General features: G+C 35.7%; 1 pseudogene; it reads right to left on the reverse strand.

Annotated features, from left to right (window-relative positions):
• Window positions 1-46,462: 46,462 nt before the first annotated feature.
• On the reverse strand, window positions 46,463-47,139 carry LOC112621654 (annotated as a pseudogene).
• Between the last annotated feature and the right edge of the window lie 24,950 nt (window positions 47,140-72,089).

Here is a 72,089-nt window from a genome sequence, read left to right on the forward strand (position 1 = left end):
TAGTAATGGTAATGTGGCTATAGTAGACTAGTCTTCCTGATTACAACAAGTATAAACTTCAGACTAAATGTAAAAAGCAATTTTTGAATGCATTGGTGAGTGACCATTGAAAGAAGGGAGGCATACTAAGTGAAAACCACATTTGCTTTATTATTCTGCTGACTATAACTCCTAGTCTGTCTTGCACATGGGCAATGGAGCTTAAGCAGAAAGCTGCAGTTTTATTGAGCTGATGAGTTAAAGGTCAGGATTTGGGGATGACAGAAAAGCTGGAAATTGAATGGGATAGCTCAGAGAAGAACAGGGGACATCCAAATTTGCATACAGTTTCAAATCCTTGAATGAAACCTGAACTTCTTATGGTCATAACAACACTTCTGGAGTGATACTTCCAATAGAAATAAAGAAATGGCAGCCTGAAAGAGCTGGTCAGAGATTTTGCAAATTTCCCAGTGCTGGAGAGACAGAGTTTGGAACAGCTGTTCTATCACGTAAGAAGGAATCAGAAAACACCTTGATTTTTCCACTGAAACCCCAAACAGTCAGCCTTAGGAATAAGGATCACATTCTAAAACTAAGGTTTATACCTTAGCACTAAGGGAAAAATGGAAACAGACCCTCCCTAACGAAGTCTAAAATCAAATTTCAACAGGATTAAGATGATCAGTCGTAATATAACTGCACACGAGAATAGACCCCAGAACTTTCCAGAGGAAGATAAAATCTAGAATATGTATAGCATGGTCTATAATGTATACTTTAGAATTTAAAAATTACTAGTCTTTGGACACATAGAAGAAAAAATAATAGTAAATAGAAACAGACTTACAGAGGACCCAGATATTGAAACTAACAGAAGATTTTAAAGTAGGAATGTTACATTTGTTTTAACAAATTTGCAGAAAAGGTGGATATAATAGATGAGGATATGGGATATCTTTGGAAATACATAAAATTCAAAAAGAGTCAAGTGGAAATTAAAAATATAGTATCTGAAATAAAAACATAATTGAATAAAATGAACCTTTTAAAAAAATTCAAAGAAAAAAATCCATTTCCATAAAGATAGATCAACAGAATTTTTCAAAGTGAAACAAAAAAGAAAAAAAAGACAGAAAATTAAAGATCCTCCATGACCCGTGGTACCATATTACATAATAAACACATATAATTTAAGTCCCAGAAAGAAAAAAGGCAGAAAATAGAACCAAATAAGTTTCAAAGAATAACTAACAGAATGTTTTCCAAATTAGATTAAAAACATCAACTCACAGATGCAAAAAGCTTACTAAGCATTAAACAGAATGAATGCAGAGAATGCTATAGCTGGACACATCAAGAGTTAGAAAGTTTAAAGGCAGTCAAAGAAAAAGAGATGCATTACACACACATTACAGTGATAGGAAATGGTTAGCTTCTCGAATAAAAAAAATGGAGGCAAGAAGATAACGGAATGACGTCTTTAAAGAGCTAAAATAAATTTCAACATTTTAATATTTCTGATAATATTCTCTGTTATGAGGTCTATTTTCCCTGATATTGCTGTCACTACTCTAGATTTCTGATGTTTGTTCTTTGCATGTCATATCTTATGCCAACCTTTGGCTTTTAAATTACTTGGGTGTTTATAATTAAAGCAAATTTCATATAGCGTATACCATGTAATAATGGTAAGTGAGCAAATTCACCAAGAAGACATAAGAATATTAAATGTATATGCAGCCAATATCAAAGTTTCAAAACATAAGAAGTAAAGAAATGACAACATTGAAAGGCAGAATACAGAAATCTACAATTTTGTTGGAAGTTTTAATACTCTTCTCTCATTAATTGATTGAACAAGTAAATAGACAATCAAAGAGGATGTACAAGACAAACAATACTGTCGAACTTACTAGCATTCTCCCAAACAATGGCAGAATATATACTCCTCTTCATATACACATAGAAAATTCACCATATGCTGGGCCATAAAACTTGAAGTTTCAGTGGATTTCTAAAGAAAGAAATCATGCAGAGCATGTCTTCTGATTATAATAGAATTAAATTGAAAATCAACAACATAAAGATATATGGATAATTCCTAAATATGTGGACATCAGCACTCTTTGAAATGATTCATGAGTCAAAAATGAAATCGTAGGGTAATATTTTCAACTAAATGAAAAATTTAAATATATTAAAAATTGGGAGGTATGGTTAAAGTAGCATTTAGAGGGATATTTTTAGTTTTATGTGCTTATATTAGAAATAATGATAGGTTTAATGTCAAGAAACTTATATTTCTTACTTTATGAAACCAGAAAAAGACAAGTAAATTAGTCATAATATGTATACAAAAGGCAATAGTAGGCCAGATGCAGTGGCTTACACCTGTAATCCCAGCACTTTGGGAGGCTGAGGCAGGCAGGTCACTTGAGGTCAGGAGTTAGAGACCAGTATGGCTAACATGGTGAAATCTCATCTCTACTAAAAATATGAAAATTAGCCAGGTGTGGTTGTGGGCACCTGTAATCCTAGCTACTCAGCAGGCTGAGGCAGGTAAGTTGCTTGAACCATGCAGACAGAGCTTGTAGTGAGCTGAGACTGCACCACTGCACTCCAGCCTGGGTGACAGAGGGAGACTCTGCCTCAAAAAATATAATAAAATAAAGCAGTAATAAAGCTCACAGCAGAAATCCATGAAATACAATACAGACAAATAATAGAGAAAGTAAAAGCAAAGGGCCTTTTTGAAAGGAACAATACAATTGATAGAATTCTATTCATACCGATCTGAAAAAAACAGAAAAAATTACCAATATTAGGAATGAAAGAGGAGACATTACCTAAATATATTACAGATATGTGAAGAATAACAAGGGAATAATACAAACAACTTTATGCCAATATGTTCATCAACTTAAATGGATAAGTGCATTGAAATACACAAAACATCAAGTCTGACTTGAGAAGAAATAGACAATCTGATTGTCCTTGTACATTTTAAATAAATTGAATTTTGATAAGACCCTTCCCACAAAGAAAACTCAGAGGGCTTCAATGACAAATATAACAAATATTTAATGGAACAATAGCTCTAATCCTAGAAATCTCTTTCAGAAAATAGAGGAGGGAGCTCTCATCAACTCATTTTACGAGGCCAGCATTGTCCTTGTACCAAAACCACACAAAAACATTACAGGCAAACTACAGATAAATATTCTTCATAAATATAGTCACATATCCTTAATCCTTAACAAAATGTTTAGCCCATTTTTGGTTGGATGGGATCATATTGGTTTGTCCAATGATTATGTGTAGAACTCATATATGTCATCTCTCTATTGAGGCATTTATTATTGATTTAAAGCTCTTGAAAACTGTAAGGGACATTATTCTTGAACTTGAGAATTGATGAATATTTGTGTCCAATAGCCTGCTAGTTATACTCAACCCTAACTATTCATGGATTTTGTATTTGCAAATTTGTCTATTCAATAAAATTTACTTTTAACACTAAAATCAATACTTGTGGCATTTTCATGGTTATTCACAGACATGCATGGAATGGTGAAAAATTTGAGTCGTCTGACATTCATGTTAAGAGCTGAAATCAAACAAGGTGAGGCTTTGCTTTCTTGTTGGGGCTCTCACACTGTCCTTTTCATTTAGTGCCACAGTTTTTTTATGATGTTTATTGGTGATTCTGCTGTTCAGAATCGCTCCTAAGCGGCATAGTGTTGAAGTGCTGTCTACTATTCCTAAGCACAAGGCGGCTGTGGTGTGCCTCATGGAGAAAATGTACCATCAGATAAGCTTTGTTCAGGCATGAGTCATACTGTTATTAGCTGTGAGTTTAATGTTAATGTATCAACAACATATAAGAACACACAAAACAAGATTATGTGATCTGAGAGACCACAGTAGGTATGCCCTTATCAACTAAGATAAAACCTAAAGTTAAGGTTATGAAAACAAAGTTACTTATGGGTCAGGATTCAGGGCCTAGCTGGAATGGCAAATTTCTAAATTCCTATGGCTCTAAATTCCCTACAGTAGGAGCTGTTGGACCCCTTCTAACTCTGCTTTGCAACCCAGACCACTATAACTCTGGTTGGACAGAGGACCAACCTTACAAACATTCTTTTATCATAAGCAATTGCAGATCTCAAGTCAGTTTTAGCCAGCTTGTAGCAGCTGTGCACAAACTGTCTTTGAATCCTATAGTTCATCTTTTGATGTAAAGAGCCAACTTCCCTCTCATTTTAATGCTAAAATCCTGCCCCCAAATGAACATGGGATGTATGTTACACATATGTTTACCCATTGCACATACACTTGACTCACTTCATAAATACATATAGCTTTACCCTAAAATCTGCTTACTATATATGACTCCGCTGTGTGAAACAGGCCCTGTGAGGCATAAAACCTAGCCTTTCTCCCCCTCATTGTAGAGAGAGCACTTTCTGCACACACCAGTGATGGTCTCTTCCTGGTTTGCAAACTGATACTTCCAATAATGCTCTCCTTTCTATTATCTAGTCATAATGGTGGTCTTTCGGATGGAAGTTGGATATTAATCAATTGACAAAAATGTTGTGACCAGATGCTAGCAGGAACCTAAACTTGTGTTTCCCCTAGGAACAGTTGTTCAATATTTGCTAATGTAGTATTCACAGTGGCTTTATAGAACATGAATACTGTAAATAATGAGAATCAAATTTACTTCTTCTGAGAATCCTTTCATGTCTCACACAAAACATGCTTGGGAAAAAAAGCTAACACACTTCTCAGCTGATAAAAATACCCCTCATTTTTTTACATTAGACTTGTTTCTTATATTCAGTAAGGTTGTCAACAAAAAGAGTCAAGCTCTCTAAAACATTTGAAGAGATTTATTCTGAGCCAATTGTGAGTGACTAATGGCCCATGACACAGCCCCACATCCTGAGAACATGTGCCCAAGGTGGTTGGGCTACAGTTTGGTTTTGTACATTTTAGGGAGACATAAGACATTAATCAATACATGTAAGATGAACAATGGTTTGGTCCAGAAAGGCAGGGAAACTCGAAGCAAGGACTTCCAGGTCACAGGTAGGTTCAAAGACTTTTTGATTGGCAGTTCGTTGAAAGAGTTTATCTAATGACCTGTAATCAGTGGAAGGGAGTGTGTCTGGGTTAAGACAAGGGGTTGTGGAGACCAAGGTCCTTATTATGCAGGTGAAGCCTCCAGGTAGCAGGCTTCAGAGAGAAGATTGTAAATGTTTCTTATGAGACATAAAAAGATGCCAAACAGTTAATTCTCTCCTGTCTCAGGATAAAGACCTGGAAAGGGAAGAGGATTCTCTGTAGAACATAGATTTTCCCCACAAGAGACAACTTTGTGGGGCCATTTCAAAATATGTCAAATAAATATATTTTGGGATAAAATATTTTAATTTCTTTCTGGGCTTGCTCTCTGTCATGTTGATATCTTCTTGCTACAAAGAATCTGATTTGTTAGTCTTAAGGTCTGTGTTTTAATGTTAATGCTGATCAGCCATGCCTGAATTCCAAAGGAAGAAGGTAAAATGAGGCATACCTGACATCTCCTTTCCCATCAGGGCCTGAATAGTGTTTCAAGTTTACTTTAGAATGCCCTTGGCTGAGAAGAGGGGTCCATTCAGTTGGTTGAGGGGGTTAGAATTTTATTTTCATTTACAGGTGCATAAAATAATCTTAAATGAAGGGTTAATTGATTTTATGAATACATGTATACACTTGTGAAACTACCAACTAGATCATGACATAGAAAATTCCATAATTTTTTCTCATATCCCTTCCTAGATAATATCCTCACCCTGATAAGCATTTTTCTGACATACATCACCATCTATTCATTTTATTTGTTTTTTTGAACTGCATGCAAATGGAATCGCACTGCATGTACTCTTTTGTGTCTGGCATCTTTTGTTGGATATGATATCTGTATAACCATAGTTTATTCATTATATATCATTATGTAATATTTTATTGTATAAATTATTCACAATATATTCACTCACTGATAGACATTTGCATTACTTCCGGGGTTCATCTATTATAAATAAAAGTACTTCAAATATTCCTGTGCATGAATTTTCATGGACTTATGCTGTTGTTTTCATGAGTAAATATCTGTGGCTAGAACTGTTAGATCATAGGATAGATAGAGTTTTAGTTTTATAAGACATTGCCAGTTTTCTTAAATGGTTGTAACAGCTTGCTTCTCATCAGCAATATATGAGTCCAGTACTCCATATCTCACCAACATTTGGTATAGTCTTTTTATATTTTAGCCATTCTATTGAGTGTGAAATGTTATGTTGTGGTTTTAATTTGCATTTCCTTGATGACTAATAATATTGGCTATTTAATGATATTGATAAATTAATTTCCTGTTTTCTTGTGCTTTAAGAAATATTTGCTTACCCCAATGTTATACAGGTATTCTCCCATGATATAGTCCAAAAACTTTGTTTTATCTTTTAAATTTAGGTCCATGATCCTATAGGGGATCAGAATATGCCACCATAAAATATGCCTTTTTGGCATAAAAATTTTTTTGAGCTGAGAATTTTCAGAAACCATAGTCACACTACAAACTCTGAAAACGCAGTAGATGTTATCCTTTTGTAAGGGAAATTTATATCTGTAAAGGAAATGAAGATTTCTTTGTAAGAGTGTCTCCTCTCTGTATAAGGAAGACAAAAATGACTAAATCACTGGAGACTTATCAATAAAGAGAGTACTCACTTAAATCTGTACAAGAAACCTTACCCTTGTTTACCAAGCTTTTACTGAATACCTTTCCATAACCAGCCTTCCCCCCATGCTTCTTGCTTTATTTCAGTGAGAATGGTATTTAAGTCTTAATTCAAAGTCACTTCTTTAAGATTTATAGTAGTCCCCCTATCCATGGGAGATACATTCCAAGACCCTCAGTGGATGTCTGAAACCATGGATAATACCAAAGACCATATACACTGTTTTTTCCTATACATACATATCCATGATAAAGTTTAACTTATGAATGAGGCACATAAAATATTAGCAGCAATGACTAATGAAACAGAACAATTATAACAAGATACTGTTCACAAGTTTACAGACAGAAATTTCATTATTACTGTAGATCATAGCAACTTCAGGATACATTTTTTTTTTCTTTCCTTAAGTCAGTAACTTTCACCTTTTCACTTACACAAGGCACTTTTTGGCTTTCCTGTGGCATATCTGAATTGCCAGCATCACTACTCTTGCACTTTGGAATTATTATTGAGTGAAATAAGGGTCACTTGAGCATAAGCACTGTGAATCATGACAGCTGATCTGATAACCAAGATGGTGCTACTAAGAGACTAATGTGTGGGTAGTGAAGGTCATTTGGATATGGGAGACAAAAGGATGACTCACTTCCCAGGCATGCCAGAGGAGGATATCTGGCAATTTCACCACACTACTTAGAAAGGTGTGCAACTTGAAACTTATGAATTGTTCGTTTCTGGAAATTTCCATTTAATATTTTCAGACCATGGTAGACTATGGCTAATTGAAACTTCAGAAAGTGAAAACACAGATAAAGGAGGACAACCGTATTCATTTGTCTGGGTATCTCCAATATATACATGAGCTTTACATGTTATTAAACTTCTGCTTGTTTTTCTCTTGTTAATTTGTCTTTTGTTAAAGGAGTCTGTCTGACCAAAAACTACTACGAAGGGTAGAAAGAAAATTATTTTTCCTTTCTTAACAATCCATTTTAAATTATATTTTAAGTATGCTATGAGCAGGGTTAATTCCTTCCTTCCTCTATATGGTTATCCAGTTGGTCCGGCAATATTATTGGAAAGACAATTTATTTGCTTTTGAAATTGAAGTGAAATGAATTAGTCTTAAATAAATTTGTCACACATATATGCCTTTATCCATATAATTTTCTGTTCCATTGAACTCTTTGTCTATCCTTTGGACTAAAACTATACCGCTTAATTCTTCAACTTTATAGTAAGTCTTAAAATCTGTACTACATGTCCTACACATTTGTCATTTTCAAAATTTTCTTGAATATCCTGGATCTTTGTGGTTCTGTGTACCTTTAAAATAAACTTTCTAATTCCCTCTGTGAATTTTCTTCTGGCATTTGGATTGCAACTGTGTTAAATATGTAGGTAATTTTTCTAATAACTATGATCTTTAAAAAGTCTAATTAAATATCTGTGAATATTTATTTAGATATTTAAAAAATCTAGATAGTATTTATGGAGCTATAGAGAAATTTTAAAATGTTTTTGAATTTTAGGGATTTGTATGGTTAGGGCTTTCTGAAGCAAAGAAAACAAAACCTGAGCTAAAAAACAAGCCCTGTCAGTTAAATAATAATCGAACCAATAATGAGAATTTAAGAGACTTACCTTCACAGAGGTATGTATATTCATTTCAAGGGATTGAGTTCTGGGCCATGGAGATAAAACCCCTGGTTATAAACACAAAGATGCTTGTTTTATCTTCCCTCTAAAGACATTTATTTACATTTCAAAAGATAAATGCTCAAGATCCTTCCCTTTCTCTTTTTGAGGAATATTAACATTAAGGGGCAAAGGCTTTCACTCCCACCCTAAAGAGGAAAAGCTGGACAGCTGTCCCTGTCCTGTAGAAGCTACAGAATTTTATAACTTTATAGTTATAATTTTTTTAAACTTTTAGTTTTTATAAACTTTTTAAAAAAAAGTTTTAGTTTTTATAAACTTTAAGTTTATAGCCAATAATATAGATTCTAATACTGGTTTGATTTACTCTTTTCACATCTTCCCAAAAGGAAAATAATTGGGACAAATGGGTTGACGTGGTTAGTGCTATGAGCAGAAAGAGTCTTCCCTCTGTATCCAGGAGTTCCAAATCTACGGATTGCAGATCAAAAACATTTTTTTAAAAAGCATCTGTATTGAACATGCACAGAATTTTTTCTTGTCATTATTACCTAATAGTATAATAACTATTTATATAGCATTTACATTGTATTAGGTATTATAAGTAATCTACTGATGACTTAAATTATACGGGAGGATGTGCATGGGCTATAAGCAAATACTATACTATTTTATGGGCATCTATGAATTTTGATTTCCACAAGTAGTCCTGGAGCCAATACTCCATGGATATCAAAAAATGACTGTAATAATCAGTTCCTGCCCTAGAAAGCCCATGCCTACTTTTAGGCAAAATGAATAAATATACATACTTCGTGGTATTTTATTTTTTTTAGTAAAGAGAATTTGCACATCTTTCAATAAATTATATCTGAGTTTTAAAAATTCTAATATATTATTTGCAAATTTATTTTTCCAATAGTTTTTTGCTGTTTTATAAGAAGGAATATGTTTTCTATTTTGCTATTAATGTAGAAATACAGTTGATTTTTGTGCTTTAACTTGTATCCATCAATCTTACCAAATTCAGTTACTGATTTAATTATTTCTTTGTAGATTATTTGAGAGATTTCTATGTACAAAAACATGTGGTTCAGTCTCTTTTTCTTTTTTTTATTGACTAATTTTAACACCATATCAGTTAGAATTATGTTTATATTAAGTTGGTCTTTTTCTTGGTTTAGGGAGAAAACATTCAAAATTCCTCATTAGGTATAATGATAGAAATTGGTTTTTTGTAAATATACTTTGTCAAATTAAGGAACTGCTATTGTATTCCTGCATTGTATTCTTCCCTTACTGAGAAATTAATTTTTTTAAACATAAATGCAAATTTAATTATTTAAAATGCTATTTATTCCATCTATTGAAATGATCATTTAAAAATTTATTCTGTTAATGTGGTAAATTATATTGTTTTTATTCTCACATGTTAAACTAATCTTACATTCATAAAATTTAAAAAATATATTGTATATATTTAATATATGTGATTTTATATAAATAGGTTAATATATGTGGTTGTATATGACTCACTTCCTTAGTAATATATATATAGCTAATGTTTAGTAAAAATATTGCTTATAATATTATTTTCTTAAGGTTCTTGTTAGAATATGGTAATTTGATATCAGAGTTATGTTGGATGCACAGAACAGATTGGGAGGCTTTCCTTTTGTTCTTTTGTGTTCAAGAGTTTGGATAAGGATTTCCTGGGCAGGATGGCTGAATAGGAATAGCTCCAGTCTGCAGCTCCCAGCAAGACCAACGCAGGAGGTGGGTGATTTCTACATTTCCAACTGAGGATTACAACTCCTCGCCAGCAAGGGAACAAAACTGGATGGAGAATGAGTTTGACAAATTGACAGAAGTAGGCTTCAGAAAATGGGTAATAACAAACTCCTCTGAGTTAAAGGAGCATGTTCTAACCCAATGCAAAGAAGCCAAGAACCTTGATAAAAGGTTAGAGGAATTTCTAACTAGAATAACCAGTTTAGAGAAGAACATAAATGACTTGATTGAGTTGAAAAACACAGCAAGAGAACTCTGTGATGCATACACAAGTATCAATAGTCAAATCAATCAAGCAAAAGAAAGGATATCAGAGATTGAAGAACAACTTAATGAAATAAAGCATAAAGACAAGATTAGAGAAAAAAAGAATGCAAAGGAACTAACAAAGCCTCCAAGAAATATGGGACTATGTGAAAAGACCAAACCTGTGTTAGACTGGTGTACCTGAAAGTGATGGGGAGAATGGAACCAAGTTGGAAAACACACTTCAGGATATTATCCAGGAGAACTTCCCCAACATAGGAAGACAGGCCAACATTCAAATTCAGGAAATACGGAGAACACCACAAAGATACTCCCCAAGAAAGGCAATCCCAAGACACATAATCCTCGGATTCACCAAGTTTGAAGTAAAGGAAAAAATTTTAAGGGCAGCCAGAGAGAAAGGTCAGGTTACCCAGAAAGGAAAGACCATCAGACTAACAGTGGATCTTTCAGCAGGAACCCTACAAGCCAAAAGGGAGTGGGGGCCAATATTCAACATTCTTAAATAAAAGAATTTCAACCCAGAATTTCATATCCAACCAAACTAAACTTCATAAGTGAAGGAGGAATAAAATCCTTTACAGACAGCAAATGCTGAGAGATTTTGTCACCACCAGGCCTGCCTAACAAGAGCTCCTGAAGGAAGCACTAAATATGGAAAGGAAAAGCCGGTACCAGCCACTGGAAAAACAAACCAAAATGTAAAGACCATCGACACTGTGAAGAAACTGCATCAATTAATGGGCAAAATAACCGGCTAGCATCATAATGACAGGATCGAATTCACACATAATAATATTAACCTTAATTGTAAATGCGCTAAAGGCCCCAGTTAAAAGGCACAGACTGGCAAATTGGATAAAGAGTCAAGATTCATCAGTGTCCTGTATTCAGAGGACCCATCTCACGTGCAAAGACACACATAGGCTCAAAATAAACAGATGTAGGAATATTTACCAAGCAAATGGAAAGAAAAAAAAAAGCAGGGATTACAATCCTAGTCTCCAAAAAAAACCAAACTTTCAACCAACAAAGCTCAAAATAGACAAAGAAGGCCATTACATAAAGATAAAGGGATCAATTCAACAAGAAGAGCTAACTATCCTAAATATATATGCACCCAATACGGGAGCACGAGATTCATAAAGCAAGTTCTTAGGGACCTAAAAAGAGACTTAGACTCCCACACAATAATAGTGTGAGACTTTAACACCCCACTGTCAATATTAGATTAACAAGATAGAAAATTAACAAGGCTATCCAGGATTTGAACTCAGCTCTGGACAAAGATAACCTAATAGACATCGGTAGGAGATTGGTCAGGGTGGTGGGAAAAATTATAAGGAACGACACAGACTTTCTTGGAAGGCCAGGAAGTTTTGCAAAACTTTGGGAGAGAAGCCGAAGGCAGCTGATTCTCTTATCTGGAGGCTGAGAGCAAAGGGTAGATAACAAGGGAATGTAAAGGAACTTATCTAAAGTAAATTGGTTTACTTATGTCTCTAGAAACCAACTCATGCACAGGGTGGCTCTCTACTTGGGGGGTCAACAGTCTTAATTAACCACAAATTGTGTTTGCTCCAAGCCTTTGTCGTTAAATCTGTACTAAATAAATGTGAGTGTCACCAGCTTATCCAGGCTGCACTCTTGTCAGTGGTGCTAAGCCATGCGGACCCCTAGCCACGCTGTCACGGAAAATATCCATGTCAGTGTCAGCATACTTCTTTCATTGGTCACTCTGCCAGAGTCTGTCGGACAAACTCGGCAGACATCTACAGAAATCTCAACCCCAAATCAGCAGAATATACATTTGTCTCAGCACCACATTGCACTTATTCTAAAACTGACCACATAATTGGAAGTAAAACACTCCTCAGCAAATGCAAAAGAAAGGAAATCATAACAGTCTCACAGACCACAGCGCAATCAAATTAGTTTAAGAAACTTACTCAAAACTGCACAACTACCTGAAAACTGAACAACCTACTCTTTAATGACTACTGGGTAAATAATGAAATTAAGGCAGAAATAAATAAGTTCTTTGAAACCAATGAGAACAAAGACACAACATACCAGAATCTCTGGGACACAGCTAAAGCAGTGTTTAGAGGGAAATTCATAGCACTGAAATGCCCACAGGAGAAAGTGGGAAATATCTAAAATCAATACCCTAACGTCAAAATTAAAAGAACTAGAGAAGCAAGAACAAACAAACTGAAAAGCTGGCAGAAGACAAGAAACAACTAAGATCAGAGCAGAACTGAAGGAGATAGAGATACAAAAAAAACCCTTCAAAAAAAACAATGAATCCAAGAGCTGGTTTTTTGAAAAAGATTAACAAGATAGATAGACTGCTATCAAGACTAATTAAGAAGAAAAGAGAGAAGAATCAAACAAACACAATAAAAAATGATAAAGGGGAGATCACCGATGATCCCACAGAAATACAAACTACCCACAGAGAATACTATAAACATCTCTATGCAAATAAACTAGAAATTTAGAAGAATTGGATAAATTTCTGAACACATAAACCCTCCCAAGACTAACCCAAGAAACAAGTCCAATTCCTGAAGAGACCAATAACAAGTTCTCAAATTGAGGCAGTACTTAATAGCCTACCAAATAAACAAAGTCCAGGACCAGGTGGATTCACTGCCGAATTCTACCAGAGGTACAAAGAGGAACTGGTACCATTCCTTCTGAAACTATTCCAAACAATAGAAAAAGACGGACTCCTCCCTAACTCATTTTGTGAGGCTGGCATCATTCTGATACCAAAACCTGACAGAGAGACAGAGACACAACAAAACAAGACAATTTCAGGCCAATATTCCTGATGAACATTGATGTGAAAAATCCTCAATAAAGCACTGGCAAACCAAATCCAGCAGCACATCAAAAGGCTTATCCACCATGATCAAGTCGGCTTCATCCCTGGGGTGCAAGGCTGGTTCAACATATGCAAATCAATAAACATAATCCATCACATAAACAGAACCAATGACAAAAACCACATGATTATCTCAATAGATGCAGAAAAGGCCTTTGACAAAATTCAACAGTCCTTCATGCTAAAAATTCGGTATTGATGGAATGTATCTCAAAATAAGAAGAGCTATTTATGACAAACCCACAGCCAATATCATTCTGAATGGGCAAAAGCTGGACACATTCCTTTGAAAACCAACACAAGACAAGGATGCCCTCTCTCACCACTCCTATTCAACATAGTATTGGAAGTTCTGGCCAGGGCAATCAGGCAAGAGAAAGAAAAATAAAGCATATTCAAATAGGAAGAGAGGAAGTTAAATTGTCTCTGTTTTCAGATGACATTATTGTATATTTAGAAAACCCCATCGTCTCAGCCTAAAAACTCCTTAAGCTGATAAGCAACTTCGGCAAAGTCTCAGGATAAAATATCAATGTGCAAAAATCACAAGCATTCCTATACACCAATAATAGACAGAGAACTAAATCATGAGCAAATTCCCATTCACATTTGCTAGAAAGAGAACAAAATACCTGGGAATACAACTTACAAGGGATGTGAAAGACCGCTTCAAGGAGAACAAACCACTGCTAAAGGAAATAAGAAAGCACACAAACAAATGGAGAAACATTCCATGCTCATGGATAGCAAGAATCGATATTGTGAAAATGGCCATACTACCCAAAGTAATTTATAGATTCAATGCTATTCCCATCAAGCTCCCATTGACTTACTTCACAGAATTAGAAAAAACTACTTTAAATTTCATATGGAACCCAAAAGAGCCCATATAGCCAATACAATCCTATGCAAAAAGAACAAAGCTGGAGGCATCATGCTACCTGACTTTAAACTATACTACAAAGCTACAGTAACCAAAATAGCATAGTACTGGTACCGAAACAGATATATAGACCAATGGAACAGAACAGAGGCCTCAGAAATAACACCATACATCTACAATCATGTTTTTGACAAGCCTGATGAAAACAAGGAATGGAGAAAGGATTCCCTGTTCAATAAATGGCACTGGGAAAAGTGGCTATCCTTATGTGGAAAACTGAAACAGAACCCCTTACTTACACCTTATACAAAAATTAACTCAAGATGGATTAAAGATTTAAATGTAAGACCTAAAACCATAAAAATCCTATAAGAACACCTAGGCAATACCTTTCAGGACATAGGCATGGGCAAAGACTTCATGACTGAACCACCAAAAGTAATGGCAACAAAAGCCAAAATTGACAAATGGGATCTAATTAAACTAAAGAGCTTCTGCACAGCAAAAGAAACTACCATCAGAGTGAACAGGCAACCTACAGAGTGGGAGAAAATTTTTGCAATCTATCCATCTGACAAAGGGCTAATATCCAGAATCTACAAAGAACTTAAACTTACGAGAAAAAAAACAACCCCATCAAAAAATGGGCAAAGTATATGAACAGACACTTTTCAAAAGAAGACATTTATGTAGCCAACAAACATGAAAGAAAGCTCATCATCACTGGTCATTAGAGAAAGTCAAATCAAAATCACAATGAGATACCATCTTATGCCAGTTAGAGTGGCAATCATTAAAAAGTCAGGAAAGAACAGATGTTGGAGAGGATGTGGAGAAATATGAATGCTTTTACACTGTTGGTTGGAGTATACATTAGTTCAACCATTGTAGAAGACAGTGTGGTAATCCCTCAAGGATCTAGAACTAGAAATACCATTTGACCCAGCAATCCCATTACTGGGTATATTCCCAAAGGATTATAAATCATTCTACCATAAAGACACATGCACATGTTTGTTTATTATTCACAGTAGCAAAGACTTGGAACCAACCCAAATGCCCATCAATTTTAGACTGGATAAAGAAAATGTGGCACATATACACCATGGAACACTATACAGCTATAAAAAAGGATGAGTTCATATTCTTTGCAGGGACATGAATGAAGCTGGAAACCATCATTCTCAGCAAACTAACACAGGAACAGAAGATCAAACACCACATGTTCTCACTCATAAGCGGGAGTTGAACAATGGGAATATATAGGCACAGGGAGGGGAACATCACACATTGGGGCCTGTCGGAGGGTGGGTAGATGGGGGAGGTATAGCATTAGGAGAAATACGGGTTGATGGGTGCAGAAAACCACCATGGCACATGCATATCTATGTAACAAATTTGCACATTCTGCATGTGCATCCCAGAACTTAAAGTATAATTAAAAGAAAAAAGAAAAAAACAAGAGTTTGGATAAGACTTGTATAATTTCTTTCTTAAATGTTTGAAAAAATTTGCTAGTCAAGTCACCATGGCCTGAAGTTTTCATTGTGGAAAGAATTAAATTACACTTACAGAAAAAGGATGATTCATATTTTCTATTTCTGTTGGTATTCATGAAGTTTTTAAAGGAATTTTGTCACTTTATGCAATCTATTAAATTTACAATTATTCTGTAATTTTCTAATACATATATTTAGGATGTCTCCCTTTTAATTGTCGTTGCATTTTTTCCCATTATTGATAGTGTAACTTGTATTTTATCATTTTCAACAATTTCTGGATCAGTCTTAGAAGGGGTTATCAATTTTAAAACATTTCCAAAGAACTAACTTTATTTCTGTGGATTACTTCTATTGTATGTCTGCTTTTTAATTTACTTTTATTCTTGTCTTTATTATTTCTTTTTTTTTAAAGTTTTTTTTTTCCGGCTTAATTTGCTCTTCTTTTTCTGTTTTCTTGAGAATGGAAACAGTTTTTTCCACTTTTTGTTTTTCTAACATATGAATATAAACAATTTCCCTTTCAGCACTTAATTATATTCCTCAGCACTTAATTATATTTTGACACCTATTTTTTTCCCAAGTAAAATGCCAGAATGTACACACATCATATTTTTTATTATTATTGAGTTTGAAGTATTTTCTAATTTTCATTGTGATTGTTTTCTTGCTTATTGAGTTGCTTAGAAATGTGTTGTTTAATATCCATATATTTAGGGTATTTTCTGTTTCTCTTTCTGCTCCAGATTTTTAATTTAATACTCCATAATTTCATTTTTTTTGTAATTTATGAAGACAATGTGTGATCTATTTTCAGTAACATTTCTTATGCACTTGAAAATTGTGTATTCTGTGTTTGTTGGATGTAGTAATCCCAACATGTCATTTAGGTCACATTGGTTAACAGTATTATTCAAATCTTCTATATTCTTACCGATTTTTTTGGTCTCCTTGTTCTAATAATTGCTGAGAGAATTGTGTTAATATCTTATACTGTGATCCACAAAGGTTTATCTATTTCTCTCTTGATTTTGTCCATTTTTATTTTGTATGTTTTGAAACCATAGTTAGGTGGAAATAAAATCAGAATTTTTTTTGGTTCCTGGTGAATTGGTTCTTTAATAATGAGATGTACATCTTTAACTCTAGAAATGCTATCTACATCATAGTTTACTTTGCCTTATACTAAATTAATATAGCTATACCAGTTTTCTGTTGGTTAATATTTGCATGGTATATATTGTTGTACTCTTATACTTTTAGCATATCAACTTTTATACTTTTAAGCGTGTATATTATGAATAGAATATATTTGGGCCATTTAAAAAAATCTGTCTTACTGTCTTCTTTTAATTGTAGTGCTTACATGCAATGTAGTTACTGGTGTAGTTAGATTAAATCTACCATGCCAGCTTGGTAAGGCTACTGTAACAAAATACTTAGACTGGGTAATTTATATAAAATAGAAATTTGTTTTTAATATTATTTGTTTATTTATAATAGTTACTGAGGCCAGAAAATCCATGATCAAGGTTCCAGCAGATTTGGTGTCTGGTACTCTTTACTCTTTGTTTTATAGATGTCACCTCTTGCTATGTCCTCACATGATTGAAGGGCCAAGCACACTACCTCAAGCCCTTTATAATGGTATAAATGCCATTCACGAGAGTGGAACTCTCATTAAATTCCATCCTAGGCCAGGCACAGTGGCTTATGCCTGTAATCCCAACACTTTGGGAGGCCAAGGCAGATAGATCACCTGAGGTCAGGGGTTCCAGACCAGCCTGACCAACATGGTGAAACCCAATCTCTACTAAATACAAAAAATTAGCCAGGCGTGGTGGCAGGTGCCTGTAATCTCAGCTACTCAGGAGGCTGAGGGAGGAGAACCTCTTGAACCTGGGAGGTGGAGGTTGCAGTGAGCCAAGATTGCACCATTGCACACCAGACTGTGCGACAGAGCAAGACTCCGTAAAGGTCCACCTTTTGATATACTGCTTTGAGGATTAAGGTTCAGCATAAATTTTGGATGAACAGAAACATTCAAACCATCTTATTGCTTGTTTTTAATATTTGTTTCATTTATTATTGTTCCAATATTTTCCTGCCTTTTTGTTGGATTAAACAAGTTGTTGTTGTTTTTTAAGACAGTGTCTCTGTCACCCAGGCTGGAGTGCAGTGGCACCATCTTGGTTCACTGCAACCTCCACCTCCCAGGTTCAAGCGATTCTCCTGCCTCAGCCTCCCAAGTAGCTGGGACTACAGGTGGCTGCCACCATGCCCGACTAATATTTGTACTTTTAGCAGAGACAGCGTTTCGCCAAGTTAGCCAGGCTGGTCTCGAACTCCTGACCTCAGGTGATCTGCCTGCCTTGGCTTCCCAAAGTGCTGGGATTACAAGCGTAAGCCACTGCACCTGGCCAGATTAAACAAGTATTTTAAAAATTATTCAGTTTTGTCTTTTTTAGCTTTTTAGGTATATTCTTTGTATTATTCTTTGAGGGATTATGTTATCAGATATAGTAATCTTTGACTTATTCCAGACTACATTGTTAATAATTTTACCATTTTATGAGCAATTTAGAAACCTTTTGTAACTTGATTATTTTTGTAAAGAAAAAAGAAAAGGAAAAACGAAAAACCTTTCCACAGCTTAACTACATTTACCAATCTCCTGTCCTTCATGCTATTACCATTGTATATTTCACTTCTACATTTGTTATAAACTCTATAAGACATTGATGTTGTTCTTGATTTAAATAGTTTTTAAAAAATTCATATTTACCCACATATTTAACTTTTCTTCATTTCTTTCTGTACTTCTATGCTTCCATGTAGTATCAGTTTATTTTAGCCTGGATAATTTATTTTAGTATTTCATTTATCAAATATGAGAGGTTTTGGGTGGACTCTTTAGGTTTTCCAAATAATCAGCAAAGAGGGACAATTTAACTTCCTCTTTTCCAGTTTGGATGCCTTTTATTTAATTATCTTGCTTGATTTCTCTGGCTAGGACTTCCGTACTATGTTGAATAGGAATGGGGAAAGTGGGCGTCTTGTCTTGTTCCAGTATTTAGAGGAAGGAATTTCAACTTTTCCACATTCACTATGATGTCAGCTGCGGGTTTGTCATATAAAGGCTTTATTATTTTGAGGTATGTTCATTCTCTGTCTAGTTTACTGAGAAGTTTTTTTTTAATCATGAAGGAATGTTGATGTGACAGTAAATATTAAGTGTCAACTTGATTGGATTGAAGGATGCCTAGATGGCTGGTAAAGTAATGTTTCTCAGTGTGTGTCTGTGAGGGTGTTGCCAGAGGAAATTGACACTTGAGTCAGTGGACTGGGAGAGGAAGCCCCACTCTCAATTTGGGTGAGCATCATCCAATTGGCTGCCAGTGTGGCAAGAACAAAACAGGTGGAAAAAGGTGGGATAATCTTGTTTGCTGAATTTTTTGTTTTTTGTTTAGCTTCATTCTTTTTCCCATGCTGGATGCTTCCTTTCACTCCTCCTGCCCTTGAACATCAAACTCCAGAGTCTTTGGCCTTTGGACTCTAGGACTTGCACCAGTGGCTCACCGGGGTCTCTTGGGCCTTTGTCCACAGACTGAAGGCCACACTGTCAGCTTTCCTGGTTTGGAGGCTTTCAGACTCGGACTGAACCACTATCTGTTTCTCTCTTCCCCAGCTTCCAGATGACCAATTGTGAGATTTCACCTTGTAATCATGTGAGCCAATTCTCCCTAATAAACTCCCTCTCATGTATACATATATCCTACTAGATCTGTCCCTGATTAATATAGTTTAATTTTTTCAAATGCTTTTTCTGCATCTACTGAGATAATCAGATGGCTTTTGTCCTTTCTTCTGTTGATGTGATGTTTCATGTTTATTGATTTGCGTATGTTGAATCACCCTTGCATTTTTGGTATAAATCACACTTGATCATGATGCATTACCTTTTTGACGTGCTGTTGAATTTGGTTTGCAAGTATTTTGTTGTGGATTTTTGCATCTATGCTCATCAGGGATACTGGCCTGTAGTTTTCTTTTTTTGTTGTGCCCTTGTCTGGTTTTAGAATCAGGGTGATGCTGACCTCATAGAATGAGTTAGGGAGAACTCTCTCCTCTTTGATTTTCTGGAATAGTTTCAAGAAGATTGGTATTACTTCTTTGCATGCTTTGTAGAATTTGGCTATGAATCTATCCACCCCTGGGCATTTCTTTATTGGGAGACTTTAAAAAAATTTAATTTTAATTTTTTAAGTTTGCTTGTTGTTACATTTTTTAAAAAATAATAATAATATTTTTTTAAGTTCTGGGGCACATGTGCAGGATGTGCAGGTTTGTTACATAGGCAAACGTGTCCCATGGTGGTTTGCTGCACCTACCAACCTATCACTCAGGTATTAAGCCCAGCATGTATTAGTGCTTTTCCCTAATGCTCTCCCCACCCACCCTCCCCTGTCAGTCCCCAGAAAGTGTTGTTCCCCTCCGTGTGTCCATGTGTTCTCATTGCTCAGTTCCCACTTGTAAATGAAAACATATGGTGTTTGGTTTTCTGTTCCTGCATTAGTTTGCTGAGGATGATGGCTTCCAACTTTATCCATGTTCCTGAAAACGACATGATCTCATTCCTTTTTATGGCTGCATAGTACTCCATGGTGTATGTGTACCACGTTTTCTTTTTCCAGTCTATCATTGGTGGGCATTTAGGTTGATCCTATGTCCTTGCTATTGTGAATAGTGGTGCAATGAACATATGCGTGTATGTATCTCTATAATAGAATGATTTATATTCTTTTGGGTATATACTCAGTAGTTGGATGGCTGGGTCAAATGGTATTTCCGGTTCCAAATCTTTGATGACTCACCACACTGTCTTCCACAATGGTTGAACTAATTTACATTCCCACCAACAATGTAAAAGCATTTCTATTTCTCTGCAACCTCACCAGCATTAGTTGTTTCTTGACTTTTTAATAATCGCCATTCTGACTGGCATGAGATGGTATCTCACTGTGGTTTTGATTTGCATTTCTCTAATGATCAGTGATGTTGAGTTATTTCTCATACGTTTGTTGGCCACATGTATGTCCTTTTCTGAGAAGCATCTGTCATATCCTTTGCCCACTTTTAAATGGGGTTTTCTTGTAAATTTGCTTAAGTTTATTGGGAGACTTATTACTGATTCAATCTGACTACTTGTTATTGGTCTGTTCAGGTTTTCTGTTTCCTCCAGATTCAATCTTGGTAGGTTGTATATTTCTAGGAATTTATCCATTTCCTTTAGGTTTTCCAGTTTATTAGTGCATAGCTGATCATAATATTCTCTGATGATCTTTCATATTTCTGTGGTACCCATTGTAATGTCTCCCTTTTCTTTTCTGATTTATTTGGATGTTCTCTCTTTATTTTGTGGTTAGTGTAACTAAAAGTTTATCAACTTTGTTTATCTTTTCCAAGAACCAACTTTTTGTTTCCTTGATCCTTCCAATATTTTAAAGTCTGTATTTTGTTTAGTTTTGCTCTTTATTATTTCTTTTCTTCTGCTAAATCTGGCTTTGGTTTTTTCATGTTTTTCTAATTCCTTAAGGTGCATCATTAGATTGTTCATTCGTAATCTTTCTACTTTCTCAATGTAGGCATTTGTTGCTATGAAATTCCCTCATTACACTGTTTTTGCTGTATTCCACAGGTTTTGGTAGATTGTATTTCCATTTTCATTTGTTTCAAGAATTTTTTTTAAATTTCCACCTTAATTTCTTCATTGACTCAGGGGTCATTCAGGAACATGTTTTTACATTTCCATTTACTTGTATTGTTTTCAATGTTCATCTTGATGTTGATTTCTAGTTTTATTCCATTGTTATCTGAGAAGATACTTGATATAATTTTGATTCAAAAATGTTTTAAGACTTGTTTTGTGTTCTAACATATTGTCTATCCTGATGAATGTTTCATGTGCTGATGAAAAGAATGTATGCAGACAGCTAAATAAAATGTTCTGTAAACCTCTGTTATATCCATTTGGTCTAAAGTCTAGTTTAAACCCAGTGTTTCTTAGTTGAATTTCTGTCTAGCTAATCTGCCTTATGCTGAGAATGGGGTCTATTATTGTATTGTAGTTTATCTTTCTCTTTAGATCTAGTAATATTTGCTTTATGAATCTGTGTGCTCCAGTGTTTGACACATATATATGTAGCACTGACTCTACCTGTAGCAGATATATCTATATCTATATCTATATCTATACCTATATCTATATCTATATCGCACTGACTCTACCTGTAGCACTGTGATTTAGTGAACTTATCTCTGTGCACCTTACTCTGTTTCTTAGTCATTGTTTCCTAACTCTAGCTACTTCTGGCTTTGCCTTATACCAACAGTGCAGCTACCAGGCAGCTCTCGCAACTTCTTTGTACAATAATCAGGAAAAAATTGACCTTATACAATTATTTTATTCTTAATTATTGTGAGTCATATGGTTTGAAAGCTGAGTTCTGTAAACAAAACCAAAAATCTATTTTTCTATTTTTTAATTTGTTTATAGATTGTAAATAAAACGATCTTTAAAATGTGAAGGTAAGCACAATTATAGGTGTTAATTATTAGATATAGTTTAGTCACTCTAACCAAACAAAACATATTTACTAATATATTATGCAAATTAACACATGTATTTAGCACAATAATTATTATTCAGAAGGATTGAGGGATTTTTTTTTTTTTTTTTTTAAAGCATAGGGTCTTTGCTAACAAAGCCTCAGAAGTCATGTAGCATCTCTACTGGCACATTCTATTCATTGATGAGTCCTCGCTGGTTCAGGTGGAGGGGTTGTGGACTCCTCTTTGTGAGAGAAGCATCAACAAATTTGTGTAAGTTATTTAAAACTACCACAATGACTGCCTGTTTCTGTCTAAAATCCACATAAGGCTTTTTGGTAGATTGCATTATTGGCCCAATTATTCAACTACCCCTGTATGACAATCTGTTTTGGTTTGCTTTGGATGACATAACAAAATACCGTAGACTGGGCAGCTTAAACAACAGAAATTTATTCTATCATACTTATGAAGGCTGAGAAGTCCAAGATCAAGGTGCCAACAGATTTGATTCTTGGTGAGAGCTTGCTTCCTTGCTTAAAGATAGCCAACTTTTCGCTCTGTTCTCACATAATGGAAAGAGGAAGCTGTTGTCTTCCTCTTATAAGAGCACTAATCTCATCATGGGGGCTTTACCCTCATGACTTTATCTAAACCTAATTATCTTTCAAAGAACGTACCTCTTAATATCATCATATTAGGGATTAGGTCTTTAACATACAAATTTGGGGGAAACACAAATGTTCAGTCCATAACACAACCCCTCCATGTGACTTTTTTTTTTGCAGTCGCTTGTATGCCTTCATAGGAAAGGTAATTTTTTTTCCTGCCCATTGACTTTGGCCATGAATATGTGGAGCTGCTTTGGTCAATGATACATTAGCAGAAGTAACACAGCAGAATTTGAAATGCTCTTGGGCCATAGGCATGCCGTCTTGAGCTTTTTCACTGCCATTACAACTTTATCTAGCTTTATTTTGGTCCCAGAAGGAAGATGAAAGAGTTGGAGAGCAGATCCATCCCAGATACCACAATCTGAAAAGGAAGCACCCCAGGAAGCCTACAGCATTATAGGAAAAAGCAGACCTGCCCAGCCAAATTCCTCCCAGGCCAGCTAAACTCCAGGAAAGCCACAGATAAATATTTTAAGCTACTTAGTTTTGGGGTTGTTTGTAATGCAGCAATAGTCAACCAAACTAGTTTTATATTATTCAAGTATACCCTAATTTAGCTTTTCACAGTGGAATTATAAAATATTTCTATATATGTCATTTATGTTTCCTTTCAAGTGTATGCCTAAGTGTTTTTGGTTTTGTGTTGTTACTTTGAATGAGTATTGTTGCATTACATTTTTGAATTGTAGACAGCAAAGCAATTAAGATTTGATTATGAATTTTGCTTCCAACTACTTTATGTCTTATTATCACTAATACCTTTATAATACTAATTGTAAAAACTTGATTTTATTTTGTATAGATACCGAATGGTTTGATTATATTTAAATCTATGTTTCACTGTATTTAAAGTTTAACACTACATTTTTTCATTCACAATGTTTTTACTAGGGAGTTTATTATTTCCAGTCATCTTTTATGTAACTTGACAATATCCTTAAATGATTTTTAAATCAACTCAATATAGACATAATTTACATGCAACAAAATATGCATATTTTAAGTGTATAGTTTAATGAGTTTTGACAAACATATACAACTATGTAACCACCACTATAATCAAGATTCAGAATGTTTCAATTACTCTAAAGGGATCTGTTGAGCCCCTTTGAAGTCAAACTCTATCCTGAACTGCAAAGTATCCCAGATCTCCTTTCTGTCAAAATAATTCTCTTCAAGAATTTGGTAAAACTGTAATCATACAGTATATATTCCCTTGTATCTGGCTTCTGTAGTTTAACACAATATTTTTGCAATTTATTCATGTTGTATCAGTATTATTGCTGAATTTTAAATTTTTAAAATTACCAAATAGTATTTTGGTATATGAATTTATCAAAATTTACTCATTTGCTAATTAATAGACATTTGGGATATTTCCAGATTTGGATTGGTATGATAATTATTCATATTCTTATTTAAGTACTATTCTTTTGTGAGTCTTTTGTTGGACATGTCGTTTCTCTTAAATATATACCTAACAATAGAATTGTTGAGTCATGAGGTAGACATATTTTTATTGTTATTAGAAATTGCCAAAAAGGTGGCTGGGCACGGTGGCTCACACCTATAATCCTAGCACTTTGGGAAGCTGAGGCAGGCAGATCACCTGAGATCAGGAGTTCAAGACCAGCCTGGCCAACATGGCGAAACCCTGTTTCTACTAAAAATACAAAAAGAAAAAGAAATTAGCCAGGTGTGGTGGTAGGTGCCTGTAATCATGGCTAATTGGGAGGCTGAGGCAGGATAATTGCCAGAGTTGCAGTGAGCCAAGATTGCACCACTGCACTCTAGCCTGGGCAACAGAAACTCTATCTCAAAAAAAAAAAAAAAAAAAAAATTGCCAAAAAGGCTCACAAAATGGTTGTACTATTACACACTTCTACCAACAATACATGAATGTTCTAGTTGCTCCACATTCTTATCACTATTTGGTAATATTAGGTGGGTGGAAAAGTAATCCTGGTTTTTGCCATTACTTTTAATGTTTAATATTAAGGTTTTCAACTTTAGCCATTCTAGTAGATATGTAGTGTTATCAAATTGTGGTCTTAATTTGCATTTCTATGATGAATAAGGATGTTGTGGAACATCTTTTCATTTATAGTCATGCATCACTTAACAACAGGGATGTTTCCTGAGAAGTGTGTTGTTAGTTAATTTTGTTGTTGTGCGAATATCAGACTGTACTTACACAAACCTAGATATTATAGCCTACTACACACTAGGCTGTATGGTATAGCCTATTGCTCCTAGGCTACAAACCTGTAGAGCATGTTAGTGTTGAACACTGTAGGGAACTGTGGTAACAATGGGAGGTATTTGTTTATCTAAACATAGAAAAAGTATAGTAAAAATATCATACAAAAATATAAAATGGTCCACCTGTATAGGGTACTTACCATAAATGGAGCTTGCCAGACTGGAATTTGCTCTGGGGAGTCAGTGAGTGAGTAGTGAGTGAATGGAAAGGCCTAGACATTATTGCACACTACTGTAGACTTTAGAAACACTGTATATATAAGCTACACTTAATCTCTTGAAAAATACTTTTCTTTAATCAGTAATAAATTAACCTTAGCTTATTGTATTTTTTTACTTTATAAACATTTAAATTTTGTAACTTTTCAACTTTCTCATAATAACACTTAGCTTAAAACACAAACACATTGTATAGCTATACAAAAATATTTTTTTCTTCGTACCCTTGTTCTATAAACTTTTTTCTCTTCAAAAATTTTCATAATATTTTTACTCTTTAAATTTTTCTATTAAAAACTAAGAAACAAACACACACATTATCCTAGTTCTACATAGGGTGAGGATCATCACTGTCACTGTCTTTTACCTTACCTCCGCATCTTGTCCCATTGGAATGTCTTCAGGGCAATAACACACATGGAGCTGTCATCTTCTATGATAATAACGCCTGCTTGTGGAATATCTTCTGAAGGACCTGTCTGAGACTGTTTTACAATCAAATTAAAAAAAAATAAGTAGAGTACATTCTTAAAAAAAAAATAGGGGCAAGGCACAATGGCTCATATCTATAATCCCAGTGTGTTGGGAAGCTGACGTGGGAAGATCTCTTGAGGATAGGAATTTAAGACCAGCCTGGTCAACATAGCGAGACCCCATCTCTAAAAAAATATAGTTGGGCATGGTGGCATGTATCTGTAGTCCTAGCTACTCAGGAGGCTGACTTGCAGGAGTTTGAGGCTGCAATGAGTTATATATGATAGTGCCGCTGCACTCCAGCCTTGACGACAGAGCAAAATCTTGTCTTTAAATAAATAAATAAAATGATGACAACTATAGTAAAATAAATACACAAACCAATAATATGGTTGTTTATTATCATTATCAAGTATTATACATAATTACATATACATACATAATTGTATGTGCTATACAGGTAGGTTTGTTTACACCAGCCTCACCAAAAACACATGAGTAATATTTTGTGCTAGGAAGGCTATGATGTCATCAGGCAATAGGAATTTTTCAGTTTCATTATAATCTTATGGGACCACCATCATATATGTGGTCCATTGTTGGCCAAAATGTCATTATGCAGCTCACAACAGTCTTTCATGTCCATTCAAGTATCTTCTTTTGTGAAATGTCTATTTAAGTCTTTTGCCTATTTTTAAATTGGGTTGTTTATATTTTTATTGATTAGGAAAAGTTATTTCTATATTCTGTGTCATATGCTTGTGCTGAAATATATATCTTTTTGTCTGTGCCTTTTCATTTGCTCAGGGTCTTTGGACCTTGAGAGCTTGTTTGGAGGTTCTGGCAGGGGAGCACAGCTACTCGTTTATTCTTGACGGAAGGAAGGTCCTCCTCTGTGAGAGAAGCTCATGCTCTTCAACCAAGCATGCAGCTTCAGGAGGGAGGCACATGGAGCCATAAAGGAAGAAGGGGATACCCACCTTTCCAGCCAGATCAGCCAAATCAACACTGGCGATCAATGAGGTGACAGATGTTGCAGCTAGATCACCCTCGCATCCAATTTGGTTAGGATCTTTGGAAGAACAGTTTTAGGAGGCAATTCTTCATGGGCCTGTTATGTTCTTCATTTATTTTAAGCAAGACACTATTGTGAGCTTTTCTCTGGAATATCATTTAAAGGATGTTTGCATAGCAAGCAGCCTTAGAAGAAAAACAAGGTGTCTTCCTTCATAGCAAAGCACAGGCATGATGACTCCAGTGTAATAAAGAGCATGTCTCCTCCCAAATAAGGGCAGCTATGCTTACTGCACGTAGTGAAAGATTTGAGTTCCCCAAGCTCAGGATTCCTCTTTTATAATGCCACTCACTGCATGTTTGGGCATTCATCTGGGCCCATCTACTTTACTTCTGTAGGATTTGAGGGCGAAAGGAACTGGTATACAAATGCTAATGGTCATACTGCTTGCTATGCCATGAGTGATGACTCAGGAGTCTTGGGTGACAGTGTCCACGGGACTGAGCTAACTTCTTAGTTTGTAAGTTGGATAAAGTCGAATATCTCAATACTTCACAGTTCTTGACAAGTAGGCATGTTGTATATTGATGCAGTATATCTGGTCAATTTTTGATCTTCTACTTTAGGCTTTTTTTGTGGTTTTTAAAGAAAAATATTTTAAGATCACTAGGATTTTCTTCTAAGATTTTGTAGTTTTGCTTTTATGTTTAAGTCTGTGATCCTTTTCAAGTTAATTTATATGTGTGTTTTAAAGTACAGGTCAAGTTTCATTTTTAAAAAGTATTAATATCTATTTGTTCTAGCACCATTTATTATAAGACTATTTTTATCCTCACTGAATTATCTTGGCACCTTCGCACTCAAAGGACCATAGATGCATGGGTTTTGTTTTAGACTCTCTTTTAGTTTTAATAGTCTAACCCTTTTTTTTTTTTTTTTTTTTTTTGAGATAGTGTCTTGCTCTGTTGCCCAGGCTGAAGTGCAGGCATGATCACAGCTTATTGCAGCCTCAACCTTTCACCAGGTTGTCCAGGTCAGTCTTTTTGTTTGTTTGTTTTAATTATACTTTAAGCTCTAGGGTACATGTGCCCAGCGTGCAGGTTTGTTGCATGGGTATACATGTGCCATATTGATTTGCTGCACCCATTAACTCATCATTTACATTAGGTATTTCTCCTAATGCTATCCCCACCCCAGCCCCCCACTCCCCAACAGGCCCCAGTGTGTGATGTTCCCCTCCCTGTGTTCATGTGTTCTCATTGTTCAACTCCCACTTGTGAGTGAGAACATGTGGTGTTTGGTTTCCTGTCCTTGTGATATTTTGCTGAGAATGATGGTTTCCAGCTTCATCCATGTCCCTGCAAAGGACATGAACTCATCCTTTTTTATGGCTGCATAGCATTCCATGTGTACATTCCATATGTGCCATATTTTCTTTATCCAGTCTATTATTGATGGACATTTGGGTTGGTTCCAAGTCTTTGCTATTGCAAATAGTGCCACAATAAACATACATGTGCATGTGTCTTTACAGTAGCAAGATTTATAATCTTTTGGGTATATACCCAGTAATGGCATTGTTGGGTAAAATGGTATTTCAAGTTCTAGATCCTTGAGGAATTACCACACTGTCTTCCACAATGGTTGAACTAATTTACACACCCATCAACAATGTAAAAGCATTCCTATTTCTCCACATCTTCTCCAGAACCTCTTGTTTCTTGACTTTTTAATGACTGCCATTCTAACTGGCGTGAGATGGTATCTCATTGTGCTTTGATTTGCATTTCTCTGATGACCAGTGATGATGAGCTGTTTTCATATGTCTGTTGGCTGCATAAATATCTTCTTTTGAGAAATGTCTGTTCATATCCTTTGCCCACTTTTTGATGGGGCTGTTTTATTCTTGTAAATTTGTTTAAGTTCTTTGTAGATTCTGAATATTAGCCCTTTGTCAGATGCATAGATTGCAAAAATTTTCTCTCATTCTGTAGGTTGCCTGTGCTCTCTAATGATAGTTTCTTTTGCTGTACAGCAGTTCTTTAGTTTAATTAGATCCCATTTGTCTATTTCAGCTTTTGTTGCCATTACTTTTGGTGTTTTAGTCATGAAGTCTTTGCCCATGCCTATGTCCTGAATGGTATTGCCTAGGTTTTGTTCTATGATTTTTATGGTTTTATGTCTTACGTTTAAGTCTTTAATCCATCTTGAGTTATTTTTTGTGTAAGGTGTAAGGAAGGGATCCAGTTTCAGCTTTCTACATATGGCTAGCCAGTTTTCCCAGCACTATTTATTAAATAGGGAATCCTTTCCCCATTGCTTGTTTTTATCAGGTTTGTCAAAGATCAAAGATCAAAGGTCAAATGGTTGTATGTAAGGCATTATTTCTGAGGCCTCTGTTCTGTTCCATTGGGCTATATATCTGTTTTGGTACCAGTACTATGCTGTTTTGGTTACTGTACCCTTATAGTATAGTTTGCAGTTAGGTAGCATGATGCCTCCAGCTTTGTTCTTTTTGTTTAGGATTGTCTTGGCTATGTGGGCTCTTTTTTTATTCCATTTCAAATTTAAAGTAGTTTTTTTTCCAATTCTGTGAAGAAAGTCAATGGTAGCTTAACGGGGATAGCACTGGATCTATAAATTACTTTTGGAAGTATGGCCATTTTCACGATATTGATTCTTCCTATCCATGAGCTATTTATGACAAACCCACAGCCAATATCATACTGAATGGGAAAAACTGGAAGCATTCCCTTTGATAACCAGCACAAGACAGGGATGCTCTCTCTCACCACTGCTATTCAACATAGTATTCAAAATTCTCTCCAGGGCAGATGGAATGTTCTTCCATTTGTTTGTGTCCTCTTTTATTTCACTGAGCAGTGGTTTGTAGTTCTCCTTGAAGAGGTCCTTCACATCCCTTGTAAGTTGGATTCCTAGGTATTTTATTCTCTTTGTAGCAATTGTGAATGGGAGTTGACTCATGATTTGGCCTTCTGTTTGTCTGTTACTGGTGTATAAGAATGCTTGTGATTTTTGCATTTTGATTTTGTATCCTGAGACTTTGCTGAAGTTGCTTATCAGCTTAAGGAGATTTTGGACTGAGATGATGGGGTTTACTAAATATACAATCATGTCATCTGTAATCAGAGACAATTTGACTTCCTTTTTTTCCCAATTGAATACCCTTTATTTCTTTCTCTTGCCTGATTGCCCTGGACAGAACTTTCAATACTATGTTGAATAGGAGTGGTGAGAGAGGGCATCCCTGTCTTGTGCCGGTTATCAAATGGAATGCTTCCAGTTTTGCCCATTCAGTATAATATTGGCTGTGGGTTTGTCATAAATAGCTCTTATTATTTTGAGATACGTTCCATCAATACCTAGTTTTTTGAGAGTTTTTAGCATGAAAGGCTGTTGAATATTGTCAAAGGCCTTTTCTGAAACTATTGAGATAATCATGTGGTTTTCATCATTGGTTCTGTTTATGTGACGGATTACGTTTATTGATTTGCGTATGTTGAACCAGCCTTGCATCCCAGGGATGAAGCCAACTTGAAAGTGTTGGATAAGCTTTTTGAAGTGCTGCTGGATTGGGTTTTCCAGTATTTTATTGAGGATTTTCGCATTGAAGTTCATAAGGGATATTAGCCTAAAATTATATTTTTTTGTTGTGTCTCTGCTGCGTTTTGGTATCAGGATGATGCTGGCCTCATAAAACAAGTTAGGGAGGAGTCCCTCTTTTTCTATTGATTAGAATAGTTTCAGAAGGAATGGTACCAGTTCCTCTTTGTACCTCTGGTAGAATTCGGCTGTGAATCTGTCTGGTGCTGGACTTTTTTGGGTTGGTAGGCTACTACTTATTGCCTCAATTTCAGAACCTGTTACTGGTCTATTCAGAGATTCAGCTTCTTCCTGGTTTCTTTGGAGGGTGTATGTGTCCAGGAATTTATTTATTTCTTCTAGATTTTCTAGTTTATTTGCGTAGAGGTGTTTATAGTATTCTCTGATGATAGTTCGTATTTCTGTGGGATCGGTGGTGATATCCTCTTTATCATTTTTCTTGTGTCTATTTTATTTTATTTTATTCTTCTGTCTTTTCTTCTTTATTAGTCTTGCTAGCGGTCTATTTTGTTGATCTTTCAAAAAATCAGCTCCTGGAGTCATTGATTTTTTGAAGGTTTTTTTGTGTCTCTATCTCCTTCAGTTCTGCTCTGATATTAGTTATTTCTTGCCTTCTGCTAGCTTTGGAATTTGTTTCCTCTTGCTTCTCTAGTTCTTTTAATTGTGATGTTAGGGTGTCGATTTTAGATCTTTCCTGCTTTCTCTTGTGGGCATTTAGTGCTATAAATTTCCCTCTACACACTGCTTTAAATGTGTCCCAGAGATTCTGTTATGTTTTGTCTGTTCTCATTGGTTTCAAAGAACATCTTTTTTTGTTGTTGTTGTTATTTATTTATTTATTATTATTTTTTAATTATACTTTAAGTTCTAGGGTACATGTGCATAATGTGCAGGTTTGTTACATATGTATACTTGTGCCATGTTGGTGTGCTGAACCCATCACCTCATCAGCACCCATCAACTCGTCATTTACATCAGGTATAACTCCCAATGAAATCCCTCCCCCCATCCCCTCCCCGTGATAGGCCCTGGTGTGTGATGTTCCCCTTCCCGAGTCCAAGTGATCTCATTGTTCAGTTCCCACCTATGAGTGAGAACATGTGGTGTTTGGTTTTCTGTTCCTGCGATAGTTTGCTGAGAATGATGGTTTCCAGCTGCATCCGTGTCCCTACAAAGGACATAAACTCATCCTTTTTTAATGGCTGCATAGTATTCCATGGTGTATATGTGCCACATTTTCTTAATCCAGTCTGTCACTGATGAACATTTGGGTTGATTCCAAGTCTTTGCTATTGTGAATAGTGCTGCAATAAACATACGTGTTTGACTTCAAACTATACTACAAGGCTACAGTAACCAAAACAGCATGGTACTGGTACCAAAACAGAGATATAGACCAATGGAACAGAACAGAGTCCTCAGAAATAATACCACACATCTACAGCCATCTGACCTTTGATACACCTGAGAAAAACAAGAAATGGGGAAAGGATTCCCTATTTAATAAATGGTGCTGGGAAAATTGGCTAGCCATAAGTAGAAAGCTGAAACTGGATCCTTTCCTTACTCCTTATACGAAAATTAATTCCAGATGGATTAGAGACTTAAATGTTAGACCTAATACCATAAAAACCCTAGAAGAAAACCTAGGTAATGCCATTCAGGACATAGGCATGGGCAAGGACTTCATGTCTAAAACACCAAAAGCAACGGCAACAAAAGCCAAAATAGACAAATGGGATCTAATTAAACTACAGAGCTTCTGCACAGCAAAATAAACTGCCATCAGAGTGAACAGGCAACCTACAGAATGGGAGAAAATTTTTGCAATCTACTCATCTGACAAAGGGCTAATATCCAGAACCTACAAAGAACTCAAACAAATTTACAAGAAAAAGAACATCTTTATTTCTGCCTTCATTTTGTTATTTACCCAGTAGTCATTCAGGAGCAGGTTGTTCTCTTTCTATGTAGTTCTGAGGTTTTGAGTGTTAATCCTGTGTTCTAATTTGATTGGACTGTGGTCTGAGAGACAGTTTGTTGTGACTTCTGTTCTTTTACATTTGCTGAGCAGTGTTTTACTTCCAATTATGTGGTCAGTTTTAGAATACATGTAATGTGGTGCTGAGAAGAATGTACATTCTATCGATTTTAGGTGGAGAGTTCTGTAGATGTCTATTAGGTCCACTTGGTCCAGAGCTCAGTTCACATCCTGGATTTCCTTGTTAATTTTGTCTCGATCATCTGTCTAATATTGAGAGGTGGGTGTTAAAGTCTCCCATGATTAATGTTTGGGAGTCTAAGTCTCTTTGTACGTCTCTAAGAGCTTGCTTTATGAATCTGTGTGCATATATATTTAGGATAGTTAGCTCTTCTTGTTGAATTGATCACTTTACCATTATGTAATAGACTTCTTTTCCATTTTGATCTTTGTTGGTTTAAAGTCTTTTTTATCAGAGACCAGGATTGCAACTCTGGTTTTTTTGTTTGTTTGTTTGTTTTTTGTTTTTTGTTTGTTTGGTTTTTTTTTTTTTTTTGGCTTTCCATTTGCTTGGTAGATCTTCTTCCATCCCCTTATTTTGAGCCTATGTGTGTCATTGCACATGAGATGGGTCTCCTGAATACAGCACACTGATGGGTCTTGACTCTATCCAATTTGCCAGTCTGCGTCTTTTAATTGACGCATTTAGCCCATTTACATTTAAGGTTAATATTATTATGTGTGAATTTGATCCCGTCATTATGACCTTAGCTGGTTGTTTTGCCCGTTACTTGATGCAGTTTCTTCATAGCATTGATGGTCTTTACAATTTGGCATATTTTTGCAGTGGCTGATATTGCTTGTTCCTTTCTATGTTTAGTGCTTCCTTCAGGAGCTCTTTTAAGGCAGGCCTGGTGGTGACAAAATCTCTCAGCATTTGCTTGTTTGTAAAGGACTGTATTTCACCTTCATTTATGAAGTTTAGTTAGCCTGGATATGAAATTCTGGGTTGAAAATTCTTTTAAGAATGTTAAAATTGGTCTCCACTGTCTTCTGGCTTGTAGGTTTCTGTTGAGAGATCCTCTGTTAGTCTGATGGGCTTCCCTTTGTGGGTAACCCAAGCTTTCTCTCTGACTGCCCTTAACGTTTTTTCCTTCATTTCAACCTTGGTGAATATGATGATTATGTGTCTTGGGGTTGCTCTTCTTGAGTAGTATCTTTGTGATGTTCTCTGTATTTCCTGAATTTGAATGTTGGCCTGCCTTGCTAGGTTGGGAACGTTCCCCTGGATAATATCCTGAAGAGTGTTTTCTAACTTGTTTCCATTCTCCCCGTCACTTTCAGGTACACCAATCAAATGTAGGTTTGGTCTTTTCACATAGTCCCATATTTGTTGGAGGCTTTGTTCATTTCTTTTAACTCTTTTTTCTCTAATCTTGTCTTCTCACTTCATTTCATTAATTTGATCTTCAATCACTGATATCCTTTCTTCTGCCTGATCGAATTGGCTATTGAAGCTTGTGTATGCTTCACAAAGTTCTTGTACTGTGGTTTTCAGCTCCATCAGGCCACTTAGGCTCTTCTCTACACTGGTTATTCTAGTTAGCCATTTGCCTAACCTTTTCTCATTTTTAGCTTCATTGTGGTGGATTAGAACATGCTCCTTTAGTTTGGAGAAGTTTGTTATTACCGACCTTCTGAAGCCTACTTCTGTCAACTCATCAAACTCATTCTCCATGCGGTTTTGTTCCCTTGCTGGAGAGGAGTTGTGTTCCTCTGGAGGAGAAGAGGCATTCTGGTTTTTGAAATTTTCAGCTCTTCTGCCCTGGTTTGTCCCCATCTTTGTGGTTTTATCTACCTTTTTTCTTTGACGTTGGTGACCTACAGATGGGGTTTTGGTGTGGATGTCCTTTTTGTTGATGTTGATGCTATTCCTTTCTGCTTGTTAGTTTCCCTTCTAACAGACAGGCCCCTCAGCTGCAGGTCTGTTGGAACTTGCTGGAGGTCCATTCCAGACCCTGTTTGCCTGGGTATCACCAGTGGAGCCTGCAGAACAGTAAATATTGCTGCCTGATTCTTCCTCTGGAAGCTTCATCCCAGAGGGGCACCCACCTGTATGAGGTGTCTGTTGGCCCCTACTGGGAAGTGTCTCCCAGTCAGGCTACATGGCTGTCAGGGACCTACTTGAGGAGGGAGTCGGTCCGTTAATGGGGCTTGCACACCCTGCTGGGAGAATGACTGCTCTCTTCAGAGCTGTCTGGCAGAGACCTTTAAGTCTGCAGAAGCTGTCTGATGCTGTTTGTTCCGACATGCCCTGCCCCCAGAGGTGGAATCTAGAGAGGCAACAGGCCTTGCTAAGCTGCGGTGGGCTCCGCCCAGTTTGAACTTCCCTGCCACTTTGTTTACACTGTGAGCATGGAACCACCTACTCAAGCCTCAGCAATGGCAGATGCCATTCCCCCCTACCAAGCTCCAGCATCCGAAGTGGATCTCAGACTGCTGCACTAGCAGTGAGCAAGGCTCTGTGGTTGTGGGACCTGCTGAGCCAGGCACTGGAGGGAATCTCCTGATCTCTTGGCTGTGAAGACTGTGGGAAAAGTGCAATATTTGGGCAGCAGTGTACCATTCCTCCAGGTACAGTCACTCATGGCTTCCCTTGGCTAGGAAAGGGAAATATCCCGACCCCTTGTGCTTCCCAGGTGAGGCAACGCCCTGACCCAGGCCAGTGTTAGACTCCTAAGCTCAGGCAATCTGCCCACCTCAGCCTCCCAAAGTGTTGGGATTACTGGTGTGAGCCACCCGACCTGGCATGGTCTAACTTTTTATGCCTATGTACTGCAGCATTCAGATATGTCTTGATGTTAGGCAGTTTCATTTCTCCAACTCTGTAATTACAAAATTATGCTGACTTTTATAGATCTTTCGCTTTTTCAGATACACTTAAAGTCATTTTAGCAATTTCTACAGAAGACTGGTTTTGATTAGGATTACACTGAATCTATTTGTAAATTTGTGGAGAACTGAATCTAAACATTTAATCCTGCTATCTGTTAGCAAATATTTATTTATTTGATTTTTCTTACCAATGTTTAGCACTTTTTAGCTATAATTCTTTCAGTCATTTTGCTAAATTTATTATTATTTCATGTTTTGGGATGACAATTATTGGGATGACAATTATGGTATTGTTTTATAAATTTTATTTTATTTTTCTTTTTTTTTTGCTAGTATAGAGAAATATTGATTGTTGTTATCTTGATTTGGGTCCTACTACATTGCTAATTTTACTTATTAGTCCTAGGATCTCTCTGAGGATTCCTTAAAATTTTCTGTATAGATGATCATGTTATCTATGAATGAAGAAAGATTTACTTCTTTATTATCAATTTGTATGCTCTTATTTCTTTTTCTTGTCTTTTTGCACTGTGTATTTCTTTGTGAGAGAATATTTAATTCGAATCTTAATTTCTCAAATATATATAGGGCTTTTTGGCTACCTGTCTTCATGAGTCTATTTGTAAATTTGTGCTTTTTGACAGAAAAGTCCTCAACCAGTTTGGCTTTTCTATTTTTGGGGGGGGCTATTTTGTGATTTGTGTGTTTCAAGGAACTTGTTCACTTCATCTAGGCTATCAAAATTATTGACATGCATTTTAAAATAATGTTTTATTATTTTAATGATGAGAATCTTTAGCCATTTCTCTTATGTCTGATGTAATCCGAGTCATCTTTTCTGTTACTCTTCACTCTAGCTAGAGTTTAACTATATTAATCTTTTCAGAGATCAGCCTTTTGTTTAATTTGTTCTATTTTTCTCAGTTTTAAAAAATTGATTTCTGCTATTATCATTTTTCACTCGCATTAGGTTTAATTTTGGTTTTTATAGCTTCTTAATGGGGAATCTTAGACAATATATTTTAGAACTTTTTTTTTGAAGTAATTGAGTTACAGCTCACAAATTTTATGTTTTATTTCAGTTTTCTTTTAATTCACATTTTATAATTTACATTGTGATTGTTTTGGATACATATTTATTTGGATCTGTGTTATTTAATTTCCAAATATTTGGGCATATTCTGGTATTTTTCTATTATTGATTTCTAATTTAATTCTGTTACAGTTAGAGGACATAATCTGTAATTTATAGGAACTGTTTTTATAGGTATAGTAAATGCTTTATCTTGACGAATTATTCATTTATGTTTGAAAAAGCAGATATTCTGCTGGTGTTACATGGAGTGTTCTGTGTCAGGTCAAATTGGTTTATAATGTTTTGTTACTATATTCTATACCTTACTTGTTTTATTTTTAATTGTTCTACCAATTACTGAGAAAGTTATGTCAAAATCTCTATTACTATGCATTTGTTTATTTTACTTTATAGTCCTGTCATTTCTTTGTTTCATGTACTTTGGTTTACTATTTCTGGCAGTCTTCATTTTTTTTGTGTAGGATTACACTGAATGTCCAATGTCCATGTGGTAATGTATTTTTTGTTTGAAATACTTTCTTTAACATTTCTTATAGTGTAGTTCTTCTGGTAACCAATTCTTGTAGCTTTTTGTTTGTCTAAAAAAGTTTAATACATTTTTCTTCATTTTTGAAGATAATTTTGCTAGGTGGATAACTTCAGATTGACTGTATTTTTCTTTCAGTATTTTAAATATGTCACTTCATTTTTTTTTTTCTGACTGACTTTATTTATGACCAGGAGTGTCTATTCATTCTTATTTTATATCCTTGAGAATAGAGAAACAAAGAAGGTAAGCCTTATAGCTCACTGCCTGGAGGGAGTTTCCACTTTGTAGCATAGAGATGCTGATGCGAAATAGAGCCCAGTTGTGTTACTGAGTTAAGGAGACAAAGTTGAAAGTTTGTGTTGGCTGCCACAGAAGCTATAATTCTCAGGACATAGTGTTAAAGAAAATAAGGCTGCCAAGGAAAAGAGTTCTGTAGAGGTGCAGATGGGTTTTCTTAAGTCTTTGACTGAATAGTGATCTGTGCATGCATGTGAGAAAACTACTAAAGCTGAGGAAGAACCACCATACAGGAGTGGACACAGCAATCCGTAGAGTGCACATAAAGGTGGGAATTCTTTATGTTCTAATCACTGGAAGTAAAATGTCTTTCTAATAAATGGGCATCAAATACAATTCTCAGAAGTACATTGCTTCTGCACAAGGGCCAAATTAGCCTCCAACTAAAGGCTGTTCTGTACCCTTATTAATGAAGCATTAAAATTAAACCTTGAGAAGTTCAAACTAATTCCAAGTAATCTACCTGACCCCAAATCTTTAAAGAGATATCTTAAAAATATAAAACAATGTAAAAACACGCAATTTCTGGCATTCAATAAGAATTATCAGACATGTAAAGAAGTAGGAAAAAAATAATTCATAACCAAGGGGAAAATCAATTAATAGCAAGTGACCAAGAAATGACAAAGATGATAAAATTAACAGAAAAGATATTATACAGCTATTATAAATTCATTACATATATTAAAAAAGTAATCTCTCATGCAAATAATGAGGGATTAATGAAAGATTTTTTACAAAGACCAAAGTGAACTTCTAGAAATGAAAATATGTGAGATAAAATATAAAGTGATGACAGTATTAGACAAATAATTGAGGCAGAAAATTAACAAAGGACCTGAACTCAGCATTAGGCCAAATGGATCTGATAGACCTCTACAAAGCCCTCCACCCAAAAACAACAGAATATACATTCTTTTCATCAGCACATGGCACATATTCTAAAATTGACCACATAATTGGACATAAAACAATTCTCAGCAAATGCAAAAGAAGAGAAATTATACCAAACACACTCTTGGGGCACAGTGCAATAAAAATAGAAATCAAGACTAAGTCACTCAAAACCATACAATTACATGGAAGTTAAACAACATGCTCCTGAATGACTTTTGGGTAAATAATGAAATTAAGTGACAATAAAAATAGAAGTCAAGACTAAGAAAGTCACTCAAAACCATACAATTACATGGAAGTTAAACAACATGCTCCTGAATGACTTTTGGGTAAATAATGAAATTAAGTGACAATAAAAATAGAAGTCCAGACTGAGAAAGTCACTCAAAACCATACAATTACATGGAAATTAAACAACGTGTTCCTTTTTATTTTGGGTAAATAATAAAATTAAGGAAGAAATCAAAAAGTTTTTTGAAACTAATGGGAACAAAGATACATAATACCAGAATCTTTGGCACACAGCTCAGGCAGTGTTAAGAGGGAAATTCACAGCACAAAATATCCACATCAAAAAGTTAGAAAGATCTCAATTAACAACATAACATCACAACTGAAAGAATTCAAGTAGCAAGAACAAATCAACCCCCAAACTAGCAGAAGACAAGCAATAACCAAAATCAGAGCTGAACTGAATTGAGACCCCCACAAAACCATTCAAAAGATCAACAAATCCAGGAATTTGGTTTTTGAAAACATTAATAAGATAGATGGACCACTAGCTAGACTAATAAAGAAGAAAAGAGAGAAGATCCAAATAACCACAATTAGACATGACAAAGGGAATATTACCACTGATCCCACAGAAATAAAAATAACCATCAGAAACTACTATGATCACCTCTATGCACACAAACTAGACAACCTGGAAGAGATGGATAAATTCCTGAACACATACACCCACCCTCCCAAGACTGAACCAGGAATAAATCGATTCAATGAACAGACCAATAACAAGCTCTGAAATTGAATCATTAATAAATAGCGTACCAACCAAAAAAAGTCCAAGACCTGATGGATTCACAGCCAAATTCTACCAGATGTATAAAGAAGAGCTGGTACCATTCCTACAGAAAGTATTCCAAAAAACAGAGGAGGAGAGACACCTCCCCAACTCATTCTATAAGGCCAGCATCATTCTGATACCAAAACCTGGCAGATATACAACAACAACAAAAAATTCAGGCCAATATCCTTGATGAACATCTATGCAAAAATCCTCAACAAAATCCTTTCAAACAGAATCCAGCAGCACATTAAAAAGCTAATCCACCATCATGAAGTAGGCTTCATCCTTGGAATGCAAGTTTGGTTCAACTTACACAAATCAATAAATGTGATTCATTACATAAACAGAACTAAAGACAAAACCCATGTGATTATCTCAATAGATGCAGAAAAGGCTTTCAATAAAATTCAACACTGTTTCATGTTTAAAACTCTCAATAAACTAGGTATTGAAGGAACATACCTCAAAATAATAAGAACCATGTATGACAAACCTACAGCCAACATATTGAATGGCCAAAAGCTTGAAAACTGGCACAAGAAAAGGATGCCATCTCTTACTACTCCTATTCAACATAGTATTGGAAATCATAGCCACAGTAGTCAAACAAGAGTTGACTACTCTGGCTATGAGAAAAATAAAAATCATCGAAATAGGAAGAGAGGAAGTCAAACTATCTCTGTTTGCAGATGACATAATTCTATACCTAGAAAACCCAATAGTCTCATCCCCAAAGCTCCTTAAGCTGATAAACAACTTTAGCAAAGTTTCAGGATACGAAATCAATATACAAAAGTCACTAGCATTCCTATACACCAACAGCAGCCAAGCTGGGAGCCAAGTCAGAAAGGTAATCCCATTCACAATTGCCACAAAAAAGAATAAAATGCCTAGGAATACACTTAATCAGGGAGGTGAAAGATATCGACACTAAGAATTACAAAACGCTGCTCAAAAAAAAAAAAAAAAAATCAGAAAAGACACAAATTGAAAACATTTTATGCGAATGTATAAGAAGAAATAATATCATTAAAATGACCATACTGCCCAACTAATTTACAGATTCAATGCTATTCCTATCAAACTACCAAAGACATTCTCCACAGAACTAGAAACCAAACCAAAAACAGCCCAAATGAACAAGACAATTCTAAGCAAAAAGAACAAAGGTGGAACCATCATGTTACTGCACTTCAAACTATACTACAGTGCTAGAGTAACCAAAACAACATGGTACTGGTACAAAAACAGGCACATAGATACCAATGAAACCCCAAAGTATAAAAACCCTGGAAGACAACCTAGGCAATACCATCTTAGACACAGAAACGGGCAAAGATTTCATGACAAAGACACCAGTAGCAATCACAATGAAAGCAAAAACTGACAAGTGAAATCTAATTAAATTAAAGAGCTTCTGCACAGCAAAAGAAACTCTCAACAGAGTAAACAGACAACCTACAGAATGGGAGAAAATTTTTGCAAACTGAACATCTGACAAAGGTCTCACATCCAGCATCTATAAGGAACTTAAACAAACTTACCAGAGAAAAACAAACAACCCCATTAAAAAGTGAACAAAGGACATGCACAGACACTTTTCAAAAGAAAACATACATGCAGCCAACAAATATATGATAAAAGCTCAATATCACTGATAATTAGAGAAACACCAATCAAAACCACAATGAGATGCCATTTCACACCAGTCAGAATGGCTACTACTAAAAATTCAAAAAATAACAGATGCTGGTGAGGTTGCAGAGAAAAGGGAATACTTATACACTGTTGGTAGGAGTATAAATTAGTTCAACCATTGTGGAAGACAGTGTGGCAATTCCTCAAAGAACCAAGACAGAGCTACCATTTGACCCAGCAATTCCATTATTGAGTATGGACTCAGAGGAGCACGAATCATTCTATTATAAAGAATAGAATGTATGTGTATGTGTATGTTCATTGCAGCACTATTCACCATAGCAAAGACACAGAATCAGCCTAAATGCCCATCAGTGACAGATTGGGTAAAGAAAATGTGGTACACCTACACCATGGAATACTGTGTAACCATGAAAAAGAACAAGATCATGTCTTGCGGGAACATGGATGTCACTAGAGGCCATTATCTTTAGCAAACTAACACAGGAACAGGAAACTAAATACCTTGTGTTCTTCCTTTTAAGTGGGAGCTAAATGATAAGAACTTATGACCACAAAGAAGGAAACAATAGGCACTATGGTCTACCTCATAGTGGAGAGTGAGAGAAGGGAGAGTAGCAGAAAAGATAACTATTGCAAACTGGGATTTATCCCTGGATGACTACATAATCAGTGCAACAAACCCCTGTGATATGAATTTACCTGTGTAACAAACCTTCACATGCACCTCCGCAACTAAAATAAAAGTTAATAAAAAAGAGAAAAAATATAAAATGATTAGGATTAAAGTGCAACAGAAGGGATTCGTGAATCTGAAGATATAGCAGTAAAAATATTCAAATAAAACCGATACAAAGATCAAAAAACAAATGAAGCTATGTCAGTGATCTGTGGTGCAGCATCATGCAGCCTAGTGTTGTGCCATTAGAGAGGGTTTGACCAAAAACAAAGTGAAGAAATAACTTTAACATTTTCCAAATATGAGGAAAACTATAAACCTATAGATCCAAAGAAAAATCTCCACAAAATACTCAACAAACTTCAAGCAGAAGAAACAAATAAAACCTTAGGTAAATTACCCATTGCAAGCAAAGTATAAAAATGTCAGAATATTTCTCTTTAGGAGTACAAGGCAGATGATAATGGAGACTTCTTTTTACAGTAAAGAAAGAAAAAAGAAAAGCCAGTCTAATATTATATGCCCAGAAAAAAAAATATCTATTTTAAATATCTAGTTAAAATAAAGACTGTTCTGGCATGTAAAGTTGAGAGAATTAATCACCAAGCAACCAGCTCTATATAAAATGATAAATGAAGTCCAAAAAATGTTGGTATTAGATAGAAATTTGAATTTCTACAAAAATGAACATCTGAATGGTAAATATCTAGGCAAATATAATTATTCTTTTTTAATGCCAGAATACTTATCACATTCTTTATTATTGAATGCTGGAATACGTCTGTTCTAATGCTCAGCTAGTATTTCTTTGCTAAGTAATCATTTTTTTATTATAACATTTCAAGCCTTTCAGGAATGTTTTCTTCTACTTTTTCTTAAATTGTTTTAAAATTACAGCAATACCAATTATAGATGGAATCACTGTTATCTAATTTTTATGCCTAGCATCATCTTACTTTATATGTTAATTCTTTTCCTTTTCAGTTTATAAAATTTATGTGCAATTTTCAATTTTCTTCTCTTACTTAAGGAAAGTTTTCTGTAATTTTTTGTTTTTAATCATACTTTAAGTTCTGGGATACATGTGCAGAACGTGCAGGTTTGTTACATAGGTATACATGTGCCATGGTGGTTTGCTGCACCCATTAACTTGTCATCTACATTAGGTTTTTCTCCTAATGCTATCCTTCCCTTAGCCCCCAACCCTCGACAGGCCCTGGTGTATGATATTCCCTTCCCTGTGTCCATGTGTACTCATTGTTCAACTCCCACCTATGAGTGAGAACATGTGGTGTTTGGTTTTCTGTTCTTGTGTTAGTTTGCTGAGAATGATGGTTTCCAGCTTCATCCATGTCCCTGCAAAGGACATGAACTCATCCTTTTTTATGGCTGCATGGTATTCCATGGTGTATGTATGCAAGATTATCTTTATCCAATCTACCATTGTTGGGCATTTGAGTTGGTTCCAAGTCTTTGCTATTGTGAATAGTGCTGCAATAAACATACATGTGCACGTGTCTTTATAGTAGAATGATTCATAATCCTTTGGGTATATACCCAGTAATGGGATTGCTGGGTCAAATGGTATTTCTGGTTCTAGATCCTTGAGGGATCACCACACTATCTTTCACAATGGTTGAACTAATTTACACTCTCACCAACAGTGTAAAAGCATTCTTATTTCTCCACATCCTCTCCAGCATCTGTTGTTTCCTGACTTTTTAATGATCGTCATTCTAACTGGCATGAGATGGTATCTCATTGTGATTTTGATTTGTATTTCTCTAATAACCAGTGTTGATGAGTGTTTTGTCATGTTTGTTGGCTGCATAAACGTCTTCTTTTGAGAAATGTCTGTTCATATCCTTTGCCCACATTTTGATGGTTTTTTGTTTTTTTTTTTTTTGTTTTGTTTCGTTTTGTTTTGAGATGGAGTCTTCCTCTGTAGCCCAGGCTGGAGTGCAGTGGTGCCATCTCAGCTCACTGCATCCTCCCCACCCCTGGTCCTGGTTCAAGCAATTCTCCTGGCTCAGCCTCCCGAGTAGCTGGGATTACAGGTATGCGCCACCATGCCCAGCTAATTTTTGTATTTTCAGTAGAGATGGGATTTCACCATGTTGGCCAGGCTGATCTTGAACTCCTGACCTCGAGATAGGCCCACCTTGGTCTCCCAAAGTGTTGGGATTACAGGCAGGAGCCACTGCACCTGGCCATTTGTTTTTTTCTTGTAAATTTGTTTAAGTTCTCTTGTAGATTCTGGATATTAGCCCTTTCTCACATGGAGAGATTGCAAAAATTTTCTCCCATTCTCTATGTTGCCTGCTCACTCTGATGATAGTTTCTTTTGCTGTGCAGAAACTCTTTAGTTTAATTAGATCCCATTTGTCAATTTTGGCTTTTGTTGCCATTGCTTTTGGTGTTTTAGTCATAAAGTCTTTGCCCATGCCTGTGTCCTGAATGGTATTGTCTAGGTTTTCTTCTAGGGTTTTTATGGTTTTAGGTCTTACGTTTAAGTCTTTAATTCATCTTGAGTTAGTTTTCGTATAAGGTGTAAGGAAGCGGTCAGTCACATTTTTCTGCATATGGCTAGCCAGTTTTCCTAACACCATTTATTAAATAGGGAATCATTTCCCCATTGCTTGTTTTTGTCAGGTTTGTCAACGGATGGTTGTAGATATGTGGTGTTATTTCTGAGGCCTCTGTTCTGTTCCATTGGTCTATATATCCGTTTTGGTACCAGTACCACACTGTTTTGGTTACTGTAGACTTGCAGTATAGTTTGAAGTCAGGTAGCATGATTCCCGCAGTTTTGTTCTTTTTGCTTAGGATTGTCTTGGCTATAGGCACTCTTTTTTGGTTCTATATGAAATTTAAAGTAGTTTTTTCTAATTCTGTGAAGAAAGTCAGTGGTAACTTGATTGGGATAGCATTGAATCTATAAATTACTTTGGGGAGTATGCCCATTTTCATGATATTGGTTCTTCATATCCATGAGGATGGAATGTTTTTCCATTTGTTTGTATCCTCTCTTATTTCCTTGAGCAGTGGTTTGTAGTTCTCCTTGAAGAGGTTCTTTACATCCCTTATAAGTTGGATTCCTAGACATTCTATTCTCTTTGTAGCAATTGTGAATGGGAGTTCACTCATGATTTGGCTCTCTGTCTATTGTTGATGTATAGGAATGCTTGTGATTTTTGTACATTGATTTTGTATCCTGAGACTTTGCTGAAGTTGCTTATCAGCTTAAGGAGATTTTGGGCTGAGACGATGGGGTTTTCTAAATATACAATCATGTCATCTGCAAACAGAGACAATTTGACTTCCTCTCTTCCTGTTTTAATACCCTTTCTTTCTTTCTCTTGCCTGATTGTCCTGGCCAGAACTTCCAATACTATGTTGAATAGGAGTGGTAAGACAGGGCATCCTTGTGTTGTGCCAGCTTTCAAAGGGAATGCTTCCAGCTTTTGCCCATACAGTATGATATTGGCTGTGGGTTTGTCATAAATAGCTCTTATTATTTTGAGATATGTTCCATCAATACCTAGTTTATTGATAGTTTTTAGCATAAAGTGGTGTTAAATTTTATTGGAGGCCTTTTCTGCATCTGTTGAGATAATCATGTGGTTTTTGTCATTGGTTCTGTTTATGTGATGGATTACGTTTATTGATTTGCATATGTTGAACCAGCCTTGCACCCCAGGGATGAAGCCAACTTTTTCGTGGTGGATAAGACTTCTGATGTGCTGCTGGATTCGTTTTGCCAGTACTTTATTGAGGATTTTCACATCGAAGTTCATCAGGGATACTGCCCTGAAATTTTCTTTTTTGTTATGTCTCTGCTGGGTTTTGGTATTAGGATGATGCTGGCCTCATAAAATGAGTTAGGGAGGAGTCCCTCTTTTTCTATTGTGTGGAATAGTTTCAGAAGGAATGGTACCAGTTCCTCTTTGTACCTCTGGTAGAATTCAGCTGTGAATCTGTCTGGTCCTGGGCTTTTCTTGGTTGGTAGGCTATTAGGTACTTCCTCAATTTCAGAACTTGTTATTGGTCTATTTAGGGATTTGACTTCTTCCTGGTTTATTCTTGGGAGGGTGTCCAGGAATTTATCCATTTCTTCTATATTTTCTATTTTATTTGAGTAGAGGTGTTAATAGTATTCTCTCATGGTAGTTTGTATTTCTGTGGGATCAGTGGTGATACCTCTTTTATCATTTTTTATTGTGTCTATTTGATTCTTCTCTCTTTTTTTCTTTATTAGTCTAGCTAGTGGTCTATCTATTTTGTTAATCTTTAAAAAACACAGCTTCTGGATTCGTTGATTTACTGAAGGGTTCTTTGTGTCTCTATCTACAACCATGAAGCTTTATCCTGTAAGTACCCAAATGTTGAACCAATCCGTACCATCTCCTTTTTCCACAAAATACAAGATCCTATACAATCCCTGCTATAGGAACCACTAGGAAGGAACATGTAGTTGTAAACACATAGTTAAAAGGCTTTCGGATTCAAATTCATCAGAGTACTAATTTTCCTAAGCATGTTTTGATACAGGCTATTGGGACACTTGTCACATTGTTCAAATGCCCAATGGTAAGACTTCTGATGAAATCAAACAGGTCACATTAAATCAACAGAATATCTTAGAAATAAAGCCAATAGGACTAAATTCAAAACAAATCACATGAAGTACCTCATGTACAATACAATACAAACCTAGTTTAATAAATAAAAGAAGCGTAGGTGACTGGACTCTGGGAGAACATCCAGTTGCTGATGGCCTCTTCAGGTCTAATGGTGCAGCCATGAAGTTTGTAGCCATCTTGTCTTATTAATGTCACGGTGCCAGGCTGCACCCCAACAGCAGCTGTTACATGACAGATGAGTTCATGCTCTTAGGGGTCATATTTGTCACTAATGGGTGACAGCTTCTCCAGGTCATGCTTGGCAAACACATTTTTCAGCTTTGCTTCTAAAAGTGACAGCCCTCGGAAGACCTTCTCCAGAGTGAGCTTCTGGTTCCCAGGTTCTGATTCTTCAGAAATCCATTGTGTAGTCTTCTCCAAAATGTCAGCCACCTATCTTGGCATCTTCCACACATCTCTCAGTTTGCCTCCTTGTGTTTTCACAATCAGCTACAGCTCTCTGCTATCTCATGGTTAAATCCTGGACTTCCTTCTCCAGTTTAACAGCTTTACCCTTAAGGCTGGTTCGGCAAGAGAGGGCCCAGCTCACCAGGAGGGTCCTCAGAACAGCAGTCCACACCAGCAGTTATCTGGGTAGCAGTGCTGAATGGAAACGGCCATCCCTTGCTCTCCCATGCGGCACTGGAGGCCAGTAGGCGCTGCACCTGGCGCCTGCCCGCCCACAGCAACCATACGGCCATGTTCCCGACTTGGGCTGACGGAGGCAGCACACGCGCACTTGCTCTGTAATTTTATCTTTACAATTTTCTGTTACTTTAAAAAACACTGCAACACTAATTTTGTGTATGTGGAAAGTCTGTTGTCTAAGTTTTATACATAGCATCTTCTCACTCTTGTCTCTGTAGTCTCATTTTATTCTGTAATGTTTTTCAAATCTTTATAAAATTAATTTTGTTTATAATAGATATTATTTAAGGGTAAAATAAATGTAAGTTATACACTCTCCTTTACTTTGTTCTCCTTGTATCATTATTTATGAAACCTGGAGCCTCAAATGTACATGTGGAAAGTCTCTGTAGATTCATGTTAGGATTGAAATTTTCTTGGTGTATAAACTTTCAACAAAATATGGGAAAGCAACCAACTAAGTTTGCATAAACTGTCTTTTAGATCACATATCTTTCTTTCCTTTTATAAGTGATATCTCATTAGTTAATTCAATAAATTTTTATTGAGACAATTGTATTTTACACATTGATAATGCAGATACGAAAAAAAAATCAGACAAGATCTCTGCCCTTGTGACTGTTAGAATTTATTGGCATGTTTATGACCATGCTTATGTCTTTTGTAGTAATATGAACATGTGACAATATACATTCAATTCTATTTTTCTCATTTGAAGTTAAACAAAGTTCCACTTCTGTATTTCTAATTAAAGTCCCACTTCTCTATTTCCTTTCACCTCTGCACGATGGATCTCTCCCTTCTTCTAAGATATTATATTGTTATTGTAGCAATGTGCAGGCCTTATTTTGTACTTTCAATTTAATTAATCAATGTGCTATCATAGCTTTCATTTTGCATTTTATAGTCATTTCTGAACATGGTTGTTTTCCGTACTGGAGTATTTTCTTTAGATCTCTCAAAGATAAACAAATGACATTAGTTCAACTGCTAAAAACAGATTTTATTTGGTAACTACTGACAGTAAGGGAACAACCTAAGCTCCATTCCAATTTGTGCAGAGGTGATGGATGGGGCGTTTTAAAAGGAGAATAAGGGAGTAGGAAGGAAAAGTGAGCAGGGCTCAAGTAGTGTCAGGGAAGTAAAAAATTACCAGAAGTAAGAAGGTTGGTCAGTGTAAATGTGATTAGTCCAGCTGTGTCTGCTAGTTGGCAATTATTGAAGTTGGAATTCTATCTTCCCACAGAGACTGAGATACAGAGGTTCTATCTTTCCTGATGATTATATTTTAAAGGAATGGCTTTTAGGTCCTTGAGAAAGATACCCTGGGACATAGGAGATACATACATACATATCTCAAAGTTACAGAGGAAGGATTTATGATTATAAGCTCTTTTTAGTAAATTCTCTAAGAAAGGGGAGTCAGGGGCCTATTGTCAAGTGTTGGCTAGAACAAACAATAAATTCTTTCGACAGGCTTGAGCTTTTTCAGACAGGAACTCAAAGAGGGGTTGAGTCTTTCCAGGGATGTAGTCTTAGGCAGCCAGAAACCATGTTAGGGTTGATCAGGTCTCTTAGTGCAGGGGTTTGTATGGAGTCATTATGTGCCAAGAGTTCTTTTGTAGTTCTCAGATCCTATCTTTGTATTTCTCACATAATGTGCCTGGAATGTAGTAGGTTGTCAATGAATATTGATCCAATTAGTATTTATTGCTTAAATACTCATAGTCCTTTAATAATCAGATCCTAATTATTGGTTTCTGCTGGTGTTGATTAGCCTGTTCTATTCATCACTGCATATTCAAGATCCTGTGCCAGAGCCACCTGTACAGTTGTGCAGTTTATATACTGCAGAAGTGTGTCTGAATGAAGAGGTGAGAGGGAGCTTAAATTCCAGTTGTGCTTTATTTGCTGTGAACCTCAACACCAGTGTGTCCTCTAAATTGTACAAAGACATTATGTGGGCTAGTTTCTATCCTGCCCATTACAATGCCTGTTATAGGATTCTAAAATATATGGGATCTAAAAAAATACTGGCTGGACATGTTCTAACATTTTGCTCTGGAAAGTTAAAATAAAAAGAGTGTTAACCCCAAATTTTCAATAATTACCTTGATCGCTGCTTTGCCTTTTTAATAAGAGAAGTTTAGTTTGTTAAGGTCTAGGTGTTTGAACACTAGAAAGCACAAGTTTGTCTATTATAATGGTCTGTTTGCTTCAGAGTCTACCGAACGTCTTCAAGATCATGGATTTGTAGCTAAGGGCCTCTCAAATATAACCACTACTTTGATAACCATTGTCACAACCAAGAGAAACAGATTCCTCTCCAGGGAGTTGACTGTCTTTTTTTGATTTTTTTTCCAGCTTGGGGTAGATTTAGCTGCTTTTATTATCTTTGCTATACACATTTATGCAGAGATATTTTCAAGTAAAGTCAGGATTTGTTCTTGAGTAATACCAATTTTCTTTTTATAAGGTCATGGGTTTGGGTTTTTAGACTTTTGAAAGGCTGTACCTGTTTTTCAACTCAATAGCTTGCAATCATTTTATTTCTTTATGTACTGACTTGCACATTCCCATTAATCTATCCCAAATTTTTCTCTACCAAAAAAAACCCATAAAAATTAAACATCAATTTTGGTATTTTGTATTGTTACAACTCTGCACTCTATATTCCATAAGAGATTATTTAAAAGCAACAATGACAATGGGAAATCTGCTTGGATTAAGAAAATTAATTTTAAATTTTTTTCAAGGTAGCACAAGTATTTAATACAGTAATATATTCCTCCCTTTGGAAAAAAATACCCTGGAAAAGCTAAAACAGCTGGGACATATATTACTATGCTGTACTCACCTCAATTTTACTAATATCCAATTTCAGGCTTTGTATAATTGACATAACTGACTTTCTTCCAGTTTTGGTCTCAAACCAGAATAGATTCAAATGTCTTCCATTAAGTATTAGGGAGATAAATTGCTGCCCACTTGTAAGAAGCAAAAATTCATATTTGTGTATTTCAAGACTCAGTAGAGCACAGTCTTCAGTTCCCATAGAAACTATCTCTAGCTAAATCGGAGGGGGTCTCGGAGCAGAACTGAAATGCCTACACCAATAGAAAGAGCTGTGTTTTAATTCTTCTGGAAGTTATTTACTTTTTTTTTTTTTTTTTTTTTTTTGGTCTTAGCTATGGTGCCAAATTATTTGGTCAGACCACATTTACTTGGACATTAATGATCCTGAAGATAATACTTAAGTGGGGACAATTGTTTTTTGGTAAGGAAAAGAAAATTGAAATGTTGGAAAAACAAAAGCTGATAGAATTCACACTGAAGAGCAAGGTTTTTAGTTTTTAAAGTTGGGCATTTGAACTATGTAGATTTTACTGTTTATTTTATCAGCCATACTCAAAAGAGAATGTCCTGATGATTCATGTTAGTTTTTATTTATGTGTTCTCAGATAAATATGTGACAATCTATGAAATGTTTATTTTTAAAAGTTATTATATAATCCATAGCACTGATATAGTTACATTTTTAGTCAGCATATCACAGACACCGCAGATTGTCCAAGATTAAGAGATATTTAAAATCTTGTCTCAGTTGGTACAGTTACAGGGAAGTTTTTCTTGGCTATGTTAGCTCTTTTGAGTAAGTGTAAAAACCAGGTGCAATTACAATTATTTTCTTAACCCTAGAAGAAATACTTATTTAAATTTTAGATGTTTATGTTTTCATAAACACAAGAATTTTATTTGGAATTTATTTTCATGTTTGAAAAAATTTAGAGGAGCCAATGAATTATGGAATGGAAGAGAACTGAGATATTCTCTAAACGTCAGCTCAGTCCTCTGATTTTCTTTTGAGAAAAACAGTGCCAGGTGATTTGCTAATTTCCTCATGTATAACTTGTAGCATGAACTCCACTGGAACCTGGGGTTCTTAGACCCTAATCCAGTATGGTTGTCCTTTCTACCTGACTTATTTAAAATATTCATATTTCTCATATTTATATCTGAAGACTGTGCAAATGGTGCTATTTTAATGTCTTTTAAATTGATTGAAAAACCCAAAGGCTTACTTCATGTATTAGCCTTTTGGTCAGAAGTATAATTTGCCTCAGTAATAAAGATAAGCAGTTCAGTAAAAGAAAGATAAGTTTCCAAGTTTTCTAAATATGAGTGTGTTGGAAAAACCTCAATCTGGGTGGCACCACTGTTTTGGACAGAATATATGTGGGAAACAATCAGGAGTTGACTATATGGTGTTTGTCATGAGACATAAATATAAATGGATGTGAAAACACACATTTACTTCTTTGCAGATGGAACCTATCTCTATCTCAGGTGGCAGACTAGTTATGGTTTTTTCATTTTTCATGTGAATGTTCTTTATTGGTATGGATAATGGAGAATTTACTGTATGTACATATATCCTGTTCCTATGGAAGTGAAACCTTGAAAATACTGCTTTCCATCCTGAAACACAAAACAAGGTTTTAATAAACCCTGACATGAAATAATGTAAAGTCAAGATGTGACTGGAGTTGGTTCCTTCCGGGGGGTTCTTGGTCTCGCTGACTTCAAGAATGAAGCCATGGACCTTCACGATGAGTGTTACAGCTCTTAAAGGTAGTGTGGACCCAAAGAGTGAGCAGCAGCAAAATTTATTGAAAAGAGCAAAAGAACAAAGCTTCCACAGCATGGAAGGGGACCTGAGTGGGTTGCCGCTGCTGGCCAGTTTTTATTTCCTTATTTGTCCCCGCCCACATCCTGCTGATTGGTCCATTTTACAGAGTGCTGATTGGTGCATTTACAATCCTTTAGCTAGACACAGAGCACTGATTGGTGTGTTTTTACAGAGTGCTGATTGGTGCGTTTACAGTCCTTTAGCTAGACACAGAGTGCTGATTGGTGCGTTTTTGCAGAGTACTGATTGGTGCATTTACAATCCTTTAGCTAGACACAGAGCAATGATTGGTGCATTTACAATCCTCTAGCTAGACAGAAAAGTTCTCCGAGTCCCCACTCGACCCAGGAAGTCTAACTGGCTTCACCTCTCAAAGATAGGCAGAATGTAAAGGCAATCATCTTTTGAAAAAGGCACTGGATGTAGAGTTTAAAGTCTTGCAATTAAATTCCAACCATGCCACTTACTGTCTCTTGGACGTGGTTTATAAATTTTAGAAATCTAGTAAAAACTCTGATGTATGAACGTAAGTAGGAGGAGCAAGTGATTTTCACTGGGACAGGATTTTCACTTCCACGTTCATTTATTTGTAAAATGCTGATTGTGTTATGTAAAGGTCTAAGCAGTCAGGGCCTTCTCATCATCAACAGTGGTTACACCATACTGAATATTTTGCTGACATTTCTTTATTTCATTCCAGGAGCCACATACAGGAGAGTTTTAAAGATGACTGCCATTTTGTACAACTTCATTCCTAGGCTGACTGAGCAGCCAAATTACTTGCTCAAAACAATTTGCCTATATAATTATTTAATGAAGTCTAATATAATAGCTATTCTGCCTTTGTTTTGTTTATTTCAATTACTTATATAATGCCCTTCAATCCTACAGTGATTGCATCACAAAAGGGACAATGTTAAAAATGGACTACTTGATAAATAGTGTTAATCATATTATTCCCCCACCCCAATTATAATCTACAGATTGAAATCTGTTTCATTCCCTTAAGGGTAATATTTGATAAGTGAGCAAATATTAATTTTCCTTAATGAAGTGATTTTCTTTTAAAGTATAAAATGTTAAAAGGATTTTTGCCAACTGATAGCTGCTTAAAAGCTGTGAAAGCTTATGACACATTCAACTTGTGTGTTCATCATAAGCTCAAACTATTTAACTTTGCAAAGGTTAAGCCATCTATGTTCTGTCACCACTGATAACTGCTCATAAATATTATCCTGAGCCACCTCATGATCATAATAAATGAGGACATATGTAGCAGCAGGGAAGAGGTAACTAGTGGCAGTAATGTAGCTCTAAATCAATACATTTATGCAGAAATTTTTTTTCGGTGACCTGTTTTAAGAGGGTTGAAGAGTGTACATGGAAACTCTCACCTAGGGAAGAGCAAGTAAATAACTTTGAATAATTTTATTAAAACATGACTGTTATACAAATGTAGAATAGACATGGATCAAAGGTGTATTTGACTTAATAAGGGTGCCAGTAGAATGGTTAAGCTCCTCAAAAAATATTTAAGATAACATTTGAGCTATACTTATATTGTAATATACATATATTATGTGTGGATGTGCATATACTGATATATACATATATACAAGTATGTGTATATATACATGTAATCTTTATATGTATACATATTTATATGTGTATAGAGAGATATTTCTATATATAGAAAGACAGAGAGATATTAAGAAAGAGAAACAGAAAGGGAAAGCGAGAAGTTGATTGACATTCAGTCAGCCAAGAAATAGAAGACTTGCTGAAAGAAGTTTACTGAGTAAGAGACAAAACTGATTAATGTCCTACAGGGCAATGAAACTATAATCTCTTGGGCTGTCTTTTCTGAGAGAAATCATTTACACCTCTACTGGACAAAACAATCTATACCATTGACATTTAATTCATAGAACCTGGGTCTTTAACAAAGGTAACTAGTAAATTAAACAAAGGTGCACACCCTTGAGAATTAGGTAATCCTTGGGTGCTCCTATTAGACAGCGTTCTGACACTGAAAGGTCATACAGGGATTCCTTTTTCTTATTTCAAATTTGGTATGATTTTTTTTTAGCACAACTAATTTCTTTCCCAAATACCTAAAGTCTGCTTTCTGTAGTTCTAACATTACCATGCTCTAGTGAAAGCCCTCCAGTTTGAGCTAAATTTCCCCCCCTTTAAATCACAGAATATGCATTCCTGCCTAAAAGAAACAACTTTCTTCCCAGAGTCTTTCCAGGGTTGTGTAGAATTTTTATTTCTGGAAAGGGCTTTTGATCTTATTAAATATTCCAAAAGCAGGGAAACAGGAATTGACTGTACGTTAATATAAATATGACTAGCAGGCCTCCAAATATATTCCTAGGCTATGTTGAGAAATTCTGAAAAAAGTGAAGAACTTTATTATAAATATTATTTCTAACATTTATAAATATTTTCAACATATGATGTGCTTTGAGTGTTTTATTTTGCTGTGTTTATTTTACTTTCTTTTTGCCCTGGTTGCCATCATTTACTCATTGTTGGAATAATTTTTTCAATTCTGTACTGGGAGTTCTTCATTTCAGGGTCGCTTTTAGCCCTCAAGATCCATAATCGTGTTCACATATTGCACTGTATTTTGTTTATCTCACAAGGCACATTTTCCTTTTCAGAGTAAAAGTAATATGTATGAGACCTGCATTTTGAAAGTAAGATTTATTTGAACTTGAAAGGGAAGAACTAATGTCCTTCACTCAGTAAAGTTGAAAACACAACTCCATAATATATTGTTTCTGAAAAGAATTTATATTAAAAACATTGCAATAAGAGGTTACAGAATAGCACATTAAGCATATGAGCTTATGTGGAAATTTTAGCCTGGGGAGTGAAAGTAAATACTTTTAACTCATTTTATGAAAAGAATGCAGTTACCATTGCAAAACAAGGAAAGAAAAATAAGAAATTAAGCTAGAAATAAAGATTCGAAATGTTCACAACAAAAAGAAATGAGAAATGTGTTTGAGATGATGGGTATCCTAAATATATTGATTTTATCATTACACATTATATGCAAGCATCAAAATATCACATGTAACACATAAATATGTATAACTATAAGTCAATAAAAATAATAGACAAAGAATTGAATACAATTGACTTTAGACTGCTAATAGTTTAAACATACGACCCCAAATCACCTAAACTTTAGTTCCCCTATACCACCCACCCAGTTTCCTGTATTGACATCCTACTAACGTGTGATACATTTGTCACAATTAATGAACTAATATTGATACATTATTATTAGCTGAAGTCCTTTTCTTCACAGCCAGCTAATTTTTGTAGTTTTAGTAGAGACAGGGTTTCACCATGTTGGCCAGGTTAGTCTCAAATTCCTGACCTCAGGTGATCCGCCCACCTTGGCCTTCCAAAGCGCTGGGATTATAGACGTGAGCAACTGTGCTTGGCCTTTTTTTTTTTTTTTTTTTTTTTTTAAAGTGTAAATATCACTGTTTTATTTGGCTATGGAAAGTACATAGCATTCTTGAACTTCACTATTGTTGAACTCCTAACTATACGCATCCTCAAAGATCATCCCTGTATTCATCTGTTTTCACACTGCTGATAAAGACATACCTGAAACAGGGTAATTTATAAAGAAAAAGAGGTTTAATGGACTCACACTTCTGCGTGGCTGGGGAGGCCTCACAATCATGGCAAGGGGTGAAATGCACATATTAAATGGTGGCAGCAAGAGAGAATGAAAGATCAAGCAAAAGGGGAAACCCCTTATAACACCATCAGATCTCATGAGACTTATTCACTACCACAAGAACAGTATGAGGGAAACTGCTCACATGATTCAATTATCCCTCACTCACTCCCTCACACAACACATGGGAATTACAGGAGCTATAAATCATGATGAGATTTGGGTGGGGACATAGCCAAACTATATCATTCCACCCTGGCCCTTCCCAAATATCAGGTCCTCACATTTCAAAACCAATCATGCCTTCTAAACAGTCCCCCAAAGTCTTAACTCATTTCAGTATTAACTCAAAAGTCCACAGTTCAAAATCTCATCAGAGACAAGGCAAATCTCTTCCACCTATGAACCTGTAAAATCAAAAGCAAGTTGTTTACTTCCTAGATACAATGGGAGTACAGGCATTGGATAAATACACAAGCTCCAAATGGGAAAAATTGGCCAAAATGAAGGGGCTAAAGGCCCCATGCAAGTCCAAAATTCAGTGGGGCAGTCAAATCTTAAAGCTCCAAAACAATCTCCTTTGACTCCATGTCATACATCCAGGTCATGCTGATTCAAGAGATGGGTTCCCATGGTCTTGGGCAGCTCCACCCCTGTGGCTTTGCAGGGTGCATACTTCCTCCCAATATGAGTGTTGAGTGTCTGGCGTTGAATGTCTGCAACTTTTTCAGGTGCATAGTGCAAGCTGTCAGTGGATCTACCATTCTGGGGTCTGGAGGACAGTGGTCCTTTTCTCACAGCTCTACTGGGCAGTGCCCCAGTAGGGACTCTGTGTGGGGTCTCCCACCCCACATTTCCCTTTCATACCACCCTAGCAGAGGTCCTCCATGAGGGCCCCCCGCTGCCCTTAAGCAAACTTCTGCCTAGATATCCAGTTGTTTCCACACATCCTCTGAAACTAGGTGGAGATTCCCAAACCTCAATTCTTGACTTCTGTGCACCTGCAGGCTCAACACCATGTGGAAGCTGCCAAGGCTTGGGGCTTGCACCCTCTGAAGCCATGGGCCAAGCTGTACTTTGCCTCCTTTTAGCCATGGCTAGAGAGGCTAGGATGCAGGGCACCAAGTCCCTAGGCTGCATGTAGCAGGGAGGTCCTGGGCCCAGCCCACAAAACCATTTTTTCCTCCTACTCTTCCAGACTTGTAATGGGAGGGGCTGCCACAAAGGTCTCTGACATGCTCTGGAGACATTTTCCCCATTGTCTTGGCAATTAACATTTGATTTCCTGTTACTTATGCAAATTTCTGCAGCAGGCTCAAATTTCTCCTTAGAAAATGGTTTTTTCTTTTTTCTCACAACATCCGTCTGAACATTTTCTAAACATTTTTGCTCTATTTCACTTTTAAAATGGAATTCTTTAACAGCACCCAAGTCACCTCTTGAATGCTTTGCTGCTTAGAAATGTCTTCTGCCAGATACCCTAAATCAAATCAAATCCCTGAAGTCAAGTTCCACAAATCTCTAGGGCAGGGCAAAATGCCACCAGTCTCTTTGCTAAAACATTGCAAGAGTCACCTTTACAATAGTTCCCAACAAGTTCCTTATCTCCATCTGAGACCACCTCAGACTGGGCCTTATTGTCCATATCACTATCAGCATTTTGGTCAAAACTATTCAACAAGTCTCTAGGAAGTTCCAAATTTTCCCACATTTTCTTCTCTTCTTCTGAGCCCTCCAAACTGTTCCAGCCTCTGCCTGTTACCCAGTTCCAAAGTCCCTTCCACATTTTTGGGTATCTTTATAGCAGGACCCCACCCTACAGGTATCAATTTACTGTAGTAGTTTGTTTTCACACTCCTGATAAAGACATGCCCAATACTTGGTAATTTATAAAGAAAAAGAGGTTTAATGGACTCACAGTGCCACGTGGCTGGGGAGGCCCTACAACGATAGTGAAAGGTGAAAGTCACGTCTTACATGGCAGCAGGCAGGAAAGAATGAAAGTAAAGCATAAGGGGAAACTCCTTATAGAGCCATCAGATCTCATGAGACTTATTCACTCATGAGAATATTATGAGCAAAACTGCCCCCATGACATGATTACCTCCCACTGAGTCCCTTTCACAACATGTGGGAATTATGGGAGCTACAATTCAACATGAGATTTGGGTGGAGACACAGCCAAATCATATTACTCCCTCTGTCTTTCTGAAAAATGGAAATGTAATCCTCATCCTTTACAGAAATAGAGAAAATCCCCGACTTTATTTTTTTGAATATTTATTCTTTCTGAATTTTAAAAAATGTTTTATTTCAATAGGTGTTTGGGGAATTGCTATTCAGTTACATGAGTCAGTTCTTTAGTGGTGATTTCCAAGATTTTTCAACATCATGGGTTGAAAATTTTTATAACAATTATAAATAGTATATATAAATGTTAGAAATAATCTTTATAATACAGTTATTTACTTTTTTCAGAATTTCTCAATATGGCATAGGAATATATTTTGGGGCCTGCTCACCATACAGTCAAGTTCTGTTTCCTTGTTTTTGGAATATTTAATAAGATCATCCAAGTAGTATTCACTGTACCCAATGTGTAGTCTTTTATCCCTCACCGCCTTCCCACCCTTTCCTCCAAGTCCCCAAAGTCAATTGTATCATTCTTATGCCTTTGCATCCTCATAGCTTAGTTCCCAATTATGAATGAGAACATTTGATGTTTGGTTTTCCATTCCTGAGTCATTTAACTTAGAATAATAGTCTCCACTTCCATTCAGGTTGCTACGAATGCTATTATTTAGTAGATTGATTTTATTTTTAACCCAATATCTTTTTTCTGTTACTATATTTCATTTTGGTTACCATAAACATTTCATTGTCCAATCTTCTTATACTCCTCTTGTCTGTGACTGTTTCTTGGTCTTCTTTTTTTTAATGACTTTGATGGTTTTGAGGAATGCTGCTCACGAATTCTGTAGAATGCTCTTCTATTAGGATTTGTCTGATATTTTTCTCATGATTAGACTGGGATTACAAGTTTTTGGAAGGAAGACCACAGAGGTAAAGTGCCATTTTCATCACCTTATATCAAAGATAGTTAGTGGTACTTATAACTGTTGATGTTAACCTTGATCACCTGGCTGATGTAGTGTTTGACAGATTTATCCACTGTAAAGTTACTGTGTTTTTTTTTTTTCCTCTCCCTTTCCATAATGTGTTTTTTGGAAGCAAGTTACTATGCACAGCCCACATTAAAGGAGTGGGGAGTTTTACTCTCCCTTCTTGATGGCAGAGTATCTACACAAATTATTTTGAAAACTTCACCATGGGAAAATTTTCTTTTCTGCTCCATTTACTTATTTAATCATTTAGTCCTATTGGTATGGACTCATGGATATTTATTTTAAACTTTGTGTTATAAGCCAGTATTATTTTTAAATTCGATTGCTCAAATTATTGGAATTTTGACCACAGGGAGATCTTTCAGCTTGCTATGTGTCCCTTTGACATACCCCCATCATGTGAGACACCCATCCTGCTTGTTTGTTTAGAATTTCCATACATTCTGACACTACAAAATATTGAAGGGTCATCTTGTCTATTTTTTGTCCTAGCTCGAGAACCAGTCATTTCTTTTAGGAGCCTGGTTACTTTTACTGCAGAATGCTATTCGAAACCAAGATCTGGATACTAGGTGTACTTTTTGCTACTGGGGTGTTATTGTTACTAGCTCTCTCAGCTGACAGAGCAAGGAAATATATGTGTGTTTAATAACCACTGTATATTTACAAATCTATAAATATTTCCATATGTAACCATCTGTATTTATATGAAACTAAATATCAGTTCAGACTGATGTCTCCAATGCTTATCACAAAACATACTTCTTATTAAGTAAAGGAATTCTTTTCAATGTAAAGAAGTTATCCAGTTCAAACCCCCTTTAAGCTACAATTTTGAGTTTAACATCATCTGTTTTGCTTTTTAAAAAATTCATATAATAGACTCATTTGAACGATTATTGGGCTAATACTATTTGGTTTATCAAAGCAGGAGACCTTTTAGTTTTCTAGGTATACAATTTTATTGGTTGGCAATATCTAGATACAATAATTAACTTTTCCCTTTTAGTGTGATTAATGAGGAAAAAGAGAAGTTCAAAGAGTCAGCTTGGGCTAAAAAAGTTAATTCTCTCATTAAGGCATTTATTAAATTGTTTTTGGGGGGGTGACAAACACATATGGGAAAAATCATAGCAAACAAAACAAAACAAAACAAGACAGATAGTGGATCAGTGGGGAATTCAGAAGCATACAAAAGTAGAATGAGCTGTATCTCTACTATTTCTTTCGCTGGATTTTTACCACTTTTGAAGATCACTAATAAGTGATTTGGTTCAAGGGATTCAACGGATTCAAGTATCAGGTGGAAAGTAACATTAGATTAGGTAAGAGGTTAACTTAGAATCTGTGATTTTATGACAGCAGGTACTGTGATTGAAAATTCTAATTCAAATAAATGTTTTTGAAGACAGATCTAAATCATTTAAATATGATGAATAATTTCTAATAAAGTAAGGATAATGACAGCATCTGCTATTTTTTCCTCACTTAAATTTGTCTAAAATATTCAAAATGACATAGTGACATAGGTCCTTGTGCCCAACAACCTAACTCATTCTTCCTAAATCCTTTCCGATATGGACAAAGCAATGAAGGAAATTGTTGCTGAATTTTGAGTGTGTAAACACAAACTTGTTTGCTGCATGATCCTGACCTTGAAGTGTGCATGTGGTTGAAAGATAGGAGCAGATGGGATTTAGGATAAAACGATAGCATTTTTTTTTTTCTTGGATAACTGACCAGAATCAGTAGGAAAACAGGCTGATACATTTTGACTCAACTGTATTATACTGACTCAAATTAATGGATTTGATTTTCAACCTAGGTGACAGAAATTGGTATATGCTAAGCTCCATCATAATCACCTAATCTAAAGTAAGAAGCCAAGTACTTATTTCAGCTGACTAGTCACTCTTTTTGGTGAACTTTTATAGATTTGCATTTATAAACCCTATCTTTGCTCTTGGTTGAGGAGGCAGTTTTCACAGAAGCTGCTCTCCTTCCTATACACCTATATATAAGCAAATCTCCAATGTTTTAAACTAACTGCCTTGGAGTTATTCTTTGATATTCAACAGGCCCTATTATTTACAGCTTCATTCCTTTGTATTGGATCCAGTTTTCCCTACCTGTCCAACAGTGAATTCAGCTTATCACTCACACCAGTGTCTTGGCATCTCTGTTTTTCTTTTATACAAAAGGATCATAAAAATTGAAGTGATCTGTCACACCACTGAAAACTATGGAAGAATGATACACTTATGTCCCAGAAATAAAACAATTTCTATTAGACATAATGAAGATGGGGTTATATTGAAGGTAAATATTGAGCCGAATTTTAATTGCCCCCCCCCCCCAAGAAAAGGATGTGATGCTTTTGGGTTAAAGAATCCCCGAAGAATTTCACTCAGTCCTCAACCTAGAATTTTGAAGGAATAGATTCTAGTGTTTTGAAATTTGAAAGTGTTAGATTGTGAGGTGCATGGAGGTAGTAGGCAGTCATTTAAAATCCATATAGGAATAGACAAAATACATTAGGGAACAACTGCCATTACAGTTTTTTCACAAATAAAGTAATTTGCAAATAGTATCAATAAAAACGTCTAAGATAAGATACTTTTCCTTTTAAAATATGGGATGTGCCGGGCATGGTGGTTCATGTCTGCAATCCCAGCACTTTGGGAGGCCAAGGCAGGTGGATTACTTGAGCCCAGGATTTCAAGACCAGCCCAGGCAACATGGTGCAACCCTATCTCTACCAAAAATGCAAAAAAACTAGCCAGGTGTGGTGGCAAGTGCCTGTCCCAGCTACTCAGGAGACGGAGGTGTGAGGATCACCTGAGTCCGGGGTGGTCGAGGCTGCAGTGAACTGTCATCACACCATTGCACTCCAGCCTAGGTGACAGAATGAGTTCCTGTCTGAAAAAGAAAAGAAAAGAAAAGAAAGGAAAGGAAAAGAAAAAAAAGAAAGGAAAATAAAAGAAAGGAAAGGAGAGAAAAGAAAAGATAAAGGAAAAGGAAAGAAAAGAGAAGATACAACCTTAGGGAGATCCAGGAACAAAATTTATAACAATAATCCTAAATATGCTTTTGACACAGTAAGGAGGAAGTGGGTAGAATTGAAAGTAAATAAAATAAGCTAAATTTAAGGAGTTAAAAAATATTGATTCCTAAGACAACAGAAATGAGAAATTAATAAAGGTAAAAGAATTTTAATTTATAAGAAAAATAAAATTATAAATAAATCCAAGAATTCATTCTTTCATAGTGACTCATATGAAAACATGAATGAATCTCACAGACATTAGGCTGAAAGAAGTTGAACAGAAAAGAATACATACTGTTTGATTCCATTTATGTATTTATTATTATTTTATTATACAGACAGGGTCCCCCTATGTTGCCCAGGCTGATCTCAAAACTCCTGGGCTCAAGGGATCCTCCTGCCTTGGCTTTCCAAAGTGCTAGGATTATAGGCATGAGTCACCATACCTGGTTTTAATTCCATTTAAACATACTAAATTCCATATCAGGCAAAACTAATAGATGGTGGGAAAAAAATCAGAATGTCACTTGCCTGTATGTGTTGGGTGTGAGTCTTGACAAGGACTTGAGGGGACTTGATAGAAAATGATGGAAAGTGATAGAAATCTTCTTTATTTTGTTAGGATGTGGATTGTATGTATGTTTGCATTTGTCAAAACTCATCAATTGGTAGGCTTAGGTTTTATGCAGCTTACTGTACATAAATTTTACCTAAAAACAAATAAAACTGTGAACAAAGTTCTTACAAGTAGGTTTGCTTTTCTCAGAGGTATAGGTTAATAATTTTGAAGCTAAGTTATGTGTGTTCTAGACTTGGTAAAATTAGTAATAATATAAAGGCTAATAGGATTCTGGTTTCTTACTGTTTGGAAGAGTGAAAGAGGAACAAAACTATGGTAATGGGAGAACAAAAAGGTGCCCTATGATATTGAATTGGAATTGGAACTTGTAGTTTTTTATTTAGATAGAGAAATAATGTATAGATGTAGATGTAGACAGATATACAGGTCAAGATATACAGACAAAGTATACAGACAAGATTTGGCTCTCTTTGCCAAAAGGCACTAGCAGCAATAATACATCTATAGTAATGAACACACCTAACATGTAGATCTTGATATCTAAATACTATTCTCCATTAAAAGAAACCAGGATTCCTAGGGAAAATGGTGGACTCTAGGCCTGGGATAGAGAAAGTTCAAGATAAGCTTGAAACACCTCATTCCACCAGAAAGTAAGAAAGTGTTTAGTAAAGAGGTGCCTCAGTAGAGTCAAGGACCACAGCTCTTGTCCCTGCTGTGGAACAGAAAGGCTGAGAGGCAGTGACAGGAGCTGAAAAAGGCTTCCTAGGGAGCACAGTCTCCAACAAATACTGGTTCATAGGTGTCTTCAGCAGGCTCTTCCAGAATGCATCTAAATAACAAATAAAACAACTACCATGACAAAGTCACAATATAGGTTATGGAAAAAAGGGTTCCAGATATATGCAAAGAGGCTTAGAAAAATTCATGAAGAGGAAAATGAAAAGCAACAGAGAAATTATCATCACAAATTTATATAAGCAGGTCTGGACTCTTTTTCCACTTTTTCTGGTATACCTGGGCTGGAAATCTTGGAGAAAATTATGTCATCTTTGGATATTTACAAATGCATGGATGAACCCAAAAAACAATCCTGTTACTATTTTCAAAATGAAAACATAGAATGTATAAAGAATAAAGATCTACAAACTCTTACAGTGAGCCAAAGTGAAAAGTTACTGAAAATCAGAAGTTTGTGATGGATGACACAGACCCATGGCCCATACACTCGAGTTGTGCTATTAAAAAATTAACAAATCCAATGAGGTCCTCCTCCCATGTCACAGAAAACAGTTATCCTAAAGATAAAAATAGGCCCTTTTGCACAAACTACTCCAGTAAAACCTAACAAATGGTGAAAAACAAGACAGAGGGTTAGTGTGTTTAAGAAGATGTGACAATGTGCTCTGTTTCACCTGTAAATTATTTTCTACTGCAGAAAATTTCCTGTCAAGTCAAGATGATTCTGATTGGGTACCTTGGAGCAAAAGGCTGAAATTTAATGAGGGATCTTCTATACATCACAATTCAGTGTGCCAATGGGTACTCATGAAAACATATTTAACAACAGGAAACAGTTAATAGAGCTAGTAAAAATGCATTACAATCTGAAGATTGAACAAAAAAAGAAGACAGTTTCAAGAGAATTATCCTGGCTAACTTTGGGATAAGTTGTAGATCAAAAGAAATAATGATAGTAATGAATTATAACCAAGGTAATAAAATTAGAATCTATGAGACCAGACGGATATAAGTAAATAGGAGAGAATGAATACCCTTCTTACAATAGAATGTTAATAAATACAGCAGGAGTGATTGAGTTAAAAATCAAGACGTTAAAATAAGTAAATGTTGATGAGGATCCAACATTATCCTGCTGCAGAAAATCAGGATATTTTCATAGCCTCAAATTATCAAATTACTTATTTCTGACAAAGAGATAAACAATTACTCTACAGTGGAGAAACCTGTAAACACTGCCCTGAGTGATCAAAACTAACAACAGCTGGGCGCGGTGGCTCACGCCTGTAATCCCAGCACTTTGGGAGGCCGAGGTGGGCGGATCACGAGGTCAGGAGATGGAGACCATCCTGGCTAACATGGTGAAACCCCATCTCTAATAAAAATACAAAAAATTAGCCAGGCGTGGCAGCGGGCGCCTGTAGTCCCAGCTACTCGGGAGGCTGAGGCAGGAGAATGGCGTGAACCCGGGAGGCGGAGCTTGCAGTGAGCCAAGATTGTGCCACTGCACTCCAGTCTGGGCCACAGAGCGAGACTCTGTCTCAAAATCAAAACATAACAAAAAAACTAACATCAGTGTTTTAGGAACAAACCAGCATCACGTTACTACTTACATTCTGCACTCAGAATGATACGTCACTTCTGTGATATTACTACCAAAATGTACAACACAAATCTAATGAGGAGAGATCAGACAAAGCTGTCTTGAAGGACATTCTTCAAAGTAACTGCCCTACCCTCTTTAAAATTTCAAAGTCAAGGAAGGTTTAAAAAAAAAAAAAAGGCTGAGAAATTCTTCCAGACTCAAGAAAAACCACAGAGATGGAAATCTTAGGTGGAAGGATCGTTTGAGCCTGGGAGATGGAGGTTGCAGTGAGCTATGATCACACCACTGCACTCCATTGCTATGAAGGAGATCATTGAGACATAGATAAATTTGAATATGGACTACTGATTCAAAAATAGTGTACCAATGTCTAATGTCCTAAATAAGAAGATGTGACAATGTGTTTTGTTTTGCCCATAAATTATTTTCTGTATCACAGTATAGTTATACTGTAGTTAAGTAAGAAAATATAATTGTTCTTAGGAAATACCAGTGAAGCAGAGAAAAATAGGCATGGTATCTTCAATTTACTCACAAATGATTCAGAAAAATACAGAATATAGACTAGTGCTAAAAATACACATATGGCTGCATACAGTGGCTCACACCTGTAAGCCCAGCATTTAAGGAGGCCAAGGCGGATGGATCACCTGAGGTAAGGAGTTTGAGACTAGCCTGGCCAACATGGTGAAACCCCATCTCTACTAAAAACACAAAGTTAGCCAGGCATAGTGACAATGCCTGTAGTTCCAGCTACTCGGGAGGCTGAGAATCACTTGAACCCGTGACACTGAGGTTGCAGGGAGCCAAGATCACGCCATGGCACTCCAGCCTGGGTTACAAGAGCAAAACTCCATCTCAAATATATATATATATCATATATATGATATATATTTTCTATATAATGTACATGTACAATAATAATACAACAAATGGGGCAAAATATAAACAATGATGAATTTGGGTAATGGACATATAGGAGTTTCCTATCCTATTCATTCAACTTTAACATAAATTTGAAATAAAGTTTTAGCAAAGAAACATTTAAAGTGATGATTTTTAAAAAATAGAGATAAAATGTAATATCTTCTACACAATCTAATAAAAATCAAAATAGTAAGCACAAATAAACAAATTTAAGGATGAGAAAGTGGATATATGCACAGTCCAGAGGATACTAAAAGGTAAAGAGAAAATACCAGCACATGAGTTCCTGTTTTCTGTGATTCCTTCATTCACAAACTGAAGCAACAAAGATCTCTGGTGTTTTAGGCGAGCTCCTCATACTTTTTGTGTTGACTCATGTTCTTGAAGATTTGTTTGTGGACTACAGTGAATTTTAACTCCTGGTTGCAATTAGATGAACATCTTTTGTGGATAACCTGTAACCTTAGTGTTACAAGCTATATCTAGGAACTGGATTTCCTGTAACAAGAGTGATGCATGATATCTTTTTGTTTACTTATCCTCTTGCTTCTTGTGGCATCAGAAAATACGAATGCCTATGGGGCATTCTCATGGAGAGTTTACTCACATATCAACCAGTGTTTTTGAGTATCAGAGGTTATATCCCAGTAAGATAATGCTATTAAAAGAAAGCCTTCTGGTCAGCTGTGGTGGCTCATGCCTGTAATCCCAGCACTTTGGGAGACTGAGGTGGGCAGATCATGAAGTCAAGAGATCGAGACCGTCCTGGCCAACATGGTGAAACCCTGTCTCTACCAAAAATACAAAAATTAGCTGGGCATGGTGGTGTGCACCTGTAATCCCAGCTACTAGGGAAGCTGAAGGAGGAGAATTGCTTGAATCCGGGAGATAGAGGCTGCAGTGAGCTGAGATCAGCCACTGCACTCCAGCCTGGAGACAGAGAGAGACTCCATCTTAAAAAAAAAAAAAAAAAAAAAAAAAAAAAAAAAAAAAAGAAAAGGAAAAGAAAAGAAAGCCTTCTTTCTTTGTACAAATGTAATACAGAATAATAATCATACATCTAGGGAAATAGCCCAAACTCAGTATTATCAAATAGGAAATTTGGGGACTTATCCAGGAGTGTTATTTGGGAGCAGTTTTTTTTCTTATTGAACTATGTAAGTATTATGCCTTGATTAAGAGAAGGAATTAAGTTATGAATTCTGGTGGTTAAGGTAACCTTGCCAACCTTGGTACTCTGATTAGCTGAGAATTGCACTACCTTTCAGAAGTTGGATTAATGTCTATGGATGCTAACTTTTGCTTCCAGCACAAATCTACCGATAAATTTGAAAATTTTCTGGGAATTATAGATGAAATACTAAGTAGCAACAAAAATTATGCTGTTGAAGAATATTAAATGAAAATATTCATGATATATAGATATAAAAATATAGAACAGTTTACAAATTGCATCTAGCTTTATAAAAATAGCCATAAAATTAGAATTTAAGCCATATAAAAATAAACAAATCTAATAATAGTGATTGTCTCCATGTAGATAAATTATGGGTAGTTTCTTTTGGAGGGGTGCTTTTCTGCATTTTACAAATGTTAGGCAATATTGTGTGTTACTTTTTCAATGGCAACAAAAACCCCAATACATATTATGAAATATCTATGAAAACATAAATTAGAAAAACATGTGCAATGCCTCTGGAAACTAAGGATTAGAATTCATCATATATCAAAATCTTGGAAGGATTTACACTAATTACAAGCAGATGTTAAGGTTTAAACAACTCTAATCATAGCCAATGAACGCTTGACCTTTTGCCCTGAACGGTGCAATAGGGAACGGATGCAGCCCTCTGACAGGAAGAGGGCCAGCAACACGGAAACCGGCTAGAAACCACCTCCTCATTGCAGATACTTTCTGAGGGAGGAAATTCTTCTCCCTCTAGTCCTCTTCCTCATTAGCTCATTCTTTCTACATTCATTTAGGATATCTAAAGGACCCAGAGTATTATCAAAGTGCATATCTTGCCTCCACAGCCTCGCTTTCTAGATCAGTCACAGTATAGCAATCCCCAGCATCAGAAAAGCTAAGAATGGCCCAAGAGGGAATCAAACAGAGTAACACAACAGTTAATATCTCATTTGGCCTGTCACCTAGTGGTTTAATCTGATCAATTAAAATAAGTCTACATAATAGATAAATTACTAAGGAAAAAATAATTTTTAAAGAGATGAATACAAGAAACATGAGACAGGAAAAGAAAGCTATAACAAAATATACTAAAGAATAAATATAAAATAAGTTGGATCAAACAAAAGCAAACATTAATTGATTTCATTAAATTTCCCCAAGAAAAGATAGGCTCTCACATTTGTTTAAGAAATAAAATTTAGCCATATACTCACCATAAGGCACAAAGAATGAAAATAAAGTTATGAAGAAAAATATTAGGCAAAGACAAATTTAAAAGTTAGGATTATATTAATATTGATATAGTGGAATTTAAAAGTATCCAACAAAAAGGGTATTTATAGTGATAAAAGGTAAAATAAAAATTGATACATCAAGCACCAGTATTAATATTTATTTGTGAAATAACTAAGAATAGAGATTTTGAACAAAAAAATTACCAAATTACATACATATGATATTTTATATCTATCTATATCAATCACTATATATTTCTTATTTTTTAATATATAGAACAATTATAAAAATCAATCTGAAAATGAGCAGATAAAAAGTTGGAAATCTTTAAAATGAACAGATTGAGCAATTATGCTCTTTCACTAAAATGTGAAAAACTAAAACCAACAATAAAAAACAATAGAAACTTAGTTGCTTTATAATGGAAAATGCTCTTTACAATGACCTCAAGAAGAAATAGGATTTTTAAAATGAAATGTAAAATCACCAAGACAGTAATGGAAAAAACATATCAAATAAAATCCTAAAATAATACAACTAAATTTCTGCTTAAGGAAATGCTTCATGGGAGGCTGAGGCAGGCAAATCACTTGCACCTAGGAGTTCAAGTCCAGCCTGGGCAACATGGTGAGACCTTGTCTCTATAAAAAAAATACAAAAATGTTAGCTGGGTGTGATGGTGCACACCTCTAGTCCCAGCTACTCAGGAGGGTGAGGCAGGAGAATTGATGAGCCTAGGAGGTTGAGGCTGCAGTGAGCCATGATAGCGCCACTGCCCTCCAGCCTGGGTGACAGAGTGAGATCCTGTCTCAAAAGAATTAAAAAAATGCTTCAAGTAGAATTCTGAATGTTTTATTAAGAATGAAATACTAAATTGAATGAAATAAATATTTAATTTGGTAAACTGGGCAAAAGAACAACAACAGTAACTAAACAAAAGTAACTAAAAGAAAACATAAAAGGAGAAGAAAATTAAAACTTGAAATAAATTCAAAGTTATATTAGTTTTTGTTACAGAACAAACCATCTTCTACCGTAAGTGCTTAAAACAACACATTTATTAAAGTCGTAATTCAGCGGTTTGTTAATATGACTCGCGCTTGGATCCAGCTGGGTGATTTTTCTGCTCTAGACTGAGATCTGATTTCTGCTGGGCTTAGGTTCCTGCGGTCAGCTAATGGAATAATTGAGACTGACTGGTTTATGGAGACCTCAGCTGACATAAACTAGATGAGCAGGCCACTCCCTGCTTTGTCTCTCATCCTCCATTAATACACCTGGGCTTGTTGAGTTGGAGGTCATGAGCAGATACTATATATCTTCTTGAGTTACAGGTTCTGAATTTAACAAACACCATTTCTGCCACATTCTTTGGCCAAAGTAAATCACAAGGCCATCTCCAGTTCAAACAGTGAGGAAATAGATTTCATTTCTTGGCGACAGAAACAGTTGCAAAGAATTTTGTCCATTTTCTCAATCTATAGTAAATATTTTATATGCTGCTTTGTAGAAATATCTTTCAAACTATGTAGAAATATATCTCAAACTCCAAAATGAGGGTATAGTGGGGGTACAAATGAGGGTTTTTCTACTAAGAAAAATTTTAATTATTGCCTTAAAAAGAATTGGAAAATTTAGATCAAGAAACATTTTTTCATCTATAATTAAAAGATGACAGTCCAGTATAGTTATATATCTATTTTATGTAATTTTCCAAGAATAGAATATCCTGTTACTCAAACTATTCACAGTATAAAAAAATAAGAATTTTCCAAGTATTTTAATACCATAAGTTGCTAATAGCATCCAGGAATAAAAATAATCATTTATAAAAACAGATGCTCAAGTTCTTAAAAAAGTAAAAAAGATAGCTAATTGAATTTATGCTTATCATAAAGTAAAATTTTATCTATTCAGCAAATATTGTCCATCACCATTGAGCAGCCAATTTGCTAGGCATTGGAGATACAACAGTAAGGAAGATCTACAGGATATCTTCATCTCATGGGCTAGAGAGGTAGGAGATACAATAGACCAGGAATGATAAACTCCATCCTATGAGCCAAATCTGACTTGCTGCCTGATTTTGTAAACAGATGTTTATCGTAACATAGCCATTTTCAATTGTTTATGTTTTTTTATGTCTGCTTTCACACAACAGTGGCAGAGTTAAGTTGCTGTGACAGAGACCATATGGACCACAGAGTCTAAAGTATTCACTACTTCACCCTTCATGAAAAAATTTTGCTGATTCTGAAGTAGACCGTAAAGAACTAGCAAGATAACATAGTTTTTAAAAACCTATGCAAAGAAAATAAATGGATTAATAAGATGGAGACTACCTGGGAGAGTCATCTTTAGACAGATTGTTCAGGAAAAGCTAGTCTGAGGAGATACAGAGGATGAAAGTTGTCTAACATGAAGAACTGAAAATAGAACATACCTGATGAGTAACAAGGAAAAAAGGTTTAGTGATGGTGGGGAATAGAAAGTGGGCTAGTAGGGTGGAATAGTAGCAGTAGCCTTGGATGATCTTGTGTATTTTTGTGGTATCAGTTTTGTTTCTAATCAAGCTTATTTGTATCTTCTCTCTTCTTGGTTAATCTCACTAATGGTCTATCAATGTTGTTTATTTTTTCAAAGAACCACTTTTTTGTTTCATTAGTCTTTTGTATTTTTTGTTTCAATTTCATTTAGCTCTACTCTGATCTTTGTTATTTCTTTTCCTCTGCTGGGTTTGGGTTTGGTTCGTTCTTGCTTCTCTAGTTCCTTGAAGTGTGACCTTAGATTGTCTATTTGTGCTCTTTCAAACTTTTTGATGTAGGCATTTAATGCTACAAACTTTCCTCTTAGTACTACTTTCGCTGTATCCCAGAGGTTTTGATAGGTTGTATCACTATTATCATTCAGTTCAAAGAATTGTTTAATTTCCATTTTGATTTCATTGTTGACCCAAAGATTATTCAGGAGCAGGGTTATTTCATGGTTTTGAGGGTTCCTCTCAGAGTTGATTTCCAATTTTATTCCACTGTGGTCTGAGAGAGTACTTGCTATAATTTCAATTTTCTTAAATTTATTAAGACTTGTTTTATGGCCTATCACATGGTCTATCTTGGGGAATGTTCTGTGTGCTGATGAATAGAATGTATATGCTGCAGTTGTTGGGTAGAATGTTCTGTAAAATATTTAATTCCATTTGTTCTACAGAATAGTTTAATTCCATTGTTTGTTTGTTGATTTTCTGTCTTGATGACGTGTCTAGTGCTGTCAGTGGAGTATTGAAGCCCCCACTATTATTGTGTTGTTGTCTATCTTAATTCTTAGTATTTTGTAAATTTGGGAGCTCAAGTGTTAGGTGCATATATATAGGATTGTGATATTTTCCTGTTGGACTAATCTTTTTATCGTTATATAATGTCATATATATCATATATCATAATGTCATATATAACATTATATAATGTCTCTGTCTTTTTAAACTTTTCCTGCTTTAAAGTCTGTTTTGTCTGCTATGAGAATAGCTACTCCTGCTCATTTCTGTACATTTGCATGGAATGTTTTTTTTCCACACCTTTAACTTAAGTTTATGTGGTTACTTATGGGTTAGGTAAGTCTCTTGAAGACAGCAGATACTTGGTTGGTGAATTCTTATCATTCTGCTATTCTGTATCTTTTAAGTGGAACATTCAGGCCATTTACATTCAATGTTAGTATTGAGATGCGAGGTATTATTCTATCCATTGTGCTAGTTGTTGCTTGAATATCTTGGTTTATTTTCCCCTTGTGTTATTGTTTTATAGGCCCAGTGAGATTTATCCTTTAAGGAGGTTCTATTTTGGTATATTTTGAGGTTTTAAGATTTTGAACTCCTTTTAACAGTTCTTGTAGTGCTAGCTTGGCAGTGTGAATTCTCTCATCATCTGTTTGTCTGAAAAATACTTTATGTCTCCTTCATGTATGAAGCTTAGTTTTTCTGGATACAACATTTTTGCTGGATAATTATTCTTATTTAAGGAGGCTAAAGGTAGGACCCCAGTGCCTTCTAGCTTGTAGAGTTTCTGCTGAGAAATCTGCTTTTAATCTGATAGGTTTTCCTTAAAGGTTACCTGATGCTTTTGCCTCACAGCTCTTAAGATTCTTTCCTTCTTCTTGACTTTAGATAACCT

Source organism: Theropithecus gelada, chromosome 3 (assembly GCF_003255815.1).
Source record: "Theropithecus gelada isolate Dixy chromosome 3, Tgel_1.0, whole genome shotgun sequence".
Classification (NCBI taxonomy): Eukaryota; Metazoa; Chordata; class Mammalia; order Primates; family Cercopithecidae; genus Theropithecus; species Theropithecus gelada.